At 43.2% G+C, this 71,458-nt stretch overlaps 2 protein-coding genes and 2 long non-coding RNA genes across 6 annotated transcripts in view; 3 read left to right on the forward strand and 1 right to left on the reverse strand.

The window, feature by feature from the left end:
- Positions 1-20,231: 20,231 nt before the first annotated feature.
- On the forward strand, positions 20,232-21,995 carry TICAM2 (toll like receptor adaptor molecule 2). Its single transcript, XM_030004146.1, is given in 4 exon segments — positions 20,232-20,429; positions 21,523-21,767; positions 21,769-21,892; positions 21,894-21,995. Coding segments are annotated over 4 exon segments (669 nt in total).
- Positions 21,996-25,978: 3,983 nt separating this feature from the next.
- LOC115337318 lies at positions 25,979-26,453 on the reverse strand. The gene is made up of 2 exons (XR_003922087.1): positions 26,215-26,453; positions 25,979-26,113 (listed from the first exon to the last, which is right to left on the reverse strand). It is a non-coding gene; the product is annotated as an uncharacterized LOC115337318 (long non-coding RNA).
- A 6,936-nt stretch (positions 26,454-33,389) lies between these two features.
- Positions 33,390-54,218, forward strand: FEM1C (fem-1 homolog C). 2 transcript variants are annotated; one of them, XM_030004995.2, is made up of 3 exons: positions 33,390-33,511; positions 34,045-34,774; positions 48,501-54,218. In XM_030004995.2, the coding sequence occupies exons 2-3, from the start codon at positions 34,231-34,233 to the stop codon at positions 49,808-49,810; spliced, it is 1,854 nt and encodes a 617-aa protein (XP_029860855.1). In that variant the 5' UTR covers positions 33,390-33,511; positions 34,045-34,230; the 3' UTR covers positions 49,811-54,218. The 2 variants fall into 2 exon arrangements, with proteins under 2 accessions (XP_029860855.1, XP_040976891.1); XM_041120957.1 differs by lacking the exon at positions 33,390-33,511 and adding an exon at positions 33,645-33,911.
- Positions 54,219-63,859: 9,641 nt separating this feature from the next.
- Positions 63,860-71,458, forward strand: part of LOC115337457 — a 15,358-nt gene continuing 7,759 nt past the window's right edge. Inside the window, exon 1 of one of the 2 annotated variants that reach the window (XR_003922154.2) lies at positions 63,860-64,248. This is a non-coding gene — a long non-coding RNA (uncharacterized LOC115337457). The remainder of the gene's footprint in view (positions 64,249-71,458) is intronic. The other variant, XR_003922155.2, reaches the window with a different exon arrangement.

Genomic DNA, 71,458 nt, shown 5'->3' on the forward strand with positions numbered 1-71,458 from the left:
TCCAGTTCTGGTCCCCACAACTCATGAAAGACATGGACAGACTGAAGAAGGTCCAAAGGAGGGCCATGAAGATGATCAAATGGCTGGAGAAGCTGCCCTGTGAGGAAAGACTGAAGGATTTAGGTCTCTTCTCCCTGGAGAAGGGAAGGCAAAGAGGGGACCTCATCACAGTATTCCAGTACTCAAGGGGCAGCTACAAAGCGTATGGAGGCTCTCTCTTCACAAGAAGCCACATGTAGAAGGCAAGGGGCAATGGGTACATGTTGCATGGGCTGAGGTTTCATCTTGACATAAGACAGACATTTTTTACAATGAGAACAATCAATCACTGGAACAACCTCCCCAGGGACATGGTAGAGTTCCCATTGCTGGTGGTTTTCAAGATGCGATTCAACAGGGTGCTAGATAATCTCATGTAGGCTCCCTTTCCCACAAAAGGTTGGACTAGGTGATCTTTTGAGATTCCTTCTATGATTCTATGATAAAGGTGGGGTGTGTTGCCCTAGAGACCTATACATGAATAATGGAGAAAAGAACAAAGAGAACAAAATAATTTAGAACATGCCTGAACAGTTCTGATGGACTTGAGGTACATCTTGAATGATGTTGAGAACTGGACAACATGGGAGAAAAAAAAAAGACAATGTTTTATACATACATGTGGATGCTTGAACAGTTTTGTTATCAGCACAGGGAAAGACTGTTCATATCACGTGGGCATCCCAGAAGGAGTTTCCTCACCAGTTTTCATGTTGCCACCATCCCCATTAAACCTGTAACCTCGTTGGGCCAGGTTGTAATTTCTCAGTAACTTTCTTTTGCTTTTTATATTAGTGATGTCTAGAAAGTAGACCACATTGAACAATGACCAATCTAGAATTTTCAAGGTGTGTCTCCTTTCAGACTTTAAATAGAAAGAACATTTGTAGAAAAATTAGGAGAATTAAGGAAGTAGATAACATTTGTTGACATTCAACCAATTTCAGGGAAGAGAGGCAAACTACAGAACAGTGTTTTCCCACATTTTCATGCAAAAGGACAAAAAAGAAACATCTGTCTTCACTTTGAAATAGTGTTGCCAGCTCACAGCTTGCATACCTTTAAGGACAGAAGGAAGATGGTGAATGAGTTAAATACAAGATTTTTATAAGAGGTTTGTCTCATGCTGAGTCAATCCAAAATTATTTTCTTGTATCCCCTTTCTTTGCAATCAGCAGAAAGGAAGAATTCTTTTTTTGTTGTTTTCTTCTGACATTTTCTGGTTTAGAAAATATTTTCTGGTTTATACATTGTTTTTTAGTTCTCCTTTCACACAGTTCCTGATACAAGATACTGTGGCCTACCACTGAAGTTGCAAGAAAGAACCAGCATGTAAAACAAAAAACCAACAGAACTAACTTGCTTTAACTTTGTTCTTATTTTAGTTCTTGTGATGGAGGAGCATAAATCAGAGGTTTATCTGCTCAAGACAGCAGGACAGCTAATTATAAGTGATTGTAAGAGAGATGAAGGACAGGGAATTTCTCAGACTCTGCTGGAAACTTTAGGGATTGCAAATCTAGAAATTGTGTCGAGGAAAATCAAATGTTTCATCATTTTCTCCATAAAATGCAATACCCTATTTATAAAATAACTGGAAGTATATTAGAGTACTAATAATGCTAAGTGCATTGCTATATTGGTACAAGTATTATATTACAGGTGCATTGTCAGTTTGCCAGTAGTTCCTGGGATGCGCCAGCTGTTTAAGAGTACACAACAGCCAGCCAGGGCACGAGGAACAGCGCCAAACAGGTGCGGTGTTGCTGGAAGATTTCACGGTTGGATTGTCTCTTATCTACCAAAGTCTCAGCATTGTTTTGGCAGAGGGGGGGGGGTGTTCATGATATTTGATTTATGTGAATTGTCTTTCATGTACCAAGAACAGAGCTTAGACTGTTATCTTGTCTTTTATTGAAGGAATAGGGTCTCCCTCTTCATTTGTTTTCTCCTTTATTATAAGAGAATGTGCAGAAACTTTGAAGTTTTCCCATATATCAAATGCTGCTGGAAGTTCAGAAATTGGGTGACGGTAAGAGGAGTACAAACATAAAGTGTTTATTTTGCACTTAGAGAACCAAGCTAAAAAGTAGACTGTCAAAGGGGAAGGCTTAAAATCTCTCACCACCACCATCTCTATTTTTTTCATTGTGCTCCACCAGTGAGGCCAAACCAATGGTTTGGCATTGAAGGCACCAGCTTAACTTTTTTTCCTCTAATTAACCTGCTGTTATGGATCATAGTTTCCCACACAGAAAGAGGTGGAAGGCTTGGAAAAAAATTAACTCTGTGGGACAGCAGGGCAGTGTGGAGGTACATGGGATGCCATAGCAGCTTTCTCAAGGCTACAGTTACAATCTGATTATTTTACTCATCCACTGGGAGAGCTGATGAGGACAAATCAGTGTGTCTCTTAAGTTTTTCTTTGTTTAGGCTGCTCAAATTACATCTGATTTGGCTTACAATTTCAGGCAAATTTTATTTTCAAATTAGGGTGACATTAATACACTTGTCATAAAATTGGTTTCATTTACATAGCTCTCCATGTGAGCATCTGTTGAAAGGGAGAAAATTTTATTTAGAAACATCCAGCAGAAACTGTTTTCCCCATTCACCTTTTCTCTCAGGCTGTAAACTTTTGTGATTCTCAGCTGTCTCTTCTGTTACAAAGGCAATCAAATTACATCCCCATCTTCCCAACAGCAATTAAGAGAGGTTAAATAAAAGTCTACAGAACTCCACCCTAGGGCTATTTCTGGAGAATGATCAAAATATAAAGGTCTTCATGTCACTATCTGGCATCCTTGTGTGCATAAAGAGGAAGAGGCGTCAGGGGAATGGAAAGTGGCTGTGAAAGAGCTTAAGGCTAAGGTCCAAGTTATATATGTCCTCTGGGATTCTAGTCCTCCTTATGACATGCATGTCTGGGGGAGAGTCTCATAAAAAGAAATGTCTTTCAGACTCCTTAGAACAGCAAAGTACTACAACCTTTGTTGACTGCTTCAGGAAGGGCCTTGGTGAGTGTCGTGGTTTAAACCCAGCCGGTAACAAAGTACCACACAGCTGCTCACTCACTCCTCCCCCACCTGGTCCGGGTGCGATGAGGAGGAGGAAATATAAAGAAAGGCTCATGAGTCAAGACAAGGACAGGGAGGGATCACTCACCACTTATGGTCACGGGCAAAAGACAGGCCCAACTTGGGGAAGAAACAAGATCAATTTAATTTACTGCAAATCAAATCAAAACAGGATAATAAGAAGTAAAACCAAACTTTAGAACACCTTCCCCCCACCCCTCCCTCTTTCCCAGCTCAACTCCACTCCTGATTTTCTCTACCTCCTCCCCCCCCAGCAGCACAGGGGGACAGGGAATGGGGGTTGGGGTCAGCTCACCACACGTTGTCTCTGCCACTCCTTCCTCCTCCGGGGGAGGACTCCTCACTCGTCCCCTGCTCCAGCGTGGGGTCCCTCCCACAGGAGACAGTCCTTCACAAACTTCTCCAACGTGAGTCCTTTCCTGGGCTGCAGTCCTTCAGGCACAGGCTGCTCCAGCGCAGGCTTTCCCATGGAGTCCCGGCCATCTTCAGGGACATCCCCCCGCTCCGGCGTGGGCTCCTCTCTCCCCAGGCTGCGGGTGGGCATCTGCTCCCCCGCTCCCCTCCATGGGCTGGGGGGGACAGCCTGCCCGTCTCACCACGGGCTGCAGGGGCATCCCCTCCTCCCCTGCTCCTCCTCCCCTCCTTCCTCACTGACCTCGGTGTCTGCAGAGGGGCTCCTCTCACGTTCCAATCCCACTACTCACTGCAGGTTTCCCTTCTTAAATCCGTTCTCCCAGAGGCGCTACCACCGTTGCTGATGGGCTCGGCCTTGGCCAGCAGCAGGTCTGACTTGGAGCTGGGGAAGCTTCTAGCAGCTTCTCACAGGAGCCGCCCCTGCAGCCCTTCCCCCGCTACCAAAACCCCGCCACACAAACCCAAATCAGTGAGACTCATTTGTTGGAAGTAGTCCTTGCATGTCATCTAATCTTAAACATAACAAGTGCACATCTACTCATCTTATTAATCCTGAAAATATACAGGGAATTTTTCTACCTCAGGATGATGTGTTTCTGTAGTGTGTAAGATGGAAGTATCTGTGTAATTGTTTTTATTTTTAAAATCTGAGACAAAATAAGATGTTCTAATTGACTTTTAGTTGTTTCAAATTGACTCTTAAAAATATTTTACTCACATCAAGGTTTAGTGATTTGAACACCAATTACTTGCATTCTCCCAGATCAAGACAGACCTAAGAGACATCCCAAATTAACCACCTTGCTTGTCTGTAAGAGGCAGTTGTCAGCAAAAGCTAAGTGGTTGATCAAAATATTAGCATATGGGAAGGTGCAACTAGGTGTCCCTAATTATGCTAGGCAGGCAGCTGTGACCAGCACAGATGACAATGTAACACTATTGATAGCAAATCTATTACTGTCAGTTATTTAAAGCTAGTGCTATGCACAATTATTGCAATAAACCTCTACCTTCTCTTTTGTGGTTTTCTGGGTTAAAGAGGAAACAATGTAATGAAAGACATTTTAAGAAATAGTAGGGCTAGGTGTATTGTAAGCATTTGTAAAACAATCCTTATTTCCTCTTAGTTCCTGAAAATTCATTATATATTGAATAACACACTGATTTCATTTGTTCTGCAAGGAGATCTAAAAGATTCTGTTTGAAATTTTACTTTCTTCTTTTCTTTTTTTTTTTTTTTTTTTTGAAGAAAGAAGCATTGCCATGGAAGCATGTAAACAAAATCACACTTTTTCCTATTTGTAGGATCATTTACACTGACTCATAGAGTACATACCCATATTAAATTCAGGGGGAATGCCATGGGGGTGTGGCAAATTTGCAACAACAACAACAAAAATCGTGCCTGTGTCATCTTATGGCAAAACAGTGGCAAACTTAACTAATGAATTAAAGTTTGTTTTGACTGATGATAGATCTTCTAATTAGAAAATAAAGGCATTAAATGAGCCTGCCTGCCTATCCTTCCATGGCTAACAGTAATATGGGGGTTTATTACTGCTTTTATTTAATTCTATTTCTTTTCACTAAAATGTATCATTGCTTAGTAACTAAGGGAGATCTTCAGAGAGTGGAGGAGCTTTTGACTTGTCATGGAGAGACCTGTTTGTCTGAGGGAAGGGGGATCCCATGGGAACACCCTACCTCCTCCATAGCAGGGGCAGCTCTTTTAGAGGCAGCACTCAAGAAGGGGGAGAGGGAATGAAATTGATCCCTTTTGTGGAGGATTGGTCTCATGAACTGTTCAAGAAAAGCCATAAAATTGAAGACTGTGACCCTTAAAGACAGCTTTGATTTAAAGGCCAGAAGAAATCTGGTGGGTTATGAGCTATTGCTGGAGTAGGAAAGCTAATGTGACGTTTACACAGTACATATCAGCTGTGGCTTGGAAATATTACTACCTTATAAAAATCAGAAATTAACCAAAATCCTTAAACTTCTGTATCTACTAATTCATGAACACTGAGATTTATGAATCTTTAATGACCTGAAGAAATGCCCCATTTCCAAAGCACAGCTTTCACCACCATCCTTGAAAGCTTGGATCTGAAGCCATGTTTTCCAATTATTAATGAATGGGAGTGTATCATTAGTATTAGGTATAGCAACCCATAAATGTGTAGATAAATGATGTCAAATAAGAGTAACTTCAATCATCATTTTGAGTAAATTGAATGTAATCAGAATGGATACAGTCCCTAGGGGTATATATATTTCTTCCAAGTACATATATGTATAAAACCAAAATTATTTTTCACATTTCCAATGTGATTTTCAGCATGACCTTAGGGAGTTAGCAGTATCCAATTAATGTTTTCTAGGAAATTAGTATCTAATAAAGATGATCTGGGAACTACTAGCTAAAAAACATGAATAGGAAATAAATTTTCACTAAAAAAAGAAATTTCCTGTGCAAATTTTTTTATTTCACTAAATAGCAAAGTATTTTCATTTGTCAGTTTGACTTGAACTGAAGCAATTTGTTGGGAAGTTTGTTTGTTTTGTAGTTTCATTTTGCCTGCACCTGAAACATTTCTTTTTAACATCTTTTTCATGCTACATCTCTCTTTTAAACTACCATGGACAATTATGGGGGTTGTAATATGTGTCTCTTTCCTTTTTCAAGTGGTAAGGACTTTGTCCAGTTTACTCTACTTCTGAAGTACCTCAAGCAGCTCCTGACAGAGATATGTAATACACCATTGGAGTAACCTGCTGACTGTGTGTCATGGGAGAGGGAAGTTAATCAGGGAACTCATCCTACTGGAAGGAACAAAGAAATAAAGTGTTTGAACTCTAATTGCCATGTTCCTGTCTAACATTTTAGAGAGATACAATTTAAAGTGAACGTGCTCCAAAATAAAAAAGTGCAGATCTCAAACTGGTGGCAGGATTTTCCATTTTGCTTCATATAAAGTAGTTATTTGATTTTTCATCTGAAGTTATCAGAATGCCAAAATCTCTGTCCCATGGAAAAGCATTATGTCTGCTCTTTTGCTGAGGCCCTTGAAAATCATCCCTTGTGTTGTACACCTTCCCCCACCCCCTTACATTTTTTTCTCTTTAGAGCATACCAAAGTTTGCTTTCTTAAGGTCTGAGGTCTGTACTCTGCTACTCTGTAATCCTCACTCTCCCCCAGATCTTGATCATCACTATGTCATGGTCCCTACAGCCAAGGCTGCCCTCCATTACCACCTCCCCCAGCAGCTCCTCCTTGTTACTGACCAGCAGGTCCAGCTCTGCCTAGTCCCTTTTTGGCCCCTCCAGGACCTATATGACAAAGTTATCCCTGACACCCTCCAGAAATCTTCCTGGCAGCTTGTGTGCTGCTGCATCTCCCTTGCAGCTAACGTCAGGGAAGCTGAAGTCCCCCAGGAGAACCGGGGTAGGTGACCAGAGACTTTCTCATGTTCTTTGTCCCCTTCTCCCCAACCAGGAGGTCAGTAACACTATACCCCCACTCTGCTGCGTCACCCCATCCCTGCCATCTCTCCCAGCCCTGACCTCCTCATTCTCGCCCTCCTGCCACCCATTCCATAGACAAGCCCCATGTACCCCAACTTCTCCCTCATGTGGAGGGCCATCCTTCCTCATCATCCCTACTGGCCTCTGCTGGAGGGCTTGTACCCATCCATTGTGACACACATCCCAGTACCAATACATCTCAGTTACTCCAGTGATACCATGTGTCGTCTGTATGTACAGTGCCTAGTTACCGCAGTCCCTTTAGGTTACTGCCTACATCTCAGCCTTATCCCACTAAAATACGTAAGAGAAGTGGCTGTCATGAAGCAGCATGTGCCTGTGTGTAGGCAAAATAATTACTCTGCTTCCATTCTTTTTATGCTTCTGTTGCAGAGTGATGGTGTCTACTTAAAAGCCTTTTTATGGCTGCAGAACACTGCAACGTTCTCATAAGGCATCACACAGAAAAATATCCTGGACTTGATGAACCCACAGCTTTGCCTCCCTCTGATCCATCATAAGCCACATAGCTGCCATGGGTACAGGAGGTAAAAAAGTAATTCTGATCTGACAAGAGGATTTGGGGATTTTGGATCTTCAGGAGCTACACACCACAGGGTTCATGATTCTAACACAATTACGAGACACTTCCAGGCCCTCCCTCAGGTGAGGCAGGTGGGGTTTATTCCATTTCTGACAGCCAGAAGCAAGGCTTATTATCAGTTTTCTCCAAATAGTTATTTAAAAGGCACTGCCCAGGCTGAATTACCCTTTGAAAAACTATTTAAAATTATAAAACCAGAATTAAAAATAGAGAAATAAATATTACTATTATTGAAATGTCAGTATTTCCCATCAATTATTCAACAAGGAAAAAGCTAATGAACCACTTGAAATAGTACAAATTATTATTTTCAGACACTATTGATTAAAACAGCCAATAATTCTCAGGTATATAATCTAAATTAGCATTTTAAAGTGCTTTTGTTACAGGTTCATAGAAAGCATTTGGGTCTCAAAACGGGTGTTCCAAGGACAGGTTCTGAGCCAGATGAACCATAATTAGATTTCAGTTGTTTATTGGAAAACTGTGTGATGCCTGGTGACCGAAGTGAAAAGAGTCAGACAGGTATCTGAAACAATTCTCAGAGAAGTAGCTTACCAAGAAAGAGTAGCTCAATGCAGTAATGTAACTCTTTTTAATTGAATGAAGGAAGAAATAAGTTGGCTTTAGGAGGAGCAATAGATTTGGGTATGTGGGAACACCCTAGATATCTGAAATGGACCACGGGCTTCATAGGGAGCCTTTTGGAAGCACTGCGGTGCTTACAACATTACAAGGTGTATTAAGTTTCCTTGTTCTGTGTATTTCTTCATGGTTTGTTTGCATGAATTGCAGTGTAAAGCCAAAAAGGCATCTAACACCATAGTGCCTTCAAGTCATATAATCATGGAACATCTTAGGTTGGAAGGCACCCATAAAGATCATCGAGTCCAACTCCCAAATGGTTCTTCAAAGCTAGAACTAGACTCATTAAAGACAGATATGTTTTGAGAAGTGTCACTATCAGAAGAACTGAATAGCCAAAAGAAAAGTTTTGTATCCTAGTTACTTTTCTTTTATCAGATAATGCTTCTGTCTTGGGAAAAGAACAAAACTAGCCCTATCCATTGCTTGCTCTCAAAAAGGCTGATCTACTACCAATCTGAAAGCAGAGTCCTACCTAGTGCCTCTGTGACACCTCACTATGCACCTCGTCTCACCAGAATTACATTCCCTTTGTGAGTGGCACTCCCTGGAACAGTGGCGCATTTAGGTGTGCATTGGATATTTTAGATATTTTTTTTGCTTGCTGTAGGAATCCAGTAACCACATGCTGCATGTATTTTCGTATCACCTAGACAGGCTCTGAGTCACATCAGAATCTCACATGCATGTTCCACATTAGGAGCTGTACAATCACCATAATGCCTATGACGCTTAAGGAGAGTGTGGATCCCACCTCACCCAACACTCAAAAGAAAAAAAAAAGCCAGATCATAAATTATTTGGAAATGTGGCACTTAAAAACTGGAAAAAAACCCAGTGTTTTAAGGGACTTACCTGGAACTTCAGGCAGCCAGAGAGAAGTCAGCTTTTGTATGACCAAAAGCATATTTGTGCTAGTAATAGTGCCAAGGCCCTGAGCTAGACATTAGCTTTTAGGTCTACCTGTTGCTTACCAGCTGAGGTCAGGAAGCAAAACACCAACGACTGTTCAACATTTTGCCCATGCTGATAAACTGTGTCTCTTACAGTGTACAGCACAATGCTGATGATGAAGGGAGTTAAAGAAGTGGGGGTTATGTATACCTATCATAACAATTTTTGCAAAGGTTTTTCTCAAGTGTAACTTAGCATCTACATGTCTATGTGGGTAGTAAGATAGCTGTGAAAACAACCTTCCCTCTGTGACTGTAATAATTCAGTGCTTTGCAGATTTGCATTTCTTGTTCTTTCAGTAGCATTGCTTGATGAGAAATGTTGGCTGTTCAGCTGATACAAGCCTTAGGCAGAGTTCTCTGTGATACATTTAGAAAATTACTACAAGGACATTAAAAAATAAAATTTAAAAAATTATCATCCAACTGTTAGCTCAGGTGAATCTGGATTTCATTATGACAACATTGCATATTAGAATAACAGAGTGAGACGGTAAGGGACAAGAATATGCAAGAATGAAAAGAACAGATATTTTACAATAACTGGCTGTTGTAGAGGCATCTTATCCTTGAGACATATGCTTAAGTTCAAGCCCAGGAATATGTCCAAAAAAAAAAAAAGTATTCATTTTTTATGCTTCAATACCCAGCTGAATCAAAGCCTACAACCACTGGAGACACAGACTTGGCACCAGATCAAAAGAAAAAGGAATTCAAGGGCTTAAATTCCATGTGAAGCCCTACAGGTTTTGATGGGCAAAGATCACCTTCCTAGGAAACCTGGCTCAGCAGCTATCAACACTCCCTCCCCCCATCTAATATTCCCATGAATATTACAGATTTGGGGCAGAATGGGGCATGTCTGGAAGGGCTTTGGGCTTGTTGGTATGGAATAGTTCAGCGTTAATTCCTAAACCCAATCTGGACAAAACCCAAGCCCTTCCCCTTCCTATCCTGTCAGAGAAAGGAGGTCTTGTATTTGACCCAGTCAGCATCCTTAGAGCAAATGAACCTGCAAAGCCTGGTCCCATGTGTAAATCCAGTGGTTACAGGTCTTTCTAGGCTGAGAAAGGCATTGTCAGAAGGACTCAACTCTTTCTTCCAAAATGAAGCGAAATTATTTAACCCTCCTTTTGAAGCTGTTCCGTTGTGCAGTGCTTTCTTCTCTTGATATACTTACACCCCTGTACAGTTATATCAGTCAAAGTCATTGTTCACTCTGTTGCGCAGTGAGACATGCAGCATTAATTTAAAATTTCATGGCAACCCTGAAATCCCTTAAGACTGCTGCCAGCATAGAACTGACGGGAAAAAAACCCAACCTAAGTAAACCATTCAACAAGCTGTTGAAAACAAAATGATGATATCGCCACTCAGCTTTCTCTTGCAGCATAGCATTAATGTTTAATATACATCCTTCTTTTAACCTACACAACCAAACTGATAGTGCATTATTAACTTTCAGTGTTTGTTGTCTTTACAGCAGACAATACACTTGGATCCAAATAGCAGTAGATCAGATGTGATGAGGTAAGATTTTATTGTGAGATGGAGGAAGCCTGACTTGGTTTTTCAGGTTGGTAAATCCCTTAAACACAGGTCAAAGTACATTGATTAAGCCTATACCATTGGGGTTCTGACTAAGGACGTGCTTAACTGCTTTGAATTAAGGCCTTAACTGGTGAATAAATATCTAATAAAAAGTGAGAGGTGAACGGAGCCTTCTCTATTATGATTTTGAGGTTTGTCGTGTCATAATAATTTTACACTTTATGACCCTTCCAAAAATAGCCTAATTGTTGTGATATTTTTAGGAAAAGAAACAAGCCTGATGAGTGTTTTGGAGGCTGCTGACAGCTTGATTTGAAAGCAGTGAAAGATAATAAAGTCTTTCATAAGAATTTGACTGCCTTCATTTATATCTGAATGATCATTGAAAGCTTCTGAGAATCCTTCTTTAGTACTATGCATCAGGACACTAAGATGCTTTTATAGTCATTTTTATGATTGTTTACATTAAAATAAATGAGAATATGATGTAGTGGGACTGTGGTAAGCCTAAAGAGTTTCATTTGACATGCCCCTTTAGTCTTTTCATTTTTTGCTCCATCTCTTGTGTAACATGAGTCACGTCAGAAAATTAAGTCATCCAGATAGATACTAACTGGCTTAGAAAACGCAACAGCAGTGCAGAATAATAATAGTAATGAACCAAAAACAGTATTAAAAAAACCCAAACAAACCAAAACCAGACAGGAATTATTTTACCACTTTTGTCACTAACTACTTCAGAAGAGTTTTGTCTAATTAAATCATAGAATCATAGAATCATAGAATCATAGAATGGTTTGGGTTGGAAGGGACCTTAAAGTCCTCTAGTTCCAACCCCCCTGCCATGGGCAAGGACACCTTCCACCAGACCAGGTTGCTCAAAGCCCCATCCAACCTGGCCTCGAACACTTCCAGGGATGGGGCATCCACAGCCTCTCTGGGCAACCTGGTCCAGTCCCTCACCACCCTCACAGTCAAGAACTTCTTCCTTACATCCAAACTAAATCTACTCCCTTTCAGTTTAAAGCCGTTACCCCTTGTCCTATCACTACATGTCCCTGTAAAAAGTCCCTCTCGGGCTTTCTTGTAGGCACCCTTTAGGTACTGGAAGGCTGCTATAAGGTCTCCCTGGAGCCTCTCCAGGCTGAACAACCCCAACTCTCTCAGCCTGTCTTCATAGGAGAGGTGGTCCAGCCCCCTGATCATCTTCATGGCCCTCCTCTGGACTTGCTCCAACAGGTCCATGTCTTTCTTGCAGTGAGTTCCCCAGAGCTGGATGCAGTACTCTAGGTGGGGTCTCATGAGAGCGGAGTAGAGGGGGAGAACCACCTCCCTCGACCTGCTGGTCAAGAATCATCATTCTTTTGATGCAGCCGAGGATATGGTTGGCTTTCTGGGCTGCAAGCGCACGTTGCCGGGTCATGTTGAGCTTCTCATCAACCAATACTTCATGCAAAATATTCAGTTAGTGGCAGGAGTTACAAAACAAAGTGACAGAGTCTAGTTCAAAAGAAATCAGCAAATGACACACTGTGTTTTCAAAATTTGCCCCTAATTACCTGTTCTATAGAAAAAGGACTGTAATTTAAGCAAGGACTAAAATTCTATTCAACTGGCCTAACTCCTTAGGTGGTAATCAGTGAAAGTGGTTACTTTTAAGACTTGTGTATATCCTGAACAGCCAGGGGCTACTCAAACACATTGAAAATATAACATTACCTTGATCATTGTCTTCCACATTATTGGTTACTGTATAATGAAGTTGACTTAGTGGGAACTTTCAGCAAAATTTAGCTTTATACACAGTGTCAGTTTGTTCAGTTCAAACTGCTGTAGCTGAAACACACCTTACATTTGAAATTCTGAGGAAGTCGGGAGGTGGTCCTAATGGACCTAAATTATATGAGAAACCTGAACTTCCTACGGAGACCTGTGAAGCAGACTGCCATAAATTTCAGATCTGTGAGGAGCCAGGCTTGAAGGCAAGGCATACTTCCAAGGGATCTCAGTTCTCAGCGGCTGTGGGACTGAGAAGAGCCTCACTTCCACTGGGCAGCAGCAGCGTCTGTGGGACCACAATGAAGAGAAACACAAAATCTGTATGTACGTGTACATCACCTAAAACAACAGTTGAGTGGAGGCCTGCTGCAGGTTAGTAAGGCTTGATCTTACTCAGTGGCATGATGACAGTCCACTGGAGCCAATTCCTGCCAGTCATAACCTGGCACTGCTGTTGTCTACTGGTGGAAAGACACCCTGTGTAAATTAATAACCTGCTTCAGCACACACAAAAGCTGTTCAGTGAGGAGCAGGTCTTGCCAGGCCGGGGAGGGAGTGGAAACAAATTCTGCAGGTGGTGGTGGGTGCCTTTGCCAGAGATCTCGCCCATGGCAGGCACCCACCTGGCACCTGTGGCAGCAGCCATAAGACCTTCATTTCCTTTCACTTTCTGAAGTATTTACTGCAGACAGATGGTCTGGTCCAATACTCTTTTAGATATTCCACATTAGAAGAGTTTAATGTTTTAACACAAAATTTACTTATTTGGAGATATTTGACATTACATGGGGTTGTGATTAGGAGACTGTGTGGTGGTTTGACGCTGGCTGGATACCAGGAGCCCACCAAAGCCATTCTATCACTTCCTCCCCCCCTCAACTGGACAGGGGAAAGAAGATATAACAAAAGGCTCATGGGTCAAGATAAGGAGAGGGAGAAATCACTTACTAATTACTGTCACAGGCAAAACAGACTTGACTTGGAGAAAGTTAATTTATTACGAATTAAATCAGAGTAGGATAATGAGAAATAAAACCAAATCTCAAAACACCTTCCCTCCACCCCTCCCTCCTTCCCAGGCTTAACTACTCCCAAATTCTCTAACTCCTTCCTGCCAGTGTGTGGTGGGTTGACCCTGGCTGGATGCCAGGTGCCCACCAAAGCCGCTCTATCACTCCCCCTTCTCAGCTGGACAGGGGGGAGACAATATATCAAGAGGCTCGTGGGTCAAGATAAGGACAGTTTAATAAAGTGAAAGCAAAGGTCATGCGCGAAAGCTTTGTGTGGCAAGGTTTTGGTAGCGTGGCAGGTTATAGGGGTGGCTTCTGTGAGAAGCTGCTGGAAGCTTCCCCTGTGTCCGAGTGAGCCAATACCAGCCGGCTCTAAGACGGACCCGCCGCCGGCCAAGGCCGAGCCCATCAGTGACAGTGGTAACGCCTCTGTGATAACATTTTTAAGAAGGGAAAAAAAGTTGGGACAGACAGAAAATGGCAGCTGGAGAGAGGAGTGAGAACATGTGAGAGAAACAGCCCTGCAGACCCCCAGGTCAGTGAAGAAGGAGGGGGAGGAGATGCTCCAGGCGCCGGAGCAGAGGTTCCCCTGCAGCCCGTGGTGAAGACCATGGTGAGGCAGGCTGTCCCCCTGCAGCCCATGGAGGTCCACGGTGGAGCAGATATCCACCTGCAGCCCATGGAGGACCCCACGCTGGAGCAGGTGGGTGCCCGAAGGAGGCTGTGACACCATGGGAAGCCCGTACTGGAGCAGGCTCCCAGCAGGACCTGTGGCCCCGTGGAGAGAGGAGCCCACGCTGGAGCAGGTTTTCTGGCAGGACTTGTGACCTTGTGGGTGACCCACGCTGAAACAGTGTGCTCCTGAAGGACTGCACGCCGTGGAAAGGACACATGGAAAGGACCCACACTGGAGCAGTCCATGAAGAACTGCAGCCTGTGGGAAGGACTCGTGTTGGTGAATTTCATGGAGGGCTGTCTCCTGTGGGAGGGACCCCACGCTGGAGCAGGGGACGAGTGAGGAGTCCTGCCCCTGAGGAGGAAGGAGAGGCAGAGACAACGTGTGATGAACTGACCCCAACGCCCATTCCCGTCCCCCTGAGCCACTGTGGGGGAGGAGGTAGAGAAAATCAGGAGTGAAACTCAGCCTGGGAAGGAGGGAGAGGTGGAGGGAAGGTGTTTTGAGATTTGGTTTTATTTCTTATTATCCTACTCTGATTTGATTCATAATAAATTAAATTAATTTCCCCGAGTTGAGTCTGTTTTGCCTGTGACAGTAATTAGTGAATGATTTGCCTGTCCTTATCTCAAGCCATGAGCCTTTTGTTGTATTTTTCTCCCCTCATCCTGCTGAGGAGGGGGAGTGATAGAGCAGTTTTGTGCGCACCTGGTGTCCAGCCAGGGTCAACCCTCCTCAGCTCCACTGTCATGATGCCAGCAGTCATGATCCCCAGCCACTGGGAAGGCATAGGTGTGTTGAAACCAGCTCAAGGCCATTGCTTTCTTCAATGTCCATTTTGTCAGCTGTTTGATTTTCGTACTCTATGTTGGGCTGAGCCACATATACACTCCCTTCATGTTGGTCTGACTAGCTCAGGAAAGTTATGCTTTCTGTTGTTTATTTTAAAGAAGGCTATTTAGATAACCAGTTGACCCACTCAACTGATGGAACCATTTATTGACAACAAAGTCACTTGTTGATCCCCTTGGTGTTTAGATCAGCAGCTTTTACAATAGCTGTGGCTACTTTCTGAGCCTTGTGAGCACGTCACCCTTGTCTATCTTCTCTGAGCCTTATCCCATTGTACAGGTTTGTAGACTGGTCACAGCTAAGGACAGCACAATAATAAGTGCATGTTACCTTTGTGCTTCATTGCCATCGTAGTGTAAAGGTGTAGTGAGCGACAGGAACGTTTTGGAGTGTTTCATGCCTGATGGGAGCAGTTGCATGCTCCTCTTTCGACTTCCAGTGTCCAGAGACCAGGAGAAGCTCTTGGTCCCTGGAGGCTGTTGGAGAGGCACCCCTGGACATACCAAGAAGCAGTTAATCCCGGGGTGGGGGGGGGGGGAGAAATGCTGCCACTTTCTTCTCGTCTGCAGCCACAGCTCCAGCCTGCGGTGCTGGCAAGCAGGCTCGGGAGGGATGCCGGCGAGTATTTTGCCATCTGGTGGCGGTTCACAGGGAAAACCGCACCGAGGGGTCATGGACACTCAGCTGCCTGGAAGGAACAAAACCAGAATGGACGAGTTTGGTTGTGGCAACTGCAAAATGGCACTTGGAAGGTTGGCAGCAGCATGGAGCAACCCAAACCCTGCAGAGACCATTATCTGCCCAGCTGCAGCTCCGGGGTGTTCTCCGTATGCTCGTGGTGGCGTCTCAAAAGAAGACAAAGCAGCTGACCACGATGTGTCTATGGGATGCTGTAGCTAGTGAGGGACATGGAAAAAAACCCCAAACTGAATTGCCTGAGCCTCCTGCTGACCTCCTTCCCCAGCAGAGCTGTCACTGCCATGCCGGAGAGGTCCCCCTCCCCAGCCCATGGCCTCCTGTTCCCAGTGTGTGCCCAGCTGCCTGTCTCCCAGGCACCCCAGAGCGCTGCCCCTGCCCCTGCCTCTGCTGTGGGGAGGGAGGCAGTAGGAGTCAGCACCCACCTCCCCATAGGGATCAGAGACCTGCTGTGGTGGGTACCTCCGAGGAGGGACCTCAGGAGCAAGATCTCACTGGCAATGGCCCAGGAGAGAGTCCCTCCAGAGACACCTGCTCAGCGCCCACATCTCTGCTGTTTGTGGCGTGGAGCAGGGGCCAGGCGGGATGTCACGCCTGGTGCCAGGGCAAGCCGGGGAGAGGGATGGGGTGGTTGCCCCTCCAGGGACTGCGGGTCCCTCTGGCAACAGCTTGGGCACTGCTAGTGCTGTGGCTGCCGCTCAGGAGGGCATGAGAGCAAAGCCCCTGGACACTGTCCCCCGCACCGAAATCTGCCGGTGGGCAAAAGGGCTTTTGGTTGAGAAATTCCAAAGGATGCGATGGCTCAGGGGGAATGGATCCACGCCTCCACAGGGAAAGGCTTTTCGCCAGCTCGAAGAGGTTTGTGGGTGGGATGAGGTGGAGCAGGTCTGTGTGGATTGTGGGAGAGGAGCCACAAGGCTTCTGCTCTTCCCAGCTGTGTGGAAATTCAACCTCCAGAAAGATGCCTTTAGCTTCCAGACTTTCTTCTTTTCCACTCAGAAGTGAAAATCCCCCTGTGAAGGGGCTTTGTAGCCTGCTGTTGCTGTTCCAGGTCACTCTTGCTGAGCATTGGTGAGCATGCACCTGCCAGCCATAGCACAAGTTCAGGTGATTTGTATCAGATGAGTTAGCCCCTCAGGTGATATCAGCAGGAAGATGTCATAGATCCAAGTCTGTACTGCCAGATGCTGCTAAAACCCCCAGGCTGCCTTTTGCTGGCCATTTTGGGCTGACTCCTGCTTCAGGGTTTGCCTGTGTGCCTCGTAAAAGACTGCAGCAAACCAAAGATTTTCTTCGGCATTGATGCCTCCTTGTAAGAGCACATGGACATGGCACATGGAGTGGCTGAAGGGAATGAGATCTTTGCACAGCGGTCCCACCACAGGGACACGATGAAGGATGCTGTGGAGGTCAGACCCATGCAGGTCTGGGAAGACCCAGCCAGTTTGCTCTTCCCTCCTCTGCAGACCTTGGCTGTGCATGAGCCTCCTCCTGGTGCTCGATTGTCTATGCTCTCGCCCTGAATCACAAAAATGTGAGCATGGGATGTGACCCCCAAACCCCTGAAGTGCTAGTGAGCGCCCTATTAAAACCAACAGCCTATTGACATGCAAACCCATTCCCAGGTAAACCAGAGGGAAGTGCTACTGGGGATCACACCTGTGCAGCTGGAAGCAGGTGCAAGGAGAGGCAGTGCTACAACCGCCTATGTATCTCTAGGGAGAAGAGTGAGTTTTGGCTCCCTGAGCAATGTTATCCCAATTACAAGTGGGGGAAAGAAGAGAAACACCTTTCAAAGGCAGCAAATGGCAAATTTCCTTGGTTTTTATTCTTATTTTAATGTTAAATACAACTCTGAAATATTCTGTGGATATAATTATCATACTATGAGAACATAGGATGGCTTTATGCAATTGCAACTTTCAAACACCCTTCTGAGAAACCATAAAATTTACGTACCATTAATATTCTGTCATCTTCACTTTTTGGAAGTGTTCAGTGTAAAACATGCTACATATTTTTTCCTCAGTAATCAAACCAACAGGATCTGTTGCAAGCCTCTTTGGCAGTGTTATTGTCAATGTTGGTCTCTCTCCATGCTCTAGGAAGGATGTCCTGGGGGAAGGCAGCTGACTGGAGGATGCTGCTTCTGCTCCTTGGCCAAGGATACTTGTGTCAACATGTTCCTGTTGACACAAAGTAGCATTTCTGAAAGATGTTCTTGAGGTTGAAGCCTCTATTATCCAGCAAGATGATGAGGAATGGTTCCTCTATGGGAGGACCTCCATTACCTGAAAAGGTAATTTGTGTTTTCTTATGCATAGGTGAGATACTGAACAAGATAGACACTGACGGTTTGCATGTGAAAAAGGATTCCTCCCTGAGCAATCAGATGGCTGCTTGTTTGCAGCCTCTTGGAGTACGGATGCCCTTTGTGCACGGCCTGTGAACACACAGGGTGATAGCAAGCTATGTAAGCATACACTGAGTTGATAGTAAACTGCTATGTGGGATGCATTTCTTAATCTGCAAACAGGATCCTGAATGACACGGACTCCCCTTATTAAAGTTAAAGCTGGAAGGAGACTTGTTCTGAAGAGTAAAGCTCATATTTGCCACAAAGGGTTACCACTATTCACAGGATCCACTTTTCTTTCAGCCTTCTGACACTGATAATAAAAGATACATACATGTATTCTACAGATGGAAATCTTTATAGAAGGCAATTGAGGCGATGCCTTGGCAGTCTGCTTAAATATTCTTCTAGGGACTGACAAGCAAAAATGTCTCTTTTTCAGAAAATTGCTTTTATGGGGGAGGAAAGGCAAGGTAGTTGGTAGGTGTATAAAATAATTAATAGGAAAGGTTGATGTTTGTCTGTGACAAACAGTATCATCACCCCAATCAGTTCTCCCTCACACACATACTGAGTCAATGAACCTTGTCTTAGAGAAGACAGGAGATCTGAAGTCTTACAAGCAATTAATTATTTTTCCAATGTGGAAAAAGGTGCAAAATGTTGCATTTTTCTTTGGTACAAGACTCTTCCGTCTTCTCTGAGTGTGGCTTGATGCTTTTCTCGAGAACCTTCATTCTGTTTTCTCTCCTGGAGGTGGGTCATGCTGCCAAGAGAGGGCAGCAAACAAGCACAGAAATTGCACACCTGGCCCTCTATTAGGTCACGTGGGACTTTAATTTAAGGAATCATTAGCACAGAAGCTCTGTCTTACTACATTACTGCTCAGTGCACTTACCCTGCTACCAGTTCATTCCTATTGCAAAAGCAAAGCTCTGAATTGTTCTCTGTTCTTTGTGTTTTCTTTCAAACAAAATAAATAAGCCCAAACTTCTGCTGAATCGTTTGAAAATAAGTTCTGTGCCATGGGAGCATGGCTAGACAAACACCAGGGACGGCCCTGGGGATGCTGTGTAGAAGGCATAGATCCCGCACCCGCATTTCCACAGCTTTACAGGGGACTAAATGCATGTAACAAACAAGTGTACAGCTATACTGTGCCTTTATTTCCATGTGTAAGGCATTTTCATTGTTCATGCTGTCAGCTTCCCACTGCAGGCTGCAGTACTGATAATACACTGCTCTGTTCTCTAACGGCCAGCGTTTTCTCTCAAATCCGCCATTCCTCTAAGATCCAGAGCCACCTCCTTCATGTGTAATGCTGCATGATCAGATCACCACATATCCTTAAAGACATGCTTATTCCAATATTTATTGACCTGATCCAGGCTGAACCTGTTTTAGAAACAGAAGTAACCTAGTTGGTTTTAATACGGATAATTATCTTTACCCCAAAAAAGAGCTGCAGTGTTTTGGCCCCTGCCTCCAGAGGCAGTTGCTTCTTCTGCCCATAGGTTTGAGGTTACAACATTAAAACACAATGTTCCCAGCAGACTTTCAGTTAGAAGGAAAATGTCGTGGCCTGATAAAAGTGGAGGTAGAGAGAGGGAGGCTCTGTGTGGGCTCTGTGTTACCGCAGGACAAAAGTGCGGTTGCTCTCTGGGGCTCTGCTCTTCCCGTGTCAAACACGGATGCCGGCTCTTTACCTGGTTACTGGCAAACACTTGAAGCTCTACTGGTAAAATAAAACTGGATTTAAGGGCAGAAGAAGAAACCACCCCCAAGCACACTGTGCGGAGCCAGTCGGGGCTGTGATGGTGGGAAAGCGTGAAGCGGTGGATGACTCCTGCGCCTGGGCTATACTTAGACTTGAACGGACCAATGCTGGCTTAAGCTTGCGTACAAAAAAAGGAAAGGCTGTGGGTCAGACTGAGACCCAGTTGTAGGAGACCTTGGCGGGCTCCTCAGGGCGGGAGGAGCTGAGGGAGTACCAAGCCCCCAGGGAAGGTGTTCGGCCGGTGTCAGACCCGGCATGCCTCACGTCAGAAACCTCTCCGGCTGGCGAAGGGCGAACACCCGGGGTCCCACCGGTGACCCTGCTCATTTCTCCTCAGCCAGGAGGCTGCACAGCAACCAGCTTTTTAGGGGGAAGGACATTAAAAGAGAGGAGGGGAGGCACAGGGAACGGGAGTGGCGGGCTCACGCCGGGCAGGCACCGCTCTCTGTGCAGGTACCATCGCCCTCACCATCTGAGGCCTGATTCTAGCCCCCAATGTCCTCTGTAACCTGGGCGAGGGCACTGGAGCCCAGATTAATTTAAAGGCCAATTCAGTTGCCTAAATTCCCTGGAGGGTGTGAGCCTTGGCTGCACTTTCATGCTACAGTTAAATCAGTTTGGCAGCTCCTGAAAGTGGCAGGACCCCTCCTGCCCCGCTCTCCCCTGCGGGGCGTTGCTGAGGTCTGTGAGAGGCATTAGCAGAGTTAAAAACCCCAGCTCCTCCAACTTCTTTGCACAAGGGGAGGATGCTCCTGTAAGTTCCGCTCAAGCTGTGCAAACGACGATTAAAGAAATAAACAGGAATGAGACAGCGAAAGGCTGGCCGTTCAGTTTTTGGCAGGCACTGTGCCTTGTATCACCTCCCCCGAGCTGATGCATTGACTTCATAGTGCTGCTGGCAGCTGGGCAGCCCCTGTGTCGGACTGTCACTGATTTCGGCTGGGGTGAGAGCGCAGATCACACAGGGGACGGATGAGCTTCCACCCCGCCATCCCTATGCCAACATCTTCAGCAGACCAACTCCCTTTGCAGCATAAGAACCACAAGAGCTGGACCCCCCCTGGATGCACTTTCCTGCTGGTGGCAGCTGGTGGGTCTCCATGGGAAGTGCCTGGCTTGCCTGCAGGCTGGAGAGTGCTCAGCATCGAGTTCATCAGCAAAAAGGGCTGGGAACTATTGAACTTGAGTACTAGCTTTTCTCTCAGCATTTCTGCCTTCTTTCATTAGCACGAGTAATAACTTCCTCCAGTCAAACAAGTCTGGTATTTAAGAAAGGCACGGAATCCTTTTTTTACATTGTCCTAACACTCAGTAGTTCTTTTGCTTTTTTCTTTCTCTGACCTGTTTTTTTTAAAAAAGAATGGAGAAAGCAGACATCAGTCACACCAACAAATCATTTTTGGATGTATGTGTTTTTCGTAATGAGCAGTACTAACTCCAGACAAACCACTCTCAGCAGAGAGCAGCAAAAGGCTAACAGCTTGAGTACAGGTCTAGGAGACCCCAAGCCCATTAATGAACTGTGTAGCCTGTCTGCTGAACTCAGAGAGCCCACAAGCAGGACTTGAGGATTTTGCAGCAGCATGAGACGACTGAGGCTGTTTTCTTTAAGTTTGTGGTTCTGCATGCTGTCAATGATGCAGATCAAGCCATCCAGATCCAGAACCTGCTGCAGAATAAATTTTGTCTTAAATCTGGAATAACCTTTGCAGCAATGCCTTGTAGTGAACGTGTCTTGGAAAACTTAAGTGATGCTGTGAATGGCTCAGCATGGACTATCATGCTATTGACAAAATTTTCTGAATGGATCTTGGTATGTGTTCCAGTCTTTCACCTCCCTTGCTCTTAACAGGATAAATTACAACTCTGTGATACCTGTGAGGCCACTGAATAACCCACTTACCAGGAGAAGACTTTTTTTTTGTTTTGCAGGCTATTAATGCACTGTAAGAGGATAGTCCTGGCTTTGCAAAACAAGTGGAGAAAATTTTCCACAAGTCTACATACAGGCAACAGTGAGAGATACAGAGGGAGGAAGGATGAAACAGAAACTAAAGCGCTTCTCATGGTGAAAAACTGTGAAGACAGACCATGTTTAGAATAAAGCAGAAGTGCTATTCCTTGCTCTTGTTTTATAAAGGAAGGGAAACCCTTCTTTTGACAAAACTAATGGTAAAGTTCTCCACCATGGCATGTTAATTAAGTACTGCTGAATGCATACTGTATATGAAGGCATGCCTGTCACTGTGTCTGCTCAGAGGTACAAGATGCTCTCAAACTGAAACCTTAGCTATGTTTGGCTTTATCATGTGGGCTGTGACAGACATGTATTGTTTTCCTTTAACAATGTACAGCTTTTCACATCTTGTAGCTGATACTGAAAAATATTAATAAAAGATGAATACTTGACATCACAATGAAATCAATGCATTATGAAAGGCACTCCATGAAATACGCTGCCACTTTGAGAAATGGGCATTTCAAAGATACTTTGTTTTTATTACATTTGGGACTTTTTTCTATAAAGAAAACATTTTCTGATGTCTTCTGTTAGTTTGAGAAACATTTTCTTGGCTCATTCTGACTAAACTTTGTTTGGCACATTCTTTAAGGGAAAACATTAGACAATGATATTGGAGAGAACAGTGTGAGAGACTGTCTTCAAGGCAAGCATTCTGAACTGAGGCTGGAAAAGGAGACCCACAGAAATTGCATCCGTTTGAATTACTTGTATTTTGTGCACTTCACATATCCCAGTTCTTAAGCATATTTGATCAGATTTAAGATAGATCTTCAGTGTTCTTTTTTCCTCCTGTACTGTACTTGATAGGACTGCTAGCTGTGATTCAGTAAGCCAGCTTGCTTTAGGTTTCACTATAGTTTTGTGTTGCTGATGTGGAGTGTAATTACTAAAACAGCATTGGAAATCTTTGCTTTTTCTGGTGGAAATTAAATTAAAACATGATAATGTATTATTTTCTGAATGACTGAACTCTGGCTATTCGAAATGTAAAGACAGTCAGCTCTGAGCAAAAAAATTTGTTCCTTGCTGAAGAGAAAAGGCAGCGAGAGGGGCTTCAGTGTCTGCATCAGCATCAATGCCATGCTTGTGGGAGGTAGCTGACATGATAGCTGTGCCATTGCTTGCATGCAGTGTGATTTTGGACACAATGTTTTGTGTTCTGCCTCTGTTGACTGTTTTGTAAATGAGGAGAATAACAGCTGTGTATCTCTGTCTCAAAACTTTAGGGCAAGAATCAGTTATGGACACATGATGTGCTTCATCCACATGCAGGCTGTACACTTGTGCTGCAGGAAAGCAAATCTGTGGAGCAAGGGGGCTGCTGGGTGTCTGCAGCCCTTGCAAAGCACTCTCAGTGCAGCCAGCCACGGTGCCTGGGATGGCAGAAAGTCCTGAGCAAAGTAGGGGGTTTCTCAGTTAATCACCCCCGGTGTCCCCAGTGCTGCAAGTGATGCCTATCGACGACAGGCATGCCTGCAGGCAGAGGCGTGCTTCTGCCTCCAGCGCTGGGGACCGGGTCACTGCAAGCGGGGGGGCCAGGCCTCGGCTCCCCTCTGCAGCCCTTGCCATGGTGGGGTGGCCGGAGCTGCCCAAGCTCCTCGAGGAGAGCCACAAGCACTGCGATCACGGGTGGAGGGTTTCGGCTGTGGGAGGCTTTCAGAGTGCTGATTCATTTAAGTGCTGCCTACAGTATTTTTAACCTTCCCCCCCCCCCCCCCCAGTGTAAATGTACTTTTTCCTGTTATGTTTTAAATGGTAAATGTCAGAGAACCTGTCTACAGCATACAGTCTATAAACCATTCCAATGAGAGGATTATGCAGAGAAGACAGAAGGAAAAGAGAATGGGAAGAAGTCTGAGAGAAACAGGAGGACACGTGGTCTGTCCTGGGCTGTTATGTAGCTAAATGCTTCCAAAAAGGGCAACCAGTTCTCAGGTTTGGACCAAACCTCAGCAACCCAGAGACTCCTGTTCTTGAGCTACTGAGCTGCTGCACTGTTGTTGCTAGTTATTTCTTCCACCTCTATAAAACCATTCCTTCCAGCTGATCCTGGGAGATACCACTTGCTTTGCTGGTGAGAAGCCCATACTTGCAGGTAATACCGTACTGTGCAGCTCTCGGGCAACGTTTGAGGGTTAAAGTCCCCAGGTCATTTACACTTTAATGTTGTTCTCTTTCAGTAGCTAGTTCAGAAAAAAAGCATCTGCTCATACTGCCGCATACTGCCTGCAAGAATCACACAGACAGCTTTCTTGTACGCTAGGTGCCTACAAATAAAAATTGCTGTCTCATTTTCATGCAGAAAAGTGTGCCTTGTCACCACTGACCACCACCCATCCCCCTGCCAGTCTTACCCGGACACTTGGTGTGCTACCCTGCCGGCTGACGACTGCCTGGCCATTAAGCAAGGGTCTGCCTGGGAGTTGCAGACTCCAGCCAGATGAAACTCCTGTTACTTGTCTTAGGCTGCATTCGCTGCTGACTGCAGCTGTGCCATACCTCTCCCGGGCAGCTGCCTTTGTGCTACAGGCAGAGTTTTCCGAGCACTGCAGCAGAATGCAGTACATAAAAGGGTACGCGGGGATACTCTGGCAAAGGGAGGAAATTTCTATCCTGTGATAAGAAAAGCCTAAGAAATGTATATGTCATCCAGCTGTGACATGCCCCTGCTCTCACACTCATGGATGCAAGTGCTGGAAAAGCAAGCTGGGTGACCCTCCCCTGTCTTTGGTATGGTAAGAAAAAAAAAAGTTCAGAAGTTTTGAGCATACTGCTGGGTGAGAAATACTGCACTACGAACTGAATATATGGAATTACATCTGCAGCTGAATTACTGCTCTCCAGGAGAAGCCGGAGCACTGTTGCCATGACTATCGCATTTGCAAGGGAGACTCTTGCCTGCATCTCCGAGCACTCTGCAGCTGGCAGCCTCTGCGCTGTCTCCTCCCTCTGGAGGTCCCAATGTCGCCTTGACACTACCTGTCCCCTCGGTGTGCTCTGTCCTGGCAGAAGTGAGCAACAGATCAGAGATGGGGAGAGACCTCTGGGGTGCTGAGCATTGTGCTGGACTTAAGTGAAAGACTCCTGGCCCTGGTGGCAGGGGGGCACAGTGGTCCACTGGTTCAACAACAGTGTTTGAAGCAGGTGCCTTATTAATGGTTGGGAATTGGACGTGCCCAAACAGACGAGGAAGGGGAGTGGTGAGGCTGAGGGCTGGGACAGCAAGGCATGACAGTGGAAAAATGCTCTCTGGCATCAGCCTCAGGCCCCTCTCCCCACAGCAGGTTAGGTGCTTGGAGATCTCTCCGTGCTTTGCTACGTTCAGCTGTTAAACAAGGACAGTGATCCTTATGTCACAGAAGGCTACATGTATTTTATTTACAAAGTCTTGTGATAGAAGGCATTGTACAACGGGAAGCAGAGCTGACACGCTTCATCTGTCTAATGGTGTATTTGCCTTTCTCTGCAATAGGTTGTGATTTTAAAGTTTCCTTTGCTCTGCCTGAAGGCCTATAAAGGCTTCTGAAAAAAATGCCGAGACTTATTAACGGGAATAAGCCATTTTCTGGGGGTTTTCTTCCTCCTAAAAGTACAATCCTATTGCAAAATTTCTGGCACTTGTCTCAGATATTTCCCAATCAACTTGGCGTGTGGAAAACGTGAAGTCTTGTGGCTGCCACCTCGCCCTGCACTGCATTCATCCCTTAGAGAAAGGGCAGGGTAAAAGCAGTAGCTTTTCCTTCTCAGAAAACCACCAATCTCATTTGGGGTAACCACTAAAAGAGGAAAAAAAAGGGAAAAAACCAAAACTGAGATAAGGCAGCTTCTCTTCAGATTTCAGTGCTGGGGATGGTTTGCCTGTGCTCTCTGGCTGACAGCCAGAGTTGGGGAGTACCCAAGGAAAGGACAGTGCCTGAGTACCCGAGGTACTAGTGGCATAAATCCAAGAGATTTATAAATCTTAAATAAGCTAAGGCAATCCATGCAGAGCAGTTTTACTAAGCTCAGTGAGGTTAGCATTAAAAGCCAAGTAAACGGTTCCAATCTGCTCTAACCGAATCTTCTGAGGTGTGCTTGCGAGAAGCCCCAGTGAAGCGTATTTTAGTAATCCAGCCTGCAGAAGAAAATGGAGTAGATGCTCATATGCTGCAGCAGTGGAACAGGCAGCCGAGATAAGGAGGGAGTTGGTGAGATGGGTATCTGTTGCAGACTTACTCAGAAATGTGAAACCCCGCTGTCAAAGGCAAGTGCTGAAGAGCTTGCGCGCTTTCCTCAGGCAGGTTGGACATCTGGAGGGGAGGATGCGGGGCAATGCCCAGGGGATGGCTGTGGCCGATGGCAGCTTCGCAAGAAGAAGAGCCACTACCGAAATGACACCAGTCTTTCTTATCAGAAAACCACCAGACAGACAGGCAGAAACACCCATGCACAAGGGAACTGAGAAACTCAGTAGCTGAGCCTTATGTCATTTAAAAAAACCCCACCAAAACTCTGCCTCCTAACCTAGAATTAAGCCAGGCTTGGAAATAGTTTTCCTGTTAGTCCATGCCCTCTGTTTGTTCAGGGTCAAGCTAGAGTCAGCAATCAGAGGCAGATTAATGGAAGAGTCCCTAGTCACAGTTTAATAGGAAGCTACTCCCAGTGATCTTTTTGCTAAGAGGTCGCACACTTGCCTCTGACCAGCTGCTTATGGAAAAGGTTAGAAGGCAGAAAATGAGAGCAGAATTCTCGAAAGCACATACGTGTGCGACTGCGTGCGTGCATACACACAACCCCTCACCACGTGGCCAGAAACCACTGGGAACTGGGATTCTTTGCTACAGACAGAATGGTTTCTGGATATATATGGCAATATAAAAGGTCACAGCTAGTCTGAACTGCTCGGTGCTTCTACACACTTCCAATGACAGTTAGAGCTGCAGATGACTAAAATGTAGGGACGCTTATAGCACTTGCAACTGAAGCCAAGGACTGAAATACCACCAGCATGCTCCCAGCCACTCAGCAGCTTCTGCAGGAGCTGCAGCACACAGCGTGTTGCAATCCAGACCGTTGCCTAGCTCTTGTACTCTGTTTTGTTTGCTCTCTGTGCTCTTGCTGGCTGGTGCTTACAGTAAATGGAGTATTTCTCTGATTACCCCCGCGTCCCCGGGCTTCTAATGACATCTATTTGAGGAAAAGTAGCTTTACCACATAGATGTTTTCTTGCAACCATTTTGGACCCCCTGGAGCCCAGGGTGGTCCCTGGCTGATCAGCTCTGTAGTTTTTCTCTGCAGTGAATTAGCAGAGGGGTCTGTACAAATGCCTGGGAGCTAAATATGCATATTCCCAAGTACCATGACTAGCCTAGTAGGTTTCATTGTAGGTGAAATGTCTGTTCTATACTTGGAAAGCAGAGGATGTTATGTATTTTTTATTCCACCCACTGTGGAAATCTTGAATTCAATAGCTAAAATTCTGTATATTTTTATCAACACTGTCGGGCGTGTCTTCTCCTTGGCCTGGGAGCAAAGAAAGGTAAATGACAGGGGGATAATACATACGGGGTAAAAAAAAAGCAGCAAAAAGAGTGTGAGCAGCCTATTCTGGAAGTTTCACATCTATAATATACCAGAATGGGTATAGCCTGCAGGACAGGAGAGGCTTCTGGTATCACAAGGGCACAACCCAAAGGTTAACAGAGCAAAGGATTAGTCAAACCAATCAATTGTAAGCAAAGTCACAGTGCATGCCCAATGTATCTTGTTAGAGGATAACACCAAGGCAGAGCAGGGTTCAACCCCAGCAAGGCCAGCAACATGAGCATGACTGGCTCTACCTAACAATGGCACAGTTAAAGTATAGTAAGCTAATTTTTAATGGTAAGCTGATCTTTGATGCATTTTTTTAACTACAGTTTAGCCAACTCTTCACTTAAAACAACTCTACTGATGAATCTGAGATTATTTTGTAAGTTCCAAATGTTGCTTTGCCAGAGAATTTTACTCTGGCAGTTGCTTTTGTTACATTTAAATTCTGCCATGTTAAATTTACAAGTTTTATTGCTCAAGATCTGTTATGCAGCCTAGGGCAGCCTCTCCCAAAATGCCAGGCTACTGTTACTGAAGAGGCAATGTATGGTCATGCACCGGCTAGCAGGAATGTCTTTGGATGTATGAATTCAGACATGCAGGTCTTTTACAATGCATGCTAGGGATTGTCAGGAGAGGAAGAAAGTTTGGTTTCAGCTGGGATAGAGTTAACTGTCTTCCTAGTAGCTGGTACCGTGCTATGTTTTGAGTTCAGTATGTGAAGAATGTTGATAACACTGATGTTTTCAGTTGTTGCTAAGCTGTGTTTAGACTAAAGTCAAGGATTTTTCAGCTTCTCATGCCCAGCCAGCAAGAAAGCTGGAGGGGCACAAGAAGTTGGCACAGGACACAGCCAGGGCAGCTGACCCAAACTGGCCAACAGGGTATTCCATACCACGTGATGTCCTATCTGGTATAGGAACTGGGGAGAGTGGGGGCAGGGGATCGTCGCTCTGGGACTCGCTGGGTGTCGGTTGGCATGTGGTGAGCAATTGCACTGCGCATCATTTGTACATTCCAATCCTTTTATTATTGCTGTTGTCATTTTATTAGTGTTATCATTATCATTATTCATTTCTTCTTTTCTGTTCTATTAAACTGTTCTTATCTCAACCCATGGGTTTTGCTTCTTTTCCCGATTTTCTTCCCCATCCCACTGGGTGGGGGGAGAGTGAGTGAGCGGCTGCGTGGTGCTTAGTTGCTAGCTGGGGTTAAACCACAACAGTCTTCTTGGAGGGAATTTCAGCTTTCACGAGCTTGGCAAATACTGACCTAAAAGCTAGGTGCACAACTGCCACTGATTTTAACAATAGAAATGTTTGAATTTCTGAAAATTGCAACCTCTGTCAATGTACTTTCAACCTCTTGAATTAGCACCAGGGGCGGTGGAGAGAGAGGAAAGGAAATTTTGCAGCTTGCATATCAAATACCAAAACAGTGAGGAAAGATGTAGGTAGACTGTTTAAAAACCCTGAACTCCCTTTACGAGGATATTTGTAAAGTTCCCTTATTTGTACCTTTTAGAAATACCCATATCACGTGGAATAGTACCTGTCTCCTGTAGTATATTTCCATTACTAAACCATTGTGTGTATTTTAGAGAAGATAATCTATAAACTATTGCCATTGTATACACGTACCTACATACACACACATGTACAAATGCATAATTTAACAGCTTATAAAATTAGTATGATTTGTACAAGTTTTTCACAAATTGTAAACAAACTGATTATCACTTTCTTCTTATTTCCCTGTTTTCGTAGTACAACTAGAGAAAATTAGTGAGCCAAAGATCATTATGAATACTGGGGGGTAAAACCCTGGCTCAGCTGACTTCACTGGAAACAAAATGTCATCCTTACACTCCAGGGTGAATAGGCAGAGACGCTTATTTCCTCTTGAGAAATGAGGTACTTCCCAGGACCTGACTTCTCTGTCTTGGTCCGTGTCCACACATGGGCTGCAGTGGGTTTCTGCTCTTGGCTGTGCGTTAAGTGCCAAAGGAGAAGGAAACCTCACAGCTTGCAGGGGTTCAGCAAACCTGCCAAAACTTTTCAGTTCCTGCAGACTCACATCTCCAGCTAGCTCGTAACCTCTCTTACAAATTTAACACCAGCCTGCACCAAGTTTGTCCGCTTACGCAACAAGTAATGAATTCAGCTCCCAGAGTTTTTTTGACAGGACAATACAAACAAAAGCTGCCAGTTAAAGAAGAAACTTTGTTGTCTGGCTTGCCCACAGTGGACTTGCATATGAAGGGCTGGGGTTTTAGACTAGAGGGTAAACATCTGGATCACTAATGTCACGTAAAGTGAGCAATCGCATTTTAGGAGACTTAGCCTAAATATGCAACTACCTCATGCATGCAATCTCCCCAACCCCAGCGCGTGTCCAAGGCCCGTGGTGCTTGCTGTCCTGAGGGAGGGAGGAATGTTTTGTGATGCAGCACACGCAGACGTTGCTCAGGCTCAGGCAGGGTGCAGGGGTGCTGCCCGTGCCTCGAGCCCTCCCCCTGGCCCAGGGGCACAGGTTTGCATCCCCTGGCCGGCTCACATGGTGCAGGGGTCTCCCACTGCCACAGAGGGTGTCGCAGCCCCTGGGCACAGACATTTCCAGGGTGGGTGTCTCTGTCAGTCCTTGCAAAGCTATTCTGCCTTGTATGAAAATGCATAAATATTCATGGGTAAGAGCGAGTGACAGTGACAGCATGAGCATCACTGCCAGCATCTGTGCCACTACTGGGGCTGCCAGAGGTGTGGGCAAGCATCAGCAGCCAGGAAGGGGCTTTACTAAGGTAAGTTGATAACAGACGACAGGAGTTTGCCATCACCATCTCCTCTCCCGGTGGTCAGGGTGCATCAGGGAAGACCTAGGATTCATGCTGTGCTTCAACAGGTATTTCAGTTTACTGAATAATTTGACCTCAGCTCACATGCTGGCAGTTGCTCACAGATGCCTTAGGCATCTCTCTGCTCAGCTCCCTGCTCCAGCTCCCACTCCTGGGAGCCTTTCTGATCTTATACGCTCTATTGCCTTCCTGACCTAACTCTCAACCAGCTCTGTGTAAGGGACTGTGTGCCAGCTTAGGTAGGACACACGGTACATACACTATGAAGAGCAGCTGGAGTGCATGTCCACCTCGCAAAATGCAACACAGAGTTTTCTGAGTTAGCTGAGGGCCTAACAGAAGTATAGTCGTGCTGGGGATACTGCCTGGCGCATGATGAAAAGTGGGATAAAAAATTCGAGGTCGTGTTAGTGTAGATATATTGCTTCTAGTGCCAAAGCTAACAACTGAGGTATGGTTGAGGTTTCTCTTTGCTGTATTGCTGTGCATAGCCTGCCTCGAGGAAAAAGAAAGCTTTGCACCATCCTCTTTTGTCCTTTGGGACACAGAGATAAAGAACTGAAGGGTTGAAACTAAACAATACAGCACTTTACAACTGTATCTCTTGCTGAAAACAGAATTTGGGTCCCAAAATATCAATGGCACTCCTGAAAACCCTCACGCTGATTCAGACCAAGCACTCCATCAAGCATTGCCTGGTGACCTGTGAGTTTTTCCTTATGGTATTACCATTTGTACACAAAATAAACATCTCTTCTTCAACCTAGAGGGTGCAACAGTAAAACACTGGTCTGTGAGACACAGTGCCACAGAGGTGTGACCCAAGCACAGAGGGGAGGACCGCTCCGCACCAAACAACAGGTGTCTGCAAGGTAGGTACCACATTAGTCCATCGTGTATGCGACAAATCCCTTCTGCTGTCTCCTGTGAGTAGCTGTGAGGACAAGAACACCCTGAGGTGAGAACTAAGGCATCACAACACACGTTTTTATTCCACTTAACACCGTTCTCCACTCACAGCTTTCAAAAACAGACAGTATATTTTGGGGAAGGAAACTGCAAAACCAATAAAGCATCAAGGCTAACTGGTCTTTTCAATGGTATGGGCTGCATTTGGGGCACCACCAAAAATCCCAGTCTGACAATAATACCCCTCTTCCCGGTGGGTATGGGGCTGTTATTCCTACACCAGCATGCGGCTACAAGAGGGGGGGAGGTAAGCCAGATGAAATTGTCCCTGACACCATGCCCCCATGTCACATTGACTGGCTATGAATGATTAAAGTTGAAACCTTAAAGAAGGAATCTGTATCTTTTGGTTTTCACGGTGCTTCAGGTACACTGGGTCAAAACATTTGCTTTTTACCTCTGGGAAGCAGGGCTTAGATCCATTCTGGGAGTCAGAAAATAACTGCAGTGGGGAAGTGCTGGCTGGGGCCATACCCAGACCCGTGGGTCTCGGTGCCCCTCTGGAGCCAGGTACTGCCAAGCAAGTGCTGCCTCTGTGGGGCAGCATGGAAGTGTGAAACATGTACAACAGTGGTCAGGATGCAGCATCATTATCAGACATCATTAAGTCCACTCATGTCCTGAGAATGGCCTTCATAAAATATAAATACGATTAAATAATTGTTGAAGATATATGTATATCAAGGTATGAAAAAGAAGGATGGCAGCAGGACACTTGGGGAAGTATAACTCCTGTAAAATTTTCTTTAATAATTTATTTCTCTGCTTAATTCATAAATGCCTACACCTAGTGACTCTAAGGTAGATTTCTGAAATATCAAGGCAGATCTATTATTTGCCACAAGAGACAGAGATTTTTATTTAAAGAAGAAGCCTGGTGGTCCAACACGCTGTATCTAAACTCCCCATTGGTGTGCCCCGCAGCTGCGTGCCAGGGTTCATCTTCTGCCATGGTCCAGGCGGGACGTCTCTGCAGAAGCCATTCCCATTCCCCGCTGGCCTGCCTGCCCAATTTTCCTGCCATGGACCCTGTCCCGGGAACTTGGCCTAATTTAGAGCCTGGAGGGAGTGGGGACATGCAGGTGTTTTATACCTGTAGAAGCCCTGCTGCATCTGTTACTTTACAAGTGACCGTGGAGCCCTGTAGTTTGCAGGTCCATCAGTGCTGCATACAGCCTGCCCTGAAAACTCCAGGTTATCGTCTCCATGTTCCCTCCAGCACAGAACTGTTCCCCATCATTTTGTTTTCATCTTTCTGGTTCTGAGGTTTGCAGACAAAACAATCAGCAGCCTGTGTACCATCTTGCTGGTGCAGGGTACAAAGGGGACAAACAGCAACCCAGGCAGTGAAATATTGCTTCGGTACATAAAATTGCAAATTGAACTGTTTTCTCTTTTTTTGGGCTGGTTTTTTTTTTTTTGGGGTGGCGGGGGGGGCTACTAGATTTCATTGCAAATTGATGTCCAAGTTACTGCCCATTAATGTCCATGGTTCTTTTCCAAGTTTGTTTGTGCATATGGTGTCCCTCCGTTCTGAGGCTTGCAGATAATATACTTGGTTGTGGCAGAAGTTACATTCCCTTGCTCGGGCGCAGCTTTTTTAGGATCTTTCTCCCTTTTTATTATTACAGGTATCAACCAAATGTTACGTGCTAAGCCCGTAGCAAGCCACGTCCAACGTCAGAAAAAGCAAATCTGACGCCAAACAGCGACGTCGCCCAGAGCCAGAGCATCCTCTGCGCTGCAAAAACCGGACATTTCACCCAAAATTTATTAATCGATGAGGCGTATCCCTCTTTTGCCCCCGCGGGGCTGCGCTGCCCCCGCACTCGCGGGCCTTCGCGCGCCCCCTAGCGGCCAGCTACCGCCCTCGCCGCCGCCTTTGAGCGGCGGCGTAGTCCCGCCCCCAGCCCGTCTGCGAGTGGCTGGCGGGCGCCCGCGCCCTTTTATGATTGGTCCCGGCCGCGCCCAGGAGGCTGCGCCGCGCCCCGGGCGCAGGGCCGGTTTTGGGTGGCGGGGGCCGGCTGTCATGGAGGAGCTGGACGAGGCGCGGGGGGCGGCAGCGGGCGCTTCCCTGTGAGGCCGGCTGCGGCGGGAGGGAGCCGATAGCGTCCCGTGAAGGTAACCCGCAGCCCGGTGGTCCTTTGTGGCCGTCTTCGGGCGGGCGGGGAGGCCGGGGTGGGCTGTGAGGGAGCCGGGAGCGGGTTTGGGGCCCTGAGGGTGGGGGGGGGGGCTCGCTTTGAGGAGGGGTGGCGGGCCTCTGGGTGGACTGAGGGTGGTCGTGAGGGAAAAGGCAGGCTCAGGCTCTTCCTACCGCCTGAGACTCGGCCAGAGCGCGGCGGCCGGGGCGTGCGTCGCCTTCCCCGCCTGCCTTGCCGCCGTGGGGTGCGTGTCTGCGGGGCTCCTTGGGGGAGCGGGGGGCTCTTCCCTGAGGCTACGCCTCGGAACAAGTCGGGGGTACGGCTCGTAACGCTGGGAGGGAGAAGAGGATTTTTCTGCGGCTGGTGTGGATAACACGCTGGTAGGATCAACCCCTTCTTCCCCCCCCCCCCCCCAACAGCTTTCCTCAGGGGGCACCGTGTAGCCCGGGAGGGTCCCAAGGAAGGCAGCTGGACGTCGGGCGGTGAAAACATCCAGAACTCTTTCTCTTGCAGATTTACAGCAAGCACAGCTTGTGCTTTGTCAGGACCCCGTTCAGAGTCTCCATGTTGTCCCATCTAGATGAAACTGACCTGAGAAGAGGCTGGGGAGATTCTGTTTGGGCTGTGTATTTCCAGTAAGCTTTTGACTCTGAAAGAGACAGGTGTGTATCCTTCAAGAAGCAGAGAGGTACAGACTAAATGGATCTAAAGACAGCAGTGTTCAACGCAGCTCGTGATGGCAAGCTGCGGCTCCTTTCCAAGTTACTGGCAAGCAAAACAAGAGAAGAGGTAGCCCTACTCGTGTCAGAGAAAACCAATGGTGCCACACCACTTCTGATGGCAGCCCGCTATGGTCACCTTGACATGGTGGAATACTTGTTGGACCATTGCTCTGCGTCAATAGAAGTTGGTGGTTCGGTGAATTTTGATGGTGAGACCATTGAGGGGGCTCCACCATTATGGGCAGCATCAGCGGCTGGCCACTTGAAGGTGGTTCAGTGTCTGTTAGATCATGGTGCCTCTGTCAACAATACAACTCTGACAAATTCAACGCCGCTTAGAGCTGCCTGTTTTGATGGTCACCTGGAAATAGTAAAATACCTTGTGGAGCACAAAGCAGACCTGGAAGTATCCAACCGTCATGGGCATACGTGCTTGATGATCTCATGTTACAAAGGCCACAAAGAAATTGCTCAGTATTTACTTGAAAAAGGAGCTGATGTTAACAGAAAAAGTGTTAAAGGTAAGCCATTTTTTTCACTTTCCTTGTGGTAAATAGGGGTAAATTTACTCATTTACCTTTCTTTAGGAGGATGACATCCAAAAATACTTTTAGTCTTATCAAGTGGATGAGTAAGAGATAAAGTGTATTTAGCTATGTTTTTACTGTTTTTTTCAACGTTCTCCTTTGTTAACATGGGTTGTATAATTTCATTCTAAAGTGATGCATTTTAATCTTAAACCCCTAATTCTTAAAAAGACTTAGTCATGTGAAATATCATATTTATGCATGTGCGAAAAGCTAATAAACTTGCTGAGAACGCCTCTTTGTAGTAGGTTGGTGTAGCAACGTATTCAAATATATGAGTGTATATTCTTGTCTTTCATACTGTTTCTTAACAAACCAAATATGCTATATATAAAACTGACCTGTGCTCATAAGGCTAGTAAAAGGAAAGATACATAAAGGAGAAGAATTCTTTTCTACATTGGAAATTAATAACTACTTTGCTCTTCACCCGCCTCTCACTCCAAATTCTTGAATAATTTTGGACCTTTTTTCCGTGTTAGTAAACAAAAACTTATATTAAGATTAAAAGATTGAGGGTGCAGGTGACTGTGATTCCAACAGAAGGACTTCCAGTGGTGCACAGATCGCAAAGGACATCTTTTTGCCCCTGTTCACAGTTACCCTGGTGTTATCATTCAAAGCAAAGATTTATATTGCTTTTGCTGTGATCATAATTATGTGGATCTCTTCGTTTAACCACTGGGCTCTTTATTACATCTCAAACTTGTATGTGGGTGTGATATTTGCCTGAAAAGCATACCAATTATTGCAGGTTACAGTTAATTTTTAGCTCACTGAGCCAGGATTGTGTTTCAGCAGCTTATTTTTAATACATATATTACTGATCTGCTAATAAACCTTTTTGTGACCTAATACTTCCACTGCCTGTTTCAGGCGAATTACATTTGTAACAGTATACTATACCTTACAGTTATTTCTGTTAAAGTATACCTTGTGTGTAGATTATTGTGTGACACTGGTAAATGCCAAATATGAGAGTAATCTTTGGAAAAGCTATTCAGTTAAATATGCCTTTTTTCAGCAAATCATGCAGATATGTGGGTTTAATGTAGAGAAAGCTAAACTACAGATTTGTCATAGAGGTGGGCAGAGCAAAATAAATCTTCCTTTGTAAGGATTTAAGGTTGCTTATGAATCATCATGGACTTGTGATAGGATAAAAATGTCATTTTTCTAGGCGGGATTCTTGGAATAACAAGCTAAATATAAAGTGTGTATTGTTTTTTAGTTTTAAACCTATCCCTTTATATGATAGGTGTGAACAGAGCAGTGCTGTTAAATATCTGATATAACAGGGGAAAAGATACATCTCTGTGGCTCTTTTCCCCCCTCATTTTATGTTGGTGAAATAAGCTTTACTTTACTGGTCCTCATTAATCACTTTACTAGTCCATTAGTGTTATTTGTTTAAATGACTGAGCGGCAGCCATGCACTCCTGAGGATTTTCTCAGTGCTCTCAGTTTCTCTATTATCTTAATTCCTTCCTCTCTCTGTTTCCTTTAGTTTCTGTATGACTCGCAGCTAGGCACACGGGCAAAGGTTCGTAAGATATAACTGATTCTTATTTAAATTAAACTTTTTAAAAAGTTGGATTGGATATGTTTTAGCTCATTAAAGTTCATTTTGTGCTTTGAACTGCCATGTGTACAAATGGATGTGTGTTCGTAATGGATATCTATTGGTCAAGTATGTGGAATATGGTTTTGTATGTGGAAATCCCCTAAGATATGACGTGAGCATACTTTTTCTTTTTGGCATCTTACAGCAGCCTGATCTCTGAAGTTACTTAATAAGCACTGGTGAGGTAAAGGAAGAGAGAAAGAAAGTACTATAAACCCTGAAAGTGAAAGTCAGCTGTGGAAAGGCAGAAGAACTGAGCAAAATTGGTAGCCTGAAGTATTGCAACAGTACGGGTGTTGCAGTGGCTGAGGTTCAACAACTAACCTTCTCAACTTTGTTTTCAAGAATGCTTAGTACCTATTAATTTCAAAATTCGTATTTCCAACAGGATTCATTCTACATTGTCATGTTCCACCTCAGAGTCTCTGTGTATTATTTTCAATTTCTACTCCCTGTTGTGTACTGAACAGTTGACGGTGTGCCTGTGCTTGTAGTAGGGAGATACAGAAAACCTGAGTGCCCTGCTCTTGAGTAGTAGAAGTTGTTGCTATCCTTGTATCTGAATTCTTTTTAGATAGGCCCCTTCCTGGGCCATGTATGGAGAAGCCTGCTGTTCTGTGAAAGATGTAAAAGCTTTAGCTACTATAAATTTTGCCGCATCTAAAGTTACAACTCTCCTTATAAGAAAAAACTATGTAACTTAAGTAGAGGTGCTGTTGTGTGAGATTACTATAGTTTCTTTTCCAGATACTATTCTTAAAAACGGGGTGGGGGGGGGGGGCAGCAAAATTATTTGAGCTATTCCTTGTGTTTTTCCACTGGATTTTCATATTGTAAGGCAGAACTTTATTCACATTTTAAAACCCAGGAAAATCTAGAGCTGAGAAAGATATGAAAATGTTTTGAAGTGTTGGCAGTTTCACAGAAAAATCCAAATACTTTGAGATGAGAAAATAGCTGAGTTCACAGGTATCTAAAAGTCTGGGTGATAACTGAGGCAGAGTATAAAAGAGCAGGTGAAAACATGTGATGAAATCCTGCTTCTGAAATACAGGCGGAATCCCACAACTGTGTTTTGGACTATGGAAATTCAGAATGCAGAGGTTCTTGAAAGACAGTTGTGGAAGTGCAAAAGTACAGCTAGGAAATGATTAAGATTTTCATAAAGACTTCAGAGTCTGAGTCAGACAAGATGCTACACCGAGGTAAACTGTAGGTCTGGCACTGTCTTACAGGAGATGGTGGTGAAGAAGGAGGTAACAAGATGTTTGGGGTAGATAAGTGCTGTACTGGGAAAGATGGCCAATGGTTCTGAATTTAAAGTGCAAGCCTTTGGTTGTCTTTGTTTTCTACTGTTTTGCAGATCTGAACTTTCACAGTTTCCCCAAACTTTATGAAGCACATAGGCAACAGAAATGTAAACAAAGGATTTTTTAAAAAAAATATTTTAGGTTACTTGAACAGTGTTAGTGAGGGGAAAAAACTGATACCTGGGGTAAGAAAGGTGGGGTTTTTTCTCTTAAAATTGTGGAAAACAGCAAAGATACTTGTAGATCTCTCTCCCTTTTTTTTTTTTTTTTTTTTTGGTAGAAAAGCAAAAAGCAGCCAAAACAACACTTGCAAAGTGAGTAATTCACCACTGTCTTCCCAACTCAGAGGCTTCTCCAGTATAGCTTAATAAGTTGCACTGGTAGATAATAATATCTCAAATGGCAAGTTGTTGTTTTTTTGGTTGGGGTTTTTTCTTTCTTAACCCCCCCCCCCCCCCCCCCCCCCCCACTCTTAAATATCTTAAAGCTTTTATGCTTCTCTTAAAAGGAGGAATGGTGTGGATAATGCTAGAGTAGCAGAAACCTGAATTTTTTCAGGAGGAGGTAGAACCCTAGAGCTGAAGCTCAAGTGAAGCACAGACCTACCTTTGTGCTGGATGAGGAGGATGTTCTGTGTTTGCTGCATGCAGTTTTCTTTTCTACTGCATTGCAAAGCCTGCCAGTGATCTGTTAGAGTGGTGTTCCCTTAATGTGTTCAGAGTAGAGGTCTGGATTCTTAAATACGGTGTTTCACTGATGTGTTTCTGTGCACAGTGTTTGGCTTCTGCGTATAGAGAGGGAAATGCTTACTCTTGTAATTCAAGTGGTATCAGTCTTTGGGCCTTCAAATTACAGATTTGAGCCCTCTTGGGGATATACCTGGGGCTGTGTTTGTTGGATTTTATATTTAAAATAAAACATTTCATATAATTGCCCCAATAAAAGTATTTTGCATGCAGACCATCTTAAAGGGATCTTACACTTCTGTTGTAACTCCAGACAGAACACTTAGGTCCTGCGTTTTGAAAATTTGCACTGCACATTTTGTTAATTTGTGTTATGATTTATCCTCCTCCACCAGACTTGCTGCAATAATAGATTCATTCCCTTCCTTTCTGCAATTAATAAGTTAAATTATAGATAAAATACACACGTGCTGATAGTTGGGATGGTCTCAATGTAATGGTGTGGGGCATAAGGACTCTTTTCCAAAATACCTACTTGAAAGGCAGATGTTTTTTCCTGAACATGCCTTGGAAGTCTTTCTGTTGCTCAGCTGCTTGGTACGTGGTCTCTTTCTCTTCAGGGTGATATTCATGGTTTTTACTAGTGGTCTTCGCTAACTCTGTCCCTCTTCTGTAGTTAGCAGATTTTTTTGCTAGTCAAAAGACCAATTTTTCTCCTCCTAAGTGTTAGAAAATTTCATAAGAACTGCTGGACTAGGCGTTGCTTTAGGTGTCTCTTGAGATCTGCATGGGAATGTTTGGTTGCAAGCCCTGATTTGTTGTTGTTTATGATCCTCCATGCTACCGTAGAAGTTGAAGGGACTCAGGTATTTTGAAAGTACAGAATAAAGCTATGATTCAAAATCTTGTTGTTCTTAAATTCCACTGGCACAGGATTTGATTAGAATAGCTTTGTAAAATAATATGGAGGACAAGGCTTGTTGACTTTGCTTCCTCATTTTGGAAAGTGTAGAAGCATACAGTCTCTGAGGGTACTGTATCAAGGTTATACATATAGTAGTACTATATCAAGGGCTAGTGCTATTTCAGTATTGTCATTTATGTGGACTACTGGAAAGTGTAACACTCAAACCTGCTGGTAAGGGAAAAAAGTATTTTTACAGACTTGGCAGACCCAGAAATAGGGGGATTAGAGAGATTCATGCTTTTTGCTCTATGATTAGTGTGGTTTAGTATGAGTTAAAAATAACTAATTTTCTCTTGCAGTAAACATTAAGGAGCCTGACAGGTTTGTTCTCTTCTGAGGTTTTTTGTCTTGTCTGCTTGCCAACATTCATTTGGGGAGGGGGCAGAGAAGGGGGGGAAAAACCAAACAAAAAACCAAAACAAAGCTCCCCCCCACCTCCCCTTTTTTTTCCTTTCTTTTTCCCCACCTGTGAAAAAACCCTTGCTCTGAAAGTGTTCTGTGTCCTTTTGTTTGTTTGTGTTTTCCTTTTTTGGTCGGTATTAACATGGCACAGCACACTGCATTTTGTAGATATTTTGTGTGTGACGCTATGTGGAAACTGAACTTCAGTAGGAATGTCTGTAAATAAAATAAGGAAGTTACAGTTTAAAGGAATAAATTCTTGAATTTCAACTAAATAAGGAGTTTCTGTTGAAATTAAATTATTAACAGCATGCTTTGTATTGGTAATCTTGATAATACAAGTTCTTGTGAAGTGCTTTGGTAAGCAAGAGAGCACTTATTCATTTAGAGCCTATGGAAACTAGATTAAAATAATTTGTTGAGTTTAGCAGTTCTTTGCAATTTTTACTTAATTTCTTCTTAAATGGAAGACATACCTTTAGTTTTTCTTTGTCATGCCTACAAGGATAGGGATGTATAACAGTTTTCTTGTGCACTGCCCATGTTTGTATGTATGTAGCAATACTTTTTTTTAATCAGTAGAACTCTTGGAAGATTTCATTACTTCAAGTGTTCTGTTAGAAAAAAATCAGTTACATGAACAACTTCACTTTTTATGAAGTGATGATTTCATCTGGAAGGCTGCAAAAATATATACATGTTAATTTTACATACTGATCAGTCATTTAAATTAAATCTTTGTCTTGTGTTTAAAGATCTTGGATATGAAATCAGATTGATGCTAAATTTTAATGTAAGTTTCACTACCCAGAAATTTGATCAAGCATTTTGTATTAGGATGTGGATGTACTTAATTGGTTTTAAGTCAAGTCAAATCACTTTCTGTGTCATTGCTTCGTTTTCTTTCATTCCCATGTCAAAAGCTACCAGTCTATTTTGGGAATTATTTGCTTCTGACATAGAAGACATAGAAAGACATGGCCTCATTATGAATTTGAATTCCCCCCCCCACATCTCCCCAAGCTTTTGGTAACACTGGGTAGTTAGAGAATTAGTTCTATGATATGTGAAGTGTTTGTGTAATGTTCATACCACTTTTAAAGGAGGACTGTAACAAAAGAATCAACCATGAAGCTATGATGTCAACTGACCATACCTTTTTCCTTAATTTGTTTTTGCAAGATTTGGAAGGACTAGAGGTGGGGTTATTCTATTTCTTTGTTGCTGTTTTTAATTAAAGGAAGTTATTAGGTAATGTGAATACTAAAGTTTTATACAGATAGAAACGTTTTGTAAGCAGTATTAGCAATACAGTATAGTGGCACTCACTTTCTAGCAGAGAAGTATTGTGACTACCAAAACATTTCCAGTCCAATTTTGTTTCTGGGCAAGAACGATGGGCCTTTCATGTTGTTGTAATATTAGCTATCTTCTATATGTGATTAAATTCCTGCAGATCATTTTGGAATTAAAAATTGATTAAGAAAATTTAATGAAACCCATTTTGAAATAATCATTCACACCTTTAAAAGAATACTTTAATTTGACCAACATCTTCATATGTGTCCCTTGGAAAAACTGCTTATTGAAGAGAATGACTTTCAAATTACTTTTACTTATTTTCAGCCTTTTTTCTTTTTAATACAGCAGTAGATATAATGTTGATTTTTAGTTTGTTACTGAATAAATAATGTTAAAAAAACTAAATTAATTTCTGAACTGTGTTCAGCCACTGTTTATTCCTTTCATTATAGACAATACAGTGTTTTTGAAATGGACAGAATTCACAGAATAATGGTTGATTTGCCACACTTATTGAACTGTTCAATTCCTGGCTGTCCTTGTTTTGGCTGGGATAGTTAATTTTCTTTCTAGTAGCTGGTATAGTGTTGTATCTTGGATTCAGTATGAGAAGAATGTTGATAACACACTGATGTTTTCAGTTGTTGCTAAGTAGTGTTAATACTAAGTCAAGGATTTTTCAGCTTCTGATGGCCGGCCAGCCAGCAAGAAGGCTGGAGGGGCACAAGAAGTTGGGAGGGGACACTGCCAGGGCAGCTGACCCAAACTGGCCAAGGGGGTATTCCATACCATGTGGTGTCATGCCCAGTGTATAAACTGGGGTAAGTTGGCCTGGGGGGGGGGGGGGGGGGGGGCGCGGATCACTGCTGGGGAACTAACTGGGCATCAGTCAGTGGGTGGTGACCAATTGCATTGTGCACCACTGGTTTTGCATATTCTAATTATTGTTAGTGTTATTCCTTTCTGTCCTGTTAAACTGTCTTTATCTCAACCCACAAGTTTTACTTTTTTTTTCCAATTCTCTCCCCCATCCCACTGGGTGGGGGAAGTGAGCGAGCAGCTGTGTGGCGCTTATTTGCCAGCTGGGCTTGAACCACCACACTGGCTGTTATGTGGAACATGGACTTTGAATTAGATATTAAGGCCACTCCATGTTCTCTTTCAAGTTCTTCCTGGAATATAACACTTGATACTTGCTAGGGATGGATGGCTGGTAATCTTGTTATTCCTTACGGTTGAGGTTTATGGTTTAAGTTGACAGCTCTCAGATGTCTGTCTACCCTGCCCACTTATAGTTTCTTCAAACTATGTTTTTTTATAATGTATCCTTCCCAGTGCTGTACCTGTACCATCCAGTCAAACTTAAGTGAGGTGCAGCCACTAAAAATTAGTGGTGATGGCCCTCCTTTATTGGTTTGTACGTGGCTTAAAATAACTGTGGTTATTTTAACTCTAAGGGCTGCTACAATATAAGTAGCTAAAAAATTACAGTACTTCTGATATGTTGTCAGTAACAGCTGTCTAAGCTTAAGTCAGTAATTGTAATATGAATAAAAAAAATGGTTTTTTTAAATTAAGGACATCCAGTTGGACAGAGTAGTGGAGTTCCTTGGAGTCTTAAGCATATTTTGACATGTTCTGCATAGCTGCATTGTAAATTAATGACATACAAACTGTTGAATTGGACCTGAGTTTACCCAGACTATGGCCAAGCTTAATTTGTGTGGATTTTTTTAGTATTAATGTGTCATAGCATACATGTGTGGCAATTGATAAGTGTCAAGAGCAGCATTATAAGGTGATGGATCGACAATGTGTAATATGAATAGCTGCTGTTGATCCTGTTGTTAAAGCCAGCTAAATGTATATTTATAGTTGTGAAGCAATAGTAAGAACTTTGGTATTACTAATACCTTTTGGTTTATTTGCCTTTAATAGGCTTCTGTGTTATGACTTTTTAAATACCTTAATAATATTGACTTGAAGGTAGGAAATAGGTGCCAATTCCAGTGTTTCATGCTGTGAAGGACAGCATGTGGACTTGAATACACCCTGAAATGGCTGTATTAACTGGTGGCTCAGCCAACACACAGATGTATGTGGTTTTGCCTTCATCACTGAGTGCAGAAGTGCAGGTGGTCTAAGGAACCAGCTAGTTGTTAGTTCTGGATTGACTGCAGTGGTTGCATTTTAACTAGACTTTCTACAGCATAGCAAGAAGAATTAAAATGTATGTGGGTTGGTGAGCTTGTGCATTTGTCTGCTTTTGACACCTTCCCGTCTTAGGAATTTAAAGGTCTCTTCCTCCTCAATATTTAGATATCGACAGTTTTCTGGTCTGTGATGTGTGACAAGGACAGAGGGAATTATAATTGATGAACTATGCATGCCAAATTTGCCAAACTTTTAATCCACATAAATTTGGTTAAATCTGTGTTCCTGCCGTTGGAAATTTTGTTGGTCTTGGTAGAGACTTTAGTGTGGCCAGACCTGTAGCGGACTTAAGGCTCTCTATTAGTGATAAATATTGCCTAAGGTATTAAAGATTGACAATAACTTGCCATTGTATGAACTAGATTTAGCTTTGTGAATCTTGATCTAACAGATAATTTCAGGTGCTACTTTGTGTTGGGGTGTCTTCCTCAGCTTACTTGTTAGTAATGATAGTGAAATCACTGGCTGCTATTCAGAAATGTTTCGGGGAAGGAATATTTTGCAAGTTCACTGTCTGTTAATAAAACGATCTGTTACTTTTTGTGTTGGTTTTTTTTTTTATGTTTGGAACTTGCACTTTAAATACTGGTTGGCGGGACAAAATACGTTCATAGATCTGCTATAATTGCAAAAACCTGTTAAACTTGAGTCATAAGCTTTTGAAAATAACTTTTTACACATCTTTTGTATGAATTTGATTAGTGCGTCAGCTAAATTTTGGTATCTGCTGAGCCTGGATTGAGACTCACTTTGTCCTGAATAAGTGCCATTCCTCCTTACTGCTGTTCTTCTGGTTGCTGGAATTGAGAGCAACAAAGAGGCCTTTGAAATGTGCTGTCAGTTCATCTTAAGTTGGTCCACAAACTAGTTTGAGGAAGAAGCAGCAGACCAATTTACATGTAAAGTTTTGAGAAGTGCAAGATTAGAAGACAAAGAGTGAGGAGGGGATGACTGGGATAATAGTGGGGAAACCAAGGCAAAATGTCCAGTGCCCGTTTGAAAATCTTTATCTAAACAGGCTATGAGTCTCAACATACTACTTCCTCTGCATACCAAAACTGGCAAAAGCATTTGGTGAACATTTTCTTGTCTCGGTGGCTTGCCAACAGAAGATAAAAACAAGCTACTACTTGATAATCTGCTAATGCAAAACACAGAATAGAGGTCTACATTGTGGATCTGAGGTATCTGGTGGTTCTGGTGACAAGCGGGTATTGAATTTAGAGGACAGTCATTATGGTTTCACCAGGTATTTCTGAATTTTGCTTTTATGTTTTTTTTCTTCAACTTTATATCCTCTTACTGTGTCTTGTTAGAAAGAAGGTAAGTGTGCTATGAAGTCACATATGTAAAAGCTAGAAGATGTAAGAATTATTTGTATAGACCTACATTAGGTTCTTATAATTGAAATGAAAATGGAGCAAATTTTCTATTTCTGAAGTGTATTTAGTAAGTACGAATCTTTTTTCCTTACATACATATACATGGACTAACTTCAAATGTTTTGCTTTTGAATTTATTGTATTTAAGACAGTGTAAACTGTATTCTTGGCAGAAAGACCGTATCACTGGAAAGGCTTTACCTCCATTTTAGTTTTATTTCTATATATAGTGTTCAGCTTTTAAGACAGATCTCAGGCACACTTTTGATTTGAGTTTCATTAGCTAAATACTCTAGTAAGAGTGAACTGCACATTACAGAGATCAGATACCGGAAAAAAAATTAAAGTGTATGAAGATAAATACAAGCTGTTTAGATCAGTAGACTATACAAATACACACTTAACCCAAACATGAGCTGAAGATTTCAAGACTACTCCTTTGTTTCTTAACCCACTGTAGTCTTGTTAGGGACTACAAATATAACAGCAAGGTGCACTGTGAATTGCTGTCTTGTTGGCATTAAAAAAAAAGCCTACCAAAAATACAAATAAGGAAGTTTCAGGAAACTTAAAAGCCAAATCTCATGACCAAATGGGCAGAGAACCCTTAGAAAAGAAGGTCTCATTTGTGAATGTGGAAACTTGCTGACAGTGTAACAGAAACTGATGATCTGATGGGCAATTAACTGGAATTTGCAGAGCTAATGATGTAAGAAATCTTAATGGGGGGGGGGTTACATGAGCTTTCTATTAATAATTTACATATTAATTTAGTGGGAGGCTGAAAAGTTACTATGCCTGAATCTGTAGTATGTATAATATATTATAAAGAACAAGGTAGATTTAAGTTATGTAATTTTAAAAGCAGTCAACCACATAAGAGACTTTGCTGTGTTGGGAGGGGACCGGGAGAGTTTGTCTCCATCTTTTTCCTTCTCCTCCAGTGAAGTGCTCATATTTGAAGTTAAGCAAAATTTTCATCTAGTTGAAGCCTAATAGTTAACTATTTAACTGTGGTGTCCAATGCTTACTTTCTAATTTTCTGTGAATAGGGTTTTCAAATAGGTGGCACTAGTGCTTACTAGAAATTTCCCCACATGGTGTTAGAATTGGAGTGCCTTTAAATAAAGACTGTGCAATGTCATGCTAATGAGAAATAATCTGCAGGCAAATGATAAGATTTATAAGATAGATGGCTGTGTGTTGTGTGTTGAAGGCATTTTTTTCTTCTTGGCTTTGGGAATCCTAATCAGAGAAGCAGAGGGATTAATGTGGGACTTCAGGATAAAGACCTAAGAAAGCATTAAGAATAGTTTGTGTGGGCATATACATGTGCTTGACAAAATATCCAGCTCTCTCAGAATATACTGGCAGTCTCAAAGGCCCCAGCTGAGATGAAGGGCCTGTTGTGATGGATTGTATTTTCTGTTGTGTACAATTACTGCTCCAAAATATGTAAATCAAAAGGGTTCACAGGTGGAGAGAGGAAGAGGTACAGTGTAGAGGCAAACAAAGCCCATGCTGAGTTAGCCCAACTTTAATTTTCGTATAGATCTCATTTTTTAATCATTGCTGGAGACGGAGAGGAAGGGAAATTTGACAAGGGAAGAAGGGAATGTGAAGTGAAACAACATTGAGATAGCAAGCTTAAGTTTCTGTTTCATACTTGAAAGCAGATACAAAATCCCTTATAGAATAGGCTATTTCAGTTGGAAGGCACCTACAACGATCAGCTAGTCTAACTGCCTGACCACTTCAGGGCTGACCAGAAGTTAAAGCATGTTATTGAAGGCATTGTCGAAATGCCTCTTAAACACTGACAGGCTTGGGGCATTGACCACCTCTCTAGGAAGCCTCTTCCAGTGTTTGACTACCCTCTCAGTAAGGAAAGGCTTCCTAATGTCCAGTCTGAACCTCCCCTGGCACAGCTTTGAGCCATTCCCAGATGTCCTGTCACTGGATCCCAGGGAGAAGAGCTCAGCACCTCCCTCTCCACTTCCCCTCCTTGGGAGCTGTAGAGAGCAATGGGGTCACCCCTCAGACTCCTTTTCTCCAAACTAGACAAACCCAAAGCCCTCAACCGCTCCTCACAGGACTTGCCTTCCAGCCCTTTCACCAGTTTTGTTGCCCTCCTCTGGATGCATTCAAGGACCTTCACACCCTTCTTAAATTGCGGGGCCCCAAACTGCACACAGTATTCAAGGTGAGGCTGCACCATCACTGAATACAGTGGGATAATCACCTCTTTTGCCCAGCTGGTTATCCTGTGCTTGATGCACCTCGGGATGCAGTTTGCCCTCTTGGCTGCCAGGGCACACTGCTGACTCATGTTGAGCCGGCCATCAACCACCACCCCAGATCCCTTTCTGCAGGGCTGCTCCACAGCCACTCCTCTCCCAAGTTATACTTGTGCCCGGCATTACTCCATCCCAGGTGCAGGATGTGGGATTTGTTCTTGTTAAATTTCATGCCAGTGATGATTGTCCAACGCTCCAATCTATCTAGATCCCTCTGCAAGGCCTCTTGTCCCTTGAGAGAGTCAACAGCACCTCCCAGTTTGTTATCATCAGCAAACTTGCTAATGGTGCATTCAACTGCTGCATCCAGGTCATTGACAAATGTATTGAACAGAACTGGCCCTAGAATTGAGCCCTGAGGAGCACTGCTGGTGACCAGTCACCAGCCAGATGTAGCCCCACTCATGACAACCCTTTGAGCTCTCCCATCCAGCCCGTTCTTCACCCAGCACAGCGTGTACCTGCTCATCCCACACATGGACAGCTTGTCCAGAAGGATGCTGTGAGGGACAGCATCAAAAGCCATACTAAAATCCAGAAAAACTACATCCACTGCTTGCCCTTTATCCACTGGGTGGGTGACCTTATTGTAGAAAGATATCAAATTAGTTATACAGGACCCCTTTGTGAACCCATGTTGACTGTGCCTGATGATTGCATTGTTCTTTAAATGCCTTTCAGTAGTATCCAGTGTGATCCAGTCATGGTCCTTGTACTCTGGGGATCAGGCAGCCCCAGGCATCCATATTATAAAAGGCTGAGGCAAAAAAAGCATTGAATGCCTCCCCTTTTTCTTCATCCCTGTTAGTCAGATGACCATCTTCAAAAAGTATGAGTCCAGTGTTTTCTTAGATGTCTTCTTGCTATTAGTGTACTTAAAGCCTTTCTTGTTGTCTGACACAGCACTGTCCAGTTTCAGCTCTAATTGAGCTTTGGCCTTTCATGTCTTCTCCCTGCATATATGAACCATGGCTCTGTAATCCTCCTGCAAAGCCTGATCTTGCTTCCAGAGAGTGTACAATTCCTTTTTCCTCTTGAGCTCCACAAGAAGTTCCCTGTTCAGTCAAGCTGGTCTTCTGCCCTGCTTCCTTGACTTTTGACATAATGGAATTGCTTGCTCCTGTTCTTTTATGTAGTGGAGAATTCAATTTTAATTCTGTTTTTTGGTTTTGTTTTGGTTCGGTTTTTTTTAAATAGTGAGACAAAAGGGTCCTCAAAACCTGTTTAATTATTTCAGTCAATAATATCAAGCATTTTGATTTTTATAACTGCCTGGCAGCCTTGATACTTAATCAGATCTTGAATATTTTGACTTGTCATCTAAGCCTTTCATAGTCCATAGATGTCAAAACAGATTTTTTTTTTTTTTAACTGTTAATATTTGGGGTTTTTAAAATTATTTTTTAGCTATTAGCATGGTGGGGTTTGGACGATAATTTGATTACAATTTGTGTAATTGTGTTTCTTCTCTTGCAGGAAACACCGCGTTACATGACTGTGCAGAATCTGGAAGTTTGGAGATCATGAAGATGCTTCTCAAGTATTGTGCTAAAATGGAAAAGGACGGTTATGGAATGACTCCCCTTCTGTCAGCTAGTGTGACAGGCCACACAAATATCGTGGACTTTCTGACCCAGCATGTACAGACCAGTAAGGCAGAGCGCATAAATGCTCTGGAACTTCTAGGAGCAACATTTGTGGACAAAAAGAGAGATCTGCTTGGTGCTTTGAAATACTGGAAGCGAGCTATGGAAATGAGATACAGTGATAGGACTAATATCCTGAGCAAACCTGTGCCACAAACACTAATTATGGCATATGATTATGCTAAAGAGGTAAACAGCTCAGAAGAGCTAGAAAATCTTATTGCAGACCCTGATGAAATGAGAATGCAAGCACTATTAATTAGAGAACGTATTCTTGGCCCTTCTCACCCAGATACATCCTACTATATTAGATACAGAGGTGCTGTCTATGCAGACTCTGGAAACTTCAAGCGTTGCATCAACTTATGGAAGTATGCTTTGGACATGCAGCAGAGCAATCTTGATCCCCTGAGCCCTATGACAGCCAGCAGTTTGCTATCATTCGCTGAACTTTTCTCCTTCATGCTGCAGGATAGGGCAAAAGGCCTCCTAGGCACTACTGTCACATTTGATGATCTCATGGGTATACTGTGCAAAAGCGTTCTTGAAATAGAACGGGCCACGAAACAGACACAGTGTCCTCCTGATCCAATACAGCTGAATAAAGCCCTTTCCATCATTTTGCATTTAATTTGCTTGTTGGAGAAAGTACCTTGCAGCTCAGAACAGGAGCATTTTAAGAAACAGACTATTTACAAGTTTCTTAAGCTTCAGCCTAGAGGGAAGCATAACTTCAGTCCACTTCACCTTGCTGTTGACAATAATACTACATGTGTGGGTCGCTACCCAGTTTGTAAATTCCCCTCTCTACAAGTTACTGCTATCCTGGTGGAATGTGGTGCTGATGTAAATGTCAGAGACTCTGATAACAACAGTCCATTACACATTGCTGCACTGAACAACCATCCAGACATCATGAATCTTCTTATCAAGTCAGGTTCACACTTTGATGCCACAAACTCGCATAAAAAAACTGCTAGTGATTTGCTGGATGAGAAGGAAATAGCAAAAAATTTAATCCAGCCCATAAATCATACTACGTTGCAGTGTCTTGCTGCTCGTGTAATAGTGAATCATAACATATACTATGCAGGGCACATCCCTGAAAAACTAGAGAACTTTGTTTTGCTCCATAGATGATAGTGTGGAGTCCCAGAGTACTGTTTCTGAAGCACGACTTGGTGACGATATTTTCATTGAGCACTGTTGTGATACACCAGCGTTCCCTTAGCTTGCTCCATCTTGCTCTCATTGGCTAAAGCATTGTTAGCATCAGATCTGCAGAGTTGGTTACCCAGTATTTAATATGAATATGCCATATAATATATTTTGTGGATGATTTAGAAATGTAATGCCATATTTAGACTCTTAAAATTGTCTGCCAAAGGCTTGTCTATTCTGGTCTTATTTGCCTGTTGGGTGTTTGGGACTGAGTTGAGTATTTTCCACTGATGTCTTTTTACTATAACTGTTATATGGATTTTATACAGTTGGAAGGTCATCTTTTTTTGGTTTTGCTTGAGCATTTCTACTCTTACTCTATTTTTTTTTTCTATGGACTCATTGCTAAATTGTAGAAGTTGTATGGACTTGTTAACATTTGCAACTACCATAAGTGCTTTTATCTTCTCTATGCACTGGCTTAAACATGACTGTTGTGTGTGAGCATATTTCTATGCAGCACTTGGCCAATTTCAACTTCAATGCCAATTTTGTTTTGCAGTTTGTTTGGAGCTCTTTTGAGAATGCTGCCTTCATAGCATGATGAATTTTGGAGTTACTTATCAGCACTCCAAACTTGGGTTTGACTTTTTTGACTGCTGTAACTGAGGTTGCTTTCCTTTTGATCCTCTGGAAACTCATCCTAAATTCAGGAGAAGAAAATCTCGCTTTTTCTCATCGTAGTCCACTTGAACTTCAAATCTGAAAATCGTTTTATTGCATCGTGCAGTTAGGGGAAGAGTCCTCGTTATGTACAACTGACACCTTCCTCTTTGCACTAATGTCTTGCTTGTGCTGGTTATGTGACTAGATGTGAAGTTTGCTCAAAGTTTATCCTCAAACTTAATGATACACTTTAATGAGAAATAGATCAAATGTATGCTGTAGTTTAAAATTTACAAATCGACTTTAGCTACAAAAGAAACTAAAGCATGTTGGTGGCATGATGCTTATCAGTCCAGATCTAGACATCATCTAGTATAGTAAGTGGCTGTATGCCGGGGTATTGGAAGTTCTATAGCAGTGTCCTTTTTTCTTCATTTTAAGTATCTTTATAAATACTTGCATGGATTTTTCATCTCTACTACATCAGCTGTACTTAACAAAAAGCAGAAGTTCTGTTGTGTATATAGCTCCTAATTAAAGTACCTATTTTTATAATATTTGCACAACAGCTTAGCTTTTACAACAGAAAGGGCTCTTTTGACTTGATAAGAAATCTATAAATGAAGATCATAAATGTGAGTGCGATTCAGGTAATTAATATAATTCAGCACTTTACTGTTGATTAATAGTAGAATTTATTATGGCACATTTGCCCTGCAAATGTCTTAAAGAGAAATTAATTTCTGTTGGATAGAATACAGTTTACTTGCAAGTTTAGTGGTCTAGCATATTGGGTATTTTTGACTTGATGTTTTATTTTGGCGATGGGCAGTAGGTGTACCTATGGGGTTCTTGCTCCAGAAATTCAACAAGGTGTTTTAGGCTTTTGTCAGTGATAGACATATTTAGAAGCCAAATCAATTAGATAAAGGTAAAGTTGTTTTAGGAGGGTCTTTTTTAATATTTTATTTTTATTTTTTAATTTGATGTTGGAACATTTTTGTCACTTGTGAATGAAGTTGAGGACGAATGTGTCTTGGGAGTATATAAGAATAGTGCTTCCTTGCTTTTGGGCTCTTTTGGCATTCCTGTTAATGTACAGTGTGGTGCCTACCTACTAGCTTAGCCGTTCTTAAGAAAAATAATGGGGATGTATTTAAACAGATGTATGTTGAAAGCAGTGCTGTTTGTGTATTACCACTTTCAGACTCGGTATTTTGAAGCAACTTTCACTTGTTTGTCTCATGCTGTGTCTACATTGTATGAAATTATGAGAATGAGGAAGCCCTGTTAGTTTCTCTTGCAAATACACAGGAGTAAAATTCTATTCAATTGGCTGAATTCCTCTGATCTGTAATGATTAAAACACGTGCCACCCAAGTTGTCATTTGTGAGAACACGTAGTTTGATTTTTTTTTTTAGATTTTTTAAATTATTTTTTATTTTTATGCTTTTCTACTACTCTGTAAGTGGGGATAATCAACAAAGCACACCATGCTAGAAATGATCCACATTATACTTCAAGTCGTAAAAATAATTGTTTTTCTACAGGTCACAGAGAAAGGGATTTTTAGATTTTTAGAGTTTTATACTCTGGAATCTGTACTGCTCTTCAGTGTTTTTAGTTTAAATTTCTGTCTTTGTAACTGTCAAATATCCTGTTTAAAATTAGTTGGACATTATTAGTGCAGAAATATAATCTAAAAATTGTTAATTGTTAGCAAATTTTTGAATGGAAAACATTCCCAAAAGAGAAGGCATATCACTATTAAATATATGTAAATGTGGGGAAAATTGCTACAAGGAAGGCTTATTCTGTTAGCTACTCTTTAAAAACAAACCAATTTAATAAGATGTACTCATTTATTGGATGTAGTTCTGTCTAAATATCTATCAATGTGTATCAGTCCTAAAGACTATCATCTCTCTGCAGAATTGTAATTTTTCATGGTGATGAGCCTATCTGCTGAACTCTTATCTTGCTAGATGCTTGGGCTTAGGTGTCCAGGTATTAAGTGAGTGTGAGTTCATGCATTTAATACCACTTTCCATTTAGCCCTGTGTGTTTACATTACCCTGTTTAATTTTTCTTAATTTTAAAACAAATTGGTACAGAGCCTGTGCTAGGTAGGGATTAGTTCAGGATTTGCTGATTGGGAGGGAGAGTTGGGACAGCAGGCCCTGTCTAAGATGCATGTGCCACTAAGGCCAGTGCTAATGGGTAGTAGCAGTTTTGCCCCCTTGGCCCCTGATTCAAACCAATTTTGTCTCTACTTCAGTATAGATACCAACTTTCTGGACCAGATTTATTTTTTTTTATTATTATTATTCTTACTATTCAGAGGTGGGAATAAGTTTATTTTAGTAAAACTTGTTGATGCTAAATGCAGTAGTGTTGCTAGCTGGACTCAACCTGTGGTAAGGACAAGGAACTAAAGAGCATTCAGAACACAGAATTGTTTTATTTTTGTTGTATTTTAACTCATACTTTTCCTATTCTCCTCTTTTCTTCCTATTTGGGCTTTTCTTCTGATGAAATGTACTGCTTCTTGAGCTATGGATGCAGAAAAATGTTGCGAACGCTGCAGAAAAAATTATATGCCCTGCAGGGGTGAAACAGGTTTTAAAATTGATTAAACAATTTAAATTGTTTTTAAAGGTATGGCTCCTTAGAGACAGAGACACTGATACCTCCTTGCTTGTTGAACCTCTGAAGTTTTTGGGGTTGGGGATAAAGGCTTAAAGCAGTTTTTCTTCTAATCATCTTGGGTTTCATATGAAATAGTTCAGCCAGGAAGATGAAGAGTATTCTCATAAAAAAAATGAAATGCTTTCTTACCAAATTCTAAAACTGTATTCCTATTTTTGTATCACTTAGGCTGGTAATAAGATTCCAGCTGTCTGTGCTGTCTCTGTTCTGTTTGTTAAGTGTAGTGTAAAGACACTTTCTGAAATGCAAGGCAACAGTGTGGTTGGTTTTCCATATATACTTTACAACAGTCCCTGGATAGGAAGTAATTTTGTGTATTTTCTAAGTCCCCAAAGAGCACTCTCTTAATGACTGCTTTGCAACTGGTTAAAATTAACCTCTTTCCATTTTTACAAAACACTACTTTAAAAAAGGAATAGAGTGCTATAGCAAAATCTTTAGAGGAGGATTTATGAAAAGGTAAAAACCTTATGAGGAAAAATTGTGCCTCTCCTCAGTTTTATATTAACTGCAAGGTGACAGTGGCAGGATATGACTGCTCTTGAAATAGCTTCCTCATGCTTTGAAATACAGAGTGGAATGCTTGTTATACTCTAAAATGTTGACAAATGTAAGCAGACTAAACACTAACTCCTGTCTTCTGTGACTACAATGTGACTACAACTGGTATTTAATGCTTCAAAGTAATTTGGGGAAAATTGATGGGAGACACACTAGACTGCTCATATCTCTTGGCTTTTGAGTGTGAAAGTAACTGTTGAACCCTCAGTGAGGGCAAAATGAAAAGCTATTGTTGGTTTGGTTTTAACTAACATTGTATTTGTGTTCCATTCTGTCACAAAGACTTCCTATGCAGGGCTAGCTCCGTGTATGGAAATACTGCAGTTTCTTTTTTACGTGAAGTAATTTAGCTTTAACAGTAATGTAAAAAAGGAATAACAAGCATATTTGTCTGCTCTTACTCTCCTTAGGCTTGAAATGCAGATTACATTAAAAATATGTTTTGGAGAACACCTGTCTGAGTCTGTTTCCTTTAGAGTTACTGCAATACTGGTTGGTAAGCGGCTTTTTCTGTTGAGTGTAAATAGTTAAATGTGAATGCTGCAGCTTTAGACTTCCATCTTCATGTCATTAAGAGTTGTACCTTACGCAAAATGTCATGTTTCATCCTCTTTCTTTCTGTGAAATGGTGTCCAGCCAAGCCTTTAAATTCTGGTAGTGGGTAATAGTAAAGAAAAGCCTTAAACCGGATGGTAGAGGAGACGTTATTTTCCCAGTTTCTAGCAAACGCAGTTAGCTGTGCTATTAATATTAACTCTGTGAAAACACAGTAGTTTTAGTTCATAGCATGAAAGTAGTTAGCAAGACCTTCTAAGAAGTAAGCAACAGACGCTTTTTCAAGAAAGTTGCACAAATTAATTCTCGCCTTAAAGCTTTTGAAGTCTCTTCCCTATTACGTGGACAATTTAAAAAAATAGAGGAATCGAATACTCCCAAGGGTGAGAGAACGAGTATGAGAAGATCCTTATTAAAGGCAGCTAGCAAATGGAAGACTTGGAAGAACATTGCCATTGTAATTTCAAAAGATCTTTATAGTTAGGCACAGTAGTCACAATCCTATACTTAAAGGCAACATACACTACAGAGAGCTGAAATTTTAGATTTAGGCCTAATCAGTAACAAACAGCATCAAAAAAGATGAGGTTCTGGACGAGGAAAACTGATCCAGAGCTTTCACACTAAGATAATTGTCACACAGATGGCTTTAATGAATTGCATATAGATTCTCTTAATTAGGAAAGGGAAGAACCGGAAAGGATCACTTACATCATTGTTCATCCCTCTGCAGTTGCAGATGATGAAAGATGTTTTCATCTAGGAGTGTCTGCTGGTTACCTAAGCTGTATACCCATGCAAAAATGCTTCTTGGCAGTAGCAAATGCTGGCTATCAGTTGAAGACCAAAACTCAGTGTATAAGGTAGCACAGGAAGAGGGCAAAAGAGGCCAAGTGTATGGTATGTTACTCTGGCAAAGGCAATTGTTTCCCACATAATATTCAGAGGGCCATATACCATCCACAGTGAAAAGCAGAAAGCCCTTCCCCCTCCCACCAAGTCAAAGCCTTGCAGTTGATCTCCAACATTCAGAAAAATTGTGGAGAGAGTTTCTAAAATCAGAAAGAAGTTATAGACAATGATGTTGAATTATGCACAAAGGAGGAAAAAGAATTGCTTTTTGATGCCTGCAGGTGCCCATCAGAAGCCAGTGAGTGTGAGGCTATGATGCAAATGGCAGCCACATCTCCCATCAGATCGTAAGACATGTGGGTTCCTATTTGAAGTTCAAAGGGTTGCTTTTATCATATCTCCTGAAGATTTATCAAGTCGTAAGTTCCGTGCCAAATTCTTTTCAGAAGGCTATTCAGAACTCCAGTCCTTCAATAATTAGGAACTTAATTCCTATTTGATATTTGTTTTTTCACAGTTTTGTGTTTGATCTTTTCATAGTTTCAGCACTTGTCTGTCCTTCAGACAGAGTTATCCTCTCTCAGTGTTCGTGTGGTTAGGCTAAACCAACCAAACAAAAGAAACCCAAGCTGTAAGGGTGAGCAAAGAACAGAGAATAATCCAGAGGTGAGTAAGCTGACCTAATGGTTCAGTTCTCTCTTTTCCCCTCCCTTGCTTGTATGTTACAAAAAAAAAAAAAAATTCACTGATTCACTAAACATTTTATGCTGCTGAACCTGCAATTTAACTTTGCAATTCTTTCCTTGTTACAGTGGGAGTGCTTTTTTTTTTACAGTAAACAGGGTCAATTGTTTTCAGATACTTTAGCTTGTATTGTCCTATTCTAATTTTTGTTAGATGCCATTTTATTCTATTCACACACAGCATTATCCTAACTGGAATGTGAGGCAAAATGTTCAGTCAGTGAGCCAGACTTGTATTCTTTTTTATTTCCATCCCATAGTTTCAGAATAGTAAACTTGCTTTTTCTCCTTTTCTTTCTTTTTGCTTGTGTAGCTACCAGGCTCGCACTATACTTTTATTTGCTAGACTGTGAGATGGAGTCCTTCTAAGCTGTCTGTGCTCTTTCTCTGTTTTTCTGGCTTTGCTGGTTGAGGGAAATATGTCACCTTCTTTATCATGCTTTTTGTCCCCTCACTCATAAAGTGGGAACTCGAGGGAGCTGCAACCCCCACCCCCAAAACCTCCCCCAAAACAACCACAAACCAAAAAACAGGGCCTACCCTAAAATAACAGAATATGCTCTGTGAGGGAAACGCCCAGAGAGTTGGTAAATGAGGAGTGCACATGGCTTACTTTCAATCCCACCTTGTGTTGATCTGCTGTTTGGCTCTAAGGTTATCCTGTAACAAGGCTGGCCCGTGCAGGCTGCACCCACCCCAGTGTTTTAGTTTAGATCAGGAGTGTGCTTTTGAAGCGAGTCTCCCGATTGTTCTCACTTTGTGTGTTTGGGTTCACATCACGGAGTTGTCTCAGTCCCTGACCTGGATTCCTTTTGAATGAAACTGAGCTGAAAGTCATGCTCCAAAAGCTCACCTAATAGGCTCTGACCACTAATGGGTGTTCAGTTCATGGGAGAAGACTGTAAGTTGTTCTGAAATAACCCTTTTTCCTCTCCTGTTTGCTTCACCCCAACCCCTCAAAGTGTCACAGACTTCTGATACTTGGCACCAGCTCCTCCATGCTACAGATCTGCTCGTTGCTAATACAGGTGTGGCCATAGTTTTCTGTTTCTCTTCCTATGTTAGATGTAAGTTGACACATAGGCTGGTTGATTTTTTTCTCTTGCCTTTAAGTGGTTACTGCCTATCCAACGTAACATCCCATAATCCATGTTATGTTTTGAGCTGGAAAATTAAAATGAGATAATGTAGTTCAATGCTAAGGTGGATCTACCACATCATTAGATCTACCACATCATTAGCTTCTGGAAAATGAATCAGCCATGCTGTACGTGTCGCTGATGCTTCTTCCTGACAGCATGACTGACCTTAGTACAAAATGCTGTTGATGTGGTGTAAAGAAATATTTGTACCAGTATACAAATGCATAAACTAAGGCACAGACTCAGTGACCTCTTAAAATGACCATAGGAAGTTTTGTGCTGTAGCAAGGAACAGGGTTCAGGTCATCTGGCTCCAGGGACTTTAATTTTCAGACTCTTTGCTGCAGGTATGGGTTGACATTAGTAATTTCATAGATGAAGAGTCTGCTCTAAAACAAAAAAATGCCACCAAGAATTTCTTAGGGAAATTAGGGTGATGTCATTGCACAGTCTTACTCTATGTGTCTATGCTTCCTCTCCCTCAGTAATTTTTGAACATGGTGGGCCAGTTTAATAAATTCAACAGAAATAGAACAGCCTATGCATGTCTGTAGCTTCCTTGAGAACAGCAGACTGGGCAGGAGGCAGAGTCCCTACTAACAGTTCCCTCTGAAGAAGAGGATTCAGCATGAGCTTGACTCTTACTAGGCATGAGAGAATCCGCACAAGGATTAAAATACTTAGGACCACGGAAGAGGCTTTGACTGCAGCCCAGGCTTTACTAGAGAGCAGCAGATCCAGTCACCGGTCAGGACATGTCATACATTCATTACATCGTATATCATACAGTTCCTGCACCTGCTCATCAAGGTGGTAGCATCTGACCCATGGATTATCCTGGTTTGTACAGTCTAATCTCCCTCATTAGTTAGTCAGTGTCCTGAGTTGTAGTTAGCTGTAATGGCACAGAATGTAAGTGAAAATTGCCTAAGCTGTGCAGAACAGGAAACTCTAGGACCATCTATGGCTGTATATATACTGACTATTGCACTAAATTAAATCCATTTAGCATACATGCCAAAATGTTTTACCGTTAATTTCGTTGAGAAGTTAGGATTGCCTGCTAAGAGGGTTGGGGGAAACAGTGACTGCTGTTTCAGCTATAATGGTTCTGACCTTGTTTGCATCCTGGTTTCTCTTGACCTCAGTGCAACTTAGGAGCAAGACCAGACTCCATAATCACCCTCTTGCAAAATCCCACATTTCAGTTCTCCAAGATGGCAACTGTTGTGTTAAAAAGCTTAAAGTGATGTGAAATGAATGCTGGAAAAGGAAATGCACATCAGGTGGAAACAGTTCTGTGGGAAAAGGGATCTGGGACTTCTGAAAATCTGCCTGGTGAGGTTGCTGTCTCCTGAGTCTCCAGCAGGAATTTTCCTGAGATCCTTACCTCTGTCAACGTCTGGGGTTAGTTTTCCAGCTCTTTCGGGTTCTCTTTGTGCAGCAGTGTTTCTCCAGCTGCGATGCCTTGCCCTCATGCCCTGCTGAACGTGGCCATGCACTCTGCCTGGCCCCAGCTGCCCTTGCCCTGTGCTGCTGTTGGGAGCCAGCTGCCAAACCAGTCAGCCTCTTTCTGACAGTGATGTCTGGAGAAGTCTGGTGCAGAGAATGAGGAATGGTGGCTATTCAAAAATAAAAAAAACCTAAAAGCTCAGATTTCCCTCCATCCTTCGTGACCCTTTTCCAGCCATGCTATCGTTGCTTCTTGTTGTGTTCTCCTTCTACTCTCTTTACTGTTCCCAGTTGCTCTGGGGAGTTTCCCGTTTCCCATTCTTCCGATTGTGGCTCACTCAAGCCTGTGTTGAAATGGGAAGTGCTTGGGGAGATTTGGCCCTTGCCATGCCTTAAGCAGCTTGTGCTGTTTCTAAGCTGTGTCAGTTGGGAAGTGGGGGGGCTGGAAGAAATGCAGGATTCAGCTTGCTTATCCTTTCTTCATCTGCCTGGTTCTTAAGCAAGGTAAGGGTACTTAGTCTCCTCATCAGTGTGAAATGCGGGCCCCGTTAATCACTCTGTACAATGTATTTTGTCTCACATGAGGTTGCAGATGCACTCTGTGCAGGTATTACTGGTGTAAGCTGTTATGATTCCATAAGCAAATCTCATTCTGGAATCAGTAATACTGGATTTCCTCCCATGCAGAAGGTACTTAAAAAGCTTTGCCCCTGTTTAAACACCTGCTCTATCACACTTGATGATTTTGCAGTTTGTGGCTTCTGAAAATCTGCCTTAAAAATGTGTCATTGTCTCAGTGTCTTTCCAACTCCCACTAGTTTGTCTACCAGGTTGCCGCTTCATGACCCCATTTTGCCCTTCTGTGCTGTGGAAATAAGTGCTAATATTAGGAATGTGACATATCATGTGTTTCTTCTCAAGATGTTTTGTTGACACCACAAATGTGGGAAGTGCATTAAAATTGCCTCTTACTGTTTGTTCTGCCTGACTCTATCTTGCCATTAACAAGGCAAGGGTCACCTACCTCAGAGGATAAATTCTAGTAGGCTAAAAAAACCCATTTTAAAATAGGTGATAATGAAAATTTGTAAATGACTACTGTAGAAATAGAGTTTAATAACCTGAATTGAATATGGAACTTCTTAAATCCAAAAAGGAGAAAATAAAAGGAATCTGGACATACTTCTAGAAAGTGAAACACCAAGCAGGTTGTGGTTGCACCTTTGGACAGGCACCTACTGGTGGGACTGGAGAAGCAAGTAAATTCACTTATGACCCTGTTTGTATCCTGCTACTGCTATCTTCACCATGGCTGGATAATTAGACCTCTGTGGACTTAGAGCAAATAATGCTAACTGCACAGAGCTGGCCAAAGTCTCCTCTGCAAAGTAGGCAAAAGAAAATAAAATATTGCACTGGCAGGGGATTGTGTTTTGCAACAGAAGAGGGAAGAAATGCCAGAAAGTGTCTTATAGAAGGAGGCTATAGGTAACTTAGGGGTGCTATGGATGGATGTCTGTCATCAACCCCTGCATTCACCAGCTCCTCATAGCAGTCTCTCCTGACCATCTTGCACCTTTCATGCTGCTAGGGAAAGGTCTGAGCTCATTCCTGCTGCAGCAAGTGCAAGGGATGAGGCTGAAGAGCACACCTTCCGCTCTCGCTGTTGTGGCCAGCAGCAACAGGGATAGCAATGGCTGCTACTAGAAGTCCCCTTCTGTTCCCTGTACACAGTAGCCGTTGTCCTCCTGTTCTCCAAAATAGGGACTGCATAAGCAGTGCGTTGATCTAGGAAGCACCTTACTTCAAGTTGCACCGTGATCTGGAACTAGGATGAAATACAAGTCAAGGTATCTGAACATATTGCTGTGACTGCAAGTGGTATGGAGATGAGCTGGTGGGGTGCCACTCTTCCCTAATAAACCCCCAAACCCTGCTCCATTTAGTCTTCAGCTGTGTGATGTCGGTCTTACACCGGCAGAAAACAGCCAAGAAGAAAAGTGGAAGAAGGGCATGCAGCTACTGCAAAGCCAAGCTGATTTAGCAGGCAACAGTAAATTTTGTTTGGGGGGTCAGAAGATGCTGGAAGAACACCCAGTGGGAAAATGAGTATTGTTATTGTACTAACGGCAAAAATCAGTGCAAGGCAGCCACTATAGATAGATCAGAGTCTGTGCTCACATATTGTGAACTTCTGGGCTGGAAAAGAAATCTGAAATATCACCTCAGTAATTTATCAAGTTTTGATCCCAGAAAAACAAACAAGTAGAAATGTAGCTTTGTGTCTTTTCTAAGCAGCTAAGATTTTATCCATAGTCTTCGAACCATTCTCTGACACGATGCTAAAAATTCCTGAGATCTCCACCATGACTGATGCGAAATCACTGCTGTGCCTTCTGCAAAGGGCCTCACAGCACAAACTTTGTACCTTCTAGGCAGAGTTCATCTACACAGTCAACTCTTCAGCAATCTACTCAGATAAAAGAGCACTCTTGAAATGAAGAAATACTCCATTAGGGACAGAGACAAAAATGTTTGAAGTATTGTGCAACAGCATCAGAAAACTAAAAAGCAACTCAGTCCTGAATAAGTTCTTGTTCAAAAGAGGAATTTCAGAAGGTGGGGAGGAATGTACATCCTTTCCTTAATTCAGGAAATCTGTCTGGACCTCAGAGGACAGATGGAACAACCTATTTCCTCTATCTCTAAAAACTGGATAAAGACCTCTATAAGAAAAAAGTTAAGTGCAGTTGTCCAAATCTTTTATTATGTGTTCTCGGGAAGTTGGCCTATGATGCTTCTTCCAAGAAAGCACTTCTTAGCTCACAGTGGGAGACAGTTCAGTCAGATGGCTCAGTTCTGGGAATGTTGCTGTTATTTAAATGAGGGAAATCATCTGCTTTTGTACAGACGTGGGGTTTTTAATTAATCAAGGATATCAAAGAGTTACAAATCAAAAACCTTCCTAGAATTTGTAGTCTTTGTCTCCAGCCTGAGCATTTAAACCATACAGACTGCTGAAAGGTGTCCTGAAGCTCCTAGACTTAGGACATGGGGTTGAGCGCATACGGGTGCTGAACAACAGCTTGAAAGAGGCTTAAGACATTCCATTGCTGTTAATCAGGCAGAGCCCAGCAAGCGCGCCTGTATTACATCAAAATATGTGTGTATAGCTCATGGCATAAATATGCATGTGCCTGTGTAGCAGAACACTGTGTGCATAGGCATGCACATACTTACAAATAGACAAACAAGCTCTTTTTCATGCAAGAACTGTGAACCTTCCTTGGTAATTAACCCTGCTTTTAACATGTCTTTTTTCATTAGCCTGAAGTAGGAAAGGCAAAGCGGGGTGACTTAAAGTCATTGAGCCAACTGCAGAGATACTAGGTAGCTAAACTGAGGCACTAAGAGAGCCAGAAGTGCTAACTATCATTGTTTACAGCCTGTGTGGTTGTTTGATACTGGCCACGGAGAAAAACGTGCACTTGGACAAATATATTCACCAAGCAGAAAACTGATTTTCATAGACATTACTAGATTTTGTGTATTTAATGTCATATGATGCAACTGCATACATGCATAAGTAGACACTATTTTTCTGGTTTGGCATGGTTGGAAAAATGTGTGACAACCTAGTGTAGGAGGGAAAAGAAATCCAAAACTGCCTTTGTTTCCTTTCCTGCTGTGAGCATTTTACAATTGATTGCAAACCACCACAAGTACTTTTGCCCTGCTGCCCCTGTGTCGTGGTTTAACCCCAGCTGGCAGCTAAGCACCACAGCTGCTTGCTCACTCCCCTGCCCTCCCCTCCCCCTCCCCGAGGGGATGAGGGAGATAATTGGAAAAGTAAAAGTGAGAAAACTCGTGGGTTGAGATAAAGACAGTTTAGTAGGTAAAGCAAAAGCTGCGCAGGCAAGCAAAGCAAAACAAGGAATCCATTCAGCACTTCCCACTGGCAGGCAGGTGTTCAGCCACCTCCAGGAAAGCAGGGCTCCATCACACGTAACGGTTACTTGGGAAGACAAACGCCATCACTCCGAACGTCCCCCACTTCCTTCTTCTTTCCCCAGCTTTATTTGCTGGGCATGACGCCATATGGTGTGGAATATCCCTGTGGTCAGTTGGGGTCAGCTGTCCCGGCCGTGTCCCCTCCCAACTTCTTGTGCACCCCCAGCCTGCTCGCTGGTGGGGTGGGGTGAGAAGCAGAAAAGGCCTGGACTCTGTGTGAGCACTGCTCAGCAGTAACGAAAACAGCCCCATGTTATCAACACTGTTCTCGGCACAAATCCAAAACATAGCCCCACAGCAGGTACTATGAAGAGAATTAACTCTATCCCAGCCAAAACCAGCACACCCTGCAGATACATCTTGGATGAAATCTGGCAGGTATTCACAGAACATCTCCACTGAGGCTGCTTATTGAATGGAAAGAGGAAGAAGAGTGTTTCCCAATATTGATAAAGATATGATGTTTTTGCGAGGAACACCTACAGACTCAAGTTCTGTAGGGCTTTTTTTTCTTACAAGATTTTGTGGGTTGGCTTTTTTTCCCCCAAATGGAATACCTGTATGTAAAAGTGAACTGCAACAAAATGACTGTGTTTTATTTCAAAATGATCATACTATCTCCAAAGTGGAAGTGCAGTTTGCTTAAATAGCTCACTTGCAAAACTACTCAACTGAGAACTTGTCAAATTCTTCACAGCAATGAAGACAAGAAATCTCTTTGGCTTGTCTCCAGTGTCTGAGAGAGTTCAAAGCACAGTAATTCTCCATCATGCCCAGTGAAATGTTGCAGTAGAGAGAGCGTGGTTTAGTTAGCATGTATGTCAGTATGTAATTACTATTACTAAAATATGTCCCTAGCTATGGTTTGTGGTGCAGAACATGTACTGGTAAGAGACGCCTCCGAAATAGGGCAAATTGCAAGTGTGAGTATCAACAACAGGAAAGGACAGAGACAGCAGCTTGCAGAACTAACATCCATCCCCTTTGCCTGCTCCTTAATTTCAGACTTGTGGTTTTTAAAATTAAATGAAGACATTAGTGTCTGTGGCTGTGACGTTAGTATTCAGGAGTGAACAAGTGGTAGAGATCTCATGTTTGCAGACAGCCTGAAGCTTTGGCATTCAGAAGCGAGTTGTTTCCCAGCCATGTCTCCAGGATGACGATGGTGAAAGCTCACAATGACACGGCAGCATTATTAACTATGCAAATGCCAGCTAAAGCTTCTAGGAAAGGCAAAGAAATGTCAGGATTATTAATAGTGTTGCACTGGCTTCCAAGACTTAGTGAATCTTAGGAGGGTGCCATCACATTCCTTGTTTCTCCTGATTCCTGCTGTCTCCCACCTGGTGCTGTGGGCATGCCCAGATGCCGTTCGCCCAGGAATCTGCACTTGGCGCACATGCACTCCCTCTACAGTGCGCCTGGGGACTTCCTTCAGCTTGCACCACTGAAGATGAGCTGTGAGGGTAACACCTCCCTTGGAAGGGTACCTGTGCTTCTTTCTTTTCCTGCTACAGAAGTCACCCATTCACTGGTGGCGATGTGTTCTGCCAGCTGAAATAGCAATTTTGCTGCCCTCTGAGGTCAAGACTCTTCTCTATGAGGAAGTCTATGTTGCATAAGGGCTTGCCGACACAGGGAAGTTTGTGCCATCAAAACACTTGTGCAAACACAGCGCTATAATGGCAGGCTGCTGGGACTCTCCCTGTCCTCCAGGAATTCAAGGTATTTCTTAATGCTTCCGAGCACTCTGGAGTCAAATTTGCTAGATTTTGCCAGCTAGAGTACGGACAGCATGCAAGACTGTAATGATGCAGCCAGACTGGTGAAGGGCAGGGGGAGGAAAGAGATGCAGTGGCTCAGCAGCAGGGAACCCTTCTGCCTTCTGTCAGTGGGATTAAGGCTTCATAAATCAGGGAGGACCCTTGTGCCAGCAGTCTGGCACAGGTCCCCTGGAAAGTTAAGAAATTCTCAAGAGGGGTGGAAGCAGCTGAACTGTGTTTCTTCTGAAGACATTCTTGCACCTTGTATATGAGGAAGCAGATGCACAGCAAAATGGGGACAGCCAGTAACAGCATCACTGTGGACATGGAAAAAGGGGGAAATGTTTCTGAGGAGGACTGCTTCCCATAGCAGCTCATGTGGTCCTCAGCCCCGAAGGGTGTTCTTGTAAAGTGTGCAGGGGTGAGGCTGTGTGATTACCTTGCTCCTCTCTTGGTCTGGGGGGGATTTTGCAGCTACAAGGTTCTGCGTTACTGGTGTGCTCACTTCTTATCAAGCCACAATATGTTAAAACAGGATTAAATTGTTCATACAGAGATAGGAATACACTGTGTACACTGCTGTACAACGTGGAATTTTGCCAGGCATGTTAAGCCATTTAATAATATAAAATCTAGGTTGCCACAGGGTACAGGGAACTTCTGATTAAGCTAACTGTAGTTGTGTTTTCAAACACATAAAAACCTTTAAAACATGTTTTTTCAACATGCCTTGGCAAATTTATGGTTTTGATGGTCTCATGCTTTCCAGCCAACTTTCATTCTTGTTATGCTGTTGGAAACTTACAGATCAGAGTGGTTTTGGAATAGTGTGTTTTATAGTATCACAGCCCATCAAATCAGGCTGATAACTAAGAACATGCTTCTGTTCAACTTCTGTGAGTAGCTTCACTGCTGTCAAGGAGACTGGAAATGTACTTTACTCTCAGCCAAATGTTAAGTATGCATGAAACACTGTGTGTTTTCTAGTTGTTGGTGCCATTAGTTAGTCTTTCATAGGATAATCTAGGTTGGATGGGAGCTCAGGATGTCTCTCATCCAACCTCCAGTGGAAAGCATGGCCAGCTATGAAGCCGGGCCAGGTTGCCTCAGGGCTTTTTCCAGTTGAGTCTTGAAAATCTCAATGGTAAGTGTTTCTTATAGAATCATCTAGCTTCTCTGCTGAGTATTTGGAGAGAAAGGTTTGTCATTTATGCTCTTCAGTGTAGAACTATGCACATGTTTTACCAGAGTCAGACCAAGGTATGGGGTATTTCTTTTTGTCCTGGCTAGCTCAAGGCACCAGCTTCTGGAGAGTAAGCTCCATGAACACATAATCTGTAAGTTGCATGCATTGTTTGAGATATATTTGTGTATTTGGATTTGTGCTTTTCTTCCCCTAATATTAATTTACTAGATCAGCAAACTGCAGGTTTCCTTCCTCAGCATTTTGTTATTGTCCATAGTTGTCTTACTTCTCCTTTATGCTTCCTTGTCTCTGATTATTCTTCAGCCACTCGTTGCCCTCATCTCTGTGATCCCACACTTCTTCCAGCATCATCTAGTCTTTCTGAACAGCTTCTTCATGTGGATAGACATGTGTGTATATAATTATGCAGAAGAGCAAAGTTAAAGGGAAAATACGATGCCATCGTCAAACAATTAAAAATTCAGTAAGGACGGCCAGCAATCTCATTTTGCATTCCCACATGCACATGGCTGATCAAGCTGCTGATAATTATATGATCAAGTTATTTTATTCACAAAACCCTTCCTCATTCCTTGGACAGGATGTGATTCTGGGTGTGAGTCAGGGCTGTGTATTGAAGGAAGCTGTTTGCTGTTGCAGGAGCTGAAGCTTTTGTAGCAAAAGGGCCTGACAATTGCAGGAAAAGCAAAATGATAGCCTTGTGGTTGAGGGGACTGGTTGCTGCAGTGGCCAGTTAGATGCCACCTGACTCTGGTATAGGGTTTTGGTGGTCCAAAGCAAGTGGCTTCCACCTAAATTCTCACGGGTGGTTACACCGAGCATTTCGCACTTGCCAGGTGCTCAACACTTGATACCTGGCATCAGAAACTCTGTGTCTTCACAGATGTAACTGAAGTCAATAGGTAAGATTTGCTTTAAATGTGTAAAGAAATATGAAAAAGCTGACTGTTTCTGTATTCTTAAGAAATCGGCTCCTTCATTTTTCAAATAGGACATCAAAAACCTGAAAGGAGGCACAGCTTGTTTAAGACAGCATTAGGAATGTTTCTCAAGCTCTAAAATGAAAAGAAGGCCAGGATCAGATATGAAGGGTGTGCTAAGAGGAGTCAATTCATTTGTGCACGTGAAGCATTCACAGTGGGAGCTCCATGAACACGTTCAGGAGGAAACCTCTCTGACAGCTGATGCCACACTTAGAGGTGTCTGTTAAAGGCCATGCTGTGAATGAAGGGAATAAAAGGAAATTGTGATTAATAAGAGCTTTGTTCAAAGCAGGGAGTGTTAAGCAGGGAGGCTGGGAATTACCTGCACCAGTTACAGAGGGATGGGGTGTGCATGTTGGGCAGGGGATGCTGATGGTAGTGCTGGTGCCCCAGCCTCTTCCAGCCCTGGCTGGCACCAAGCCGCTGGAGAAAGCAAACACTGCATGTTGTTCATGAGGCTGGTCCCTGATGTCCTGTACACCCTGCAGGTGTACTGCCCCATGCACTGCTCTGAAATGAGCCAGGCAAAAGACTGGCTTTACCATGAGGAGAAGCGATGACTGCTGTTTCATGCAGGAGCTGGTAACACCATAGCATCCCCAGAAGCTCCTCTCCTGGGGATGGGCCTCCTTTCTGCCCTTCTGCCTTCTTGCTTTCAACAGCTGGACCAGAAATTAATTGTTTTCATAGCCCCAGTCCTGTAAAGGCATTCCTGCAAAAGTAGTTGTCAGCTGTGCTGGTGTCAAGCGTGGAAACAGAAGGGCTGAAGTAAAATTCGCTGCGAAACCTTTGGGTTTGGAATTTTCTAAATAAAGTGTCTGCCTTCACAAATATAATATATTTTGTTAGGCTTGGAGCTTTTTTGGTTTTGTGGGGGACAGGCTGAGGCGAGAAGAATGAGATATGAGCATGTATACCAGTGACTCTTAAGTTGCCATCCTTTTGGTGTCATTCACTCTGTTGTTACAGGTACTTAAAGCCTTATTACATAAATCTATTACTCAGTATTTACTGAGACTTCAGCTAATTTTGGAGTTGAATGTAAGGAGAAACAAGCCGGTATACCTGGACCCTTCTTCTACCAGAGCTTGCACTGGCTGCCACGCACCTCCAACCTCCCAGCACAACCCTTGAGTCCATTGCTTAACCTCCAGCCATGAAAAATGAGATGTGACCTTTACAGGGCAGAGCCCTTCCAGCACTTGAGGAGGACTTCAGCGCTCAGCTCTGTCACGGGTGTGTGGGGTGATCTGACATCGCAGCACAATTTGTGTCCCAGCTGGTGGGAAACCCTCTCCGTTCAGGTACCACCCCGCATCCCTGTTCACATGTGACTGAATGGTGTATTTTGATAGGAAGCATGCCGTTTACCTTCAGTTTCCACTGAAGATGGAGAAATAGGAAGCAAATGTATAAACTGCCATGTGTGTGGGAAAGGGTAGTGCTTTATTGACTCTTGCTCCTGTGGTCGGTCTGAAAATGTGCACATTGAAGTGTGATTTAAGCAACGCTGGAGTGACATGAGTCAGAGAGGATTGCACACATGTTGCATGACTTCCTTATAAAAAGTGTTAACCAGCTAAGGTACGACATCAAGCCTGTCATTTCAGGACAGAAATTTCAAGCATGCAAGTAACAGGTGTCCCTGCAAAATGCTGGACGCTTCGGGAAAGACTGCTCTTTAAATATCCAAGTGACCACATTTGTTTTGGTGACAGGTCACTAAGCAACCTGCACTGCACCAGGAAAATACGGTCTCAGCAATGCTTCTCAGTACAGTCGGTCTCTCTGGTGTTGAATCACTGTACCATGAATTAGCACTGACAGGAGCTGTGGGGCTTTATGCACAGCAAAATGCTGGGGGCTGATGCCTAGCTATGGCAATGGTTTCAAGTATTAATTAAAAAGCAGGTGTGCAGGCTTAGAGTAAAGTTGTTGGTTTTAAATCATACACAGTATTGTCAGTTTAGCTAGTTAGCGTGAAAATGGATTAATAGTCCATATTCAAATGTGGTAATTTGAGCATAAAAATGACTCTTACCTGAACACTGCTAGAAAGCGAATTTTTATCGCAAAAAGTGGAGGCAACCAAACTAGCAAAAAAAGTGTTTGAGGAAAAAAGGGACAGTATCTGTTAGAGGCTGGGTGTATGTGAAATACGATAGTGCATACCTCTATGACTGAAACCCAAATGAACTAGGTGGCCTCACCCAGTTGTTTCTGAGTGAGCTCAGCCTCAACTCTGTCGTACCTAACCATTGCAGCCAGTCACATGAAATTTAGTTAGTGAAGCAAACAAGTGGGTCATTTGTCAATAAGAATATAAATCTTTTTTTTCAACTTCTTGTAGAGCATTATGGGACATCTACCCTAAAATAAGTATCTCCACAACCTCTGACCCAAGACATTAGAGAGGCCTGTCTGTAGGTTGGGGCAGCACATAGAGGATGTAGTTACGGTTTTGCCTGTATCCTACAAATACCTTCACGATCAGTAAAGCTTGTAGCTAGCTAATCAGCAGCGCAGCTCAGTGCCAAACCACGGGAAGAGACACAGAAGCACTCTCCTGCCCTTTGGTCTCCATAGAGGAGCTGCCTCCTTGGGAAACCGGCGGCTGCAGAGCGCTCTGGCATGCTGTAACCCAGACAAGGGCATGTCCTTGCTTTTGTTGATACAAGACCTGTTAATGCTTCTAGCAAGCAAACTAGCTGAGAAGTGTAAGGTCTGCACAACACAAATTTCTAGCTCTTCTGTGCTGATAGGATTGAGCTACCTCAGGGTATGATCTGGCCTCAGGCTATGTGAATAACAGGAGAGAGGAAACAATAACATTGAAAATTATCCTAGGAAACCAGATGAAAAAGCATTATGGAGCCACTAAACAGCACTTAACATAGTAAAATGAATTGGCACGAGTGGGAAGGCTGGGTGTTGGGACTGGTGGTATGCCCAGTCATGGCCCCATGGTTTTCTTTTGTAACAGGAGGGACGGCCAGTGTGTAATCCTTCACGCTGAATTTTCTGCTTCACTTCCTCTATGTCACAACCTCAGTGTTGCCATATCATGTTTTAGCGTGTCTGCATTTGCTAAAATACAAGTTACTTGAGCGTGGAGACATTTGAATGGGGAATATTTACTTGATGCTCCCCTCTGTCCCTGATCAGTGGCAAGACATGTGCCCCCAGTGAAGTGTGTGACTGATGTGAAATGAGTGTGATGCTAATCTTGGCCAAAAGCTTGTGAGGAAGCAATGCCTGTTTCGTTTCCAAGGAACACTGGTTTCATAGGAGATATTAATCGGAACTGACACAGCAGTTTTATAAGAAAATTCCAGAAGGATTAATTTGTTAGACAGACAACTGTTTATCTTACATTCACTGCATTTCCATATTGTTTTAAGACCAGTTCCTAAAATGCATTTCTTACAGCTCAGCCCATCTCCCAGCAGCATAGTCACTACTTGGTGAGAGGGACTAACATTCGTGGGACAGTATAAGGGATCAAAGATTAATTTAAACTTCTTCTGACAGTGCAGCTGCTTGGTTATGTCACCTGCCTCTCCCACCTACCACAATGATGGTTTATGGGTCTATACATTTGTTAATACCAAATATCTTCATACTGCCAGCAGCCCACTCAGCTCTAATCTCTGCAGGTCGTGTTGCAGTTCATTTGCCTGGTCATGACTGAACTGATGCTCACAAAATCCTCAGGAGGAAAGTAATGCAACCAACTGCAACAAACACAGAACATGTAAATGTTTTTTCTCTGTCCCCTTCTCTTGCCCTTCTCTCTCACCCTTTCAAATTCCATTAGTTTTACAAGCCTTTGGGAACAAGGGTGCAGCATGGCTAGGGAAAGAGCAAATGTCCCTTTTGCTGTGGGACAGGCACATGCTGCTGATGGCACGACAAGCCCCAGAGGACACATGTGCATCTGTGCATAGTTAATGTTGTCCAGGGAGACCCTCAGAAGCCCTGCTCTGTAATGGGGGGGGGGGGGGGGGGGGGGGGGGGGGGCTGGGGAGGGGGTGTCTGTAAAGGGAATTTATTTCCCAAGCCATCTGCTGCTATAGACTGGTGGCCGACCAGCAGCAGTGACTGAAATGACTTGGTCTGGATGTCTCCTGTCTGCCACCCGTTCAGCAGACAGGTCTGGTGGACCAGACTGCTAAGCCGTGGCTTTTTTTGGGGGTGGTGTTGTTTGTTTTGGGGAGATGTGGATGGATGAAAGCGTTGGCATGCTCCTCTGGCAGCTGACCTTGGTGGGAGATGCCAAGTGACAGCAGGACCCCCACCTGTGAGTCCCCACCGGTGCCTGCTGACGTGGCTGGTAAGGTGTCGAGGCTTGTCCACTGCTGGGTAATGGAGAGTAGCAAAATGCAAACAGAAATGGCACCTTCGTAGTGGTGGCAGCTCAGCTGGGAGGATGTGGCCAAGCAATGTGCATACGGGTACTGCAGTATCTGTACAGCACACAGTCTCTTGCCTCTAGAAGTGAAGGTGGGAGCTCGTGGTCCCAGCTGCCCTCCTGGCCATCTCTCACAGGGCTGTGATCTGAAAACTGCTGATTTAGTGCAACACGAAGTGCTGAGGCCATACGAAGGAACCACCCACCTTCTGAAAATATCATTTACATTTACAATTATCTTTACTGAAACACCCAAGAGGCAGAGTGGGTTATCTTGCTAGCACCAGGATCCACCAACTTCTAATAAGTCTATTAATTTCAAATGCATCTACTTATTTAGTGTGTCTCAGTTTATGCATTCCCAGTTTGGAAAAGTGAAGCCCTCAGTAGGCAGCAGTGGGAACTCAGGTTGTTCAACAGCTGTGCAAATAGAGCCTCAGGCATTGCAAGCTGGGCAGAAGAAAAAAGGAGATCCCTGAGAATGATGCCTTGCAAAAACTTGAAGATATTAGCAGTTAAAAAAATTCTAGGGTTCACTTTGCTTACTTTTGATGTTATTCTTTATTTGATT

The sequence above is a fragment of the Aquila chrysaetos genome, chromosome Z (assembly GCF_900496995.4).
Source record: "Aquila chrysaetos chrysaetos chromosome Z, bAquChr1.4, whole genome shotgun sequence".
Taxonomy (NCBI): Eukaryota; Metazoa; Chordata; class Aves; order Accipitriformes; family Accipitridae; genus Aquila; species Aquila chrysaetos.

What these genes read in the sequence shown, in the direction of transcription:
- FEM1C (XM_030004995.2), top strand. Translation starts at nt 34,231, where the DNA reads ATGGATCTAAAGACAGCAGTGTTCAACGCAGCTCGTGATGGCAAGCTG. An exon ending in TAACAGAAAAAGTGTTAAAG is followed by an intron (nt 34,775 to 48,500) that starts GTAAGCCATTTT and finishes CTTCTCTTGCAG; the next exon opens with GAAACACCGCGTTACATGAC.